Below are 72089 nucleotides of genomic sequence, written 5' to 3' on the forward strand. Positions count from 1 at the left end.
ACTGTGTTGTAACATTCATAAGTTGGTATTGTTAACACCCAGGTTGTTCCCTTTGACTCCCAAGGGAATACGGCCGGGGTAACCACTAACCAGTCTTTGGATTACAGCTTCTAGCCAAACTATAATCAGAGAGGGCTCTCTCTTTAAGGTTTGTCTCTGTTTTGTGAGGATTTTATGCTAGTTATGAGTTCAGGGTTTGGTTTATGTTTTGGTTGAGGGATATCTTTCTGTACCTAAGGTGGAAATCTTCAGATAGTTCTAATCCATTGGGCTATGGAGTCTGTGGCTACAGGTTGTTTGAAATATTGAGTTGAGTTGCTGAAATTACAGGGCCTTTTAAATACTTCATGAAACAAAATTTAAAGTGTGATTATGAGCTGTGATCAACCAGTGAAAAGCAATTAAGAATTCTCCACTAAGCTGGGGTGTAAGAATGAGATATATTGCACAGGAGCATACTTGAATTCCTGAAACAACAATCACTGTGAAAGATATAGTTTGGAGGTGCAGCATTTAAGAATTACACCTTATGACTATAACTGAAGAAAAACATTTGTAATAGCATAGATTGAGTTCAGGGTAATCTGTGATTAAATCCTAGAGCTATTCTTTTTCCTTGCCATTAACTGTGAAACACTGAACATGAATGAGCTATGAGAAGATGACAAAAACACATAACGAAGAGTTTAAGGAGACTATTGAGTCATGAAATACGCAGGAATCCTGTAACATTCAGCTAAACACCACAATGCATCAAATAACGCAGAGCTTTGGAAATTCCATCAACTTTGTATTAATTCTCTGAAAGTTTACAGCATAAGAAATCTGGAAAAGAAATCAACAACAACCCCCTGCAAACTTATGCGAGGGGGAATATATACAAGCGGTCATACAAAATATCTGAGGCGTTGAGTCATCTGAGAAATAAATACATTCACCAACTTGTACAGAAAGCAGATAAGAAGTTATTACAGCTTTGAATACAAAATAATTGCTCTTTAATGCTGTCAGAAAACTTTTTGACCTTTGGAGGCCATTGAGACGGCTGAACGCTCTGTTATAAATGATGAATGACGTGTCTTTGTAGCTCTGTCATCCTGTAGCTTTTCGGCCCTGTCACCTGTGACTGTCACTACTGCTTTGGTGGCCGAATAGTTTTGCTGAGTTGGCTCAGCCCATTCTTCTCCATGCATGCTGATTTTATCAAAATTTTCTTGTGCATGATAACTTGTATTTTTTGATGAAAAACGTAGTGAATGGCTTCTTGTCTATAATATCATCTGTATCGCCTTAGTCCACCATTCCTGTGTGGGCAATTGATGTCTCATAATTGCCTCTAAAGTCTCATCTGCCTCTGTGTATTTGTAGAAATTTGGAGGCACTTCAAACAAATGTTTAATTTCATTCATTATAAAGAATAAGTTCTCTACCCTGTTGTAGAGACTTTGTCCTGTTGCTGGTCCTGTTTCTTCTGAGGTACTGGGCCTTTCAGTGATCTAATTAGTAGCGAATGTATTGACCCTCTTGGCATAATGCTCATGTGAAAGTAGTCTCCCTACGCTGTTCAGTAAGCTAGGAAGACCTTTGCCCTGTAGTGCTGTGAACTTGTCCATGAATTTATTTACCTCTGTCTGCATGTCATGGCTTCTTCTTTCCAGTGTTTGTACCAGGCTTCTTAGTGTAAGGACCCTCTTTATCAGCTAGATGGTCTCAGTTCTGCTTGTGATTCCCATCGTCGCCAGCTGAGCACTTGTCCTGTTATTAAGCACATTGATCATTCTGTTGGCAACCTCAGGCATATTGCCTAGAGATGCCCTTGCTCTCTGGATTTCCCTCTGTGCTTTTCCTATGAGCTCTATTTGCTCATGAATGGTCTCAATGTATTGCCATTGATCAGTATGGATTGGCCAATGTTGGCCCATAGGACTGTCTTGAGCTCAGTTGTCACTTTTTCAAGTGTGAGCTCCTTCTCTAGCTCCTTTATCTTATCCTTAAGGGCCTTGATTTCCCTCCCTTTTTCTGCCACAGTCTGCTTGGATTTATCATATCTTTCATTGAGCTTGGCTAAACTCTCCTTGGCCTCATTTAGCTCTGCCATTTGGGCTTCTAGGGCTTGAATTTCATTCTTGAGCTTCTGCATGTCTAGGCTTGGAGCCTGCTCTGTTGTTGGTGCAGTTGCTGATGTAGATGGTGCTGTCTGTTCAGTAGGAGGAGCTGTAGTCTGAGGAGGTTCCTCCAGGTTAATTATTTCTGGAGGAGGCTGAGATGTTTGTCCTCCTTCTTTTTGTTGTAATGCTGCCTGCAGTGCAGCCTGTGCAGCCTCTGATTCTCCCAATTTTTCTTGTGTTTGGATCAGCTGTTTGTATAGGGACACCAGCATAGCTGATGCATCTTGGTCATGTCTCAGCTGGGCAACTTCTCCAGTTTGTGGGTGAATGGTTGCTGGGACTTTCACCATTTTTCTTAATGCTGCCATATCTGCATCTCTCAATTTCAACAATGCCTGCACAGCCTTGATGTCCTTGGGATCATGCCCAAGTTCTATGATAATCTCCTCCAAGGCTTTGATTCTGTTGTCCTTTGCTTGAGAGGATGCTCTCTCCAACTCAAGTTGGGCAGTTGTATTATTTAGGCTATTTTCTAGCCTGTAGTTCTCCAAGGTCTTATCTGCCAAGGAGGCATACACCATCTCACCCGTTTGCTTATGCAATTCGATTTTGTCCATTGGGTGGATGTCCTTGGCAAGGACCTCAAGGTTGGTCCTTATGTAATCTGCAGCTGACTGCGGCTGCAACACGGCTGGCATAAAGTGGCTCATGATCATCTTGCCCTCCTGGACATCAAATGCAGACATTAGTCTTTGCTGGTTAGTGGGAGCCACTTTCAACAAATGATTATATAGTTGTACTCTTATGGGCCCATTCCTCTTCTTTATGTCCATGAACTGCTGCTTGATGCCCACCTCAGCTCCTCTTTGCTGGCTTGAGGAGCTGACTTCTCCTCCCACTGTCCTCTCTTGTTCCTGCTAGAAGGAACTTGCAGATGCCTCCATACTAGGTGGGCCCATGCCCAAAGACTGCCCTATTGGCATTTCCTCCTCAGAAAGGGGATTCATTCTATGTCTTTTCTCCCCATGACTTGTTGATGTTGTGAGGGGAGTCTCTCTGTCCCTCTTTCTGCTTATGTCTTCTTTTTGTGGGGTTTGGAGGACTGAGGCCTCCACTGTCGTCTCCTGCTTAGGAGGCAGGGTGTCCTGAGCTTGTTGTCCGGTCGATTCTGGGGCCTGTGATGTATTTTCTTGCTATCCTGGTTTCTCCTTTTCTTGCTGCCCCTCTTGTTGTTGTTGTACCTGTTGCTGTTGCTGCATTTCCTGCTGCTGTACCTCTTCATGCTGCATTTCTTCATGAGGTGGCTGCTCTGGCTCCATCTCTTTCTCTTTGCCTTTGCTAGAGGTTTGATCAGTAGCTTTGGCTGTTTGCTGCTGTGCTGTGGAGGATGAGGCAGCTGCTCCCACTTGAGTGCCTGGAAGAGCAAATACCTGTGCACAAAGCTCTAAGTCAGCCATCTTTTGGATATTTTTAACTGCCCTTTGATTTAATTCTTCTTGTGTGACAACTTCCTCTAAGGTGCCTCTCCTCCACTTAATTTGATTTGCATACTTTTCTATGTGAGGCAACCTTACATGGTCATAACCAGACATCCTATATTTGACCCTTCTTAAAGTTATGAAGTGATTGGGGTCATAAGGTTTCCAAAGGAAACTGGTCTGTAGGCCAAGGGACTCTGGCATTCTGTCTGCTTCTTGCCAACCTTCCTCCCTTTTGTTGTAGATGAAGTGGCCTAATTGGTTTCTTACTTTGAGTTGTGCCTTCTTGCCTTTCCCTAAAAAATGTAGTATATCAGCATTCCCAAACTGCCTGAAATATTTAAGGGTAAATAATCTCATGGGCACATATCTGGGCAATCTGTATGGGGGCAATTCACACCCATATATTCTGATGACTGTGTGGAGTTGGTAATAGTACCAATCCCCAATGCTATATGCCTTGGACAGCTGAAGAATCCTCTGCATCTCATCAGTTAGTCTAGGAGGAGGTGAGCTCATGAGCAGAGACATGGCTGGGTGGATGAAAAGGTCTATAAACTCACAATAAGTATATGGAGAACAAGATCTGCAGTGGAAGGCAGAGGACCAATAAACCACTGACCTTGGATTTCCTTGTGCATCCACTCTCTTCATAGCAAAGTGGAACTTCTCATGTTGATAATACAAAATCAAGTGGTAGATGTAAGAGGTGTATCTGAACACCCTTTCTCTTGCCAAGTTCATTAATTGCTCATGTATTTTGTCAGATATGTAGGTGGCATAATCATAGCAGATTGGAGACTTGCCAAGGGAAAACATGAGCATCATCACTAGCACAGTTTCATCAACAAATTTAATTGAATTGTAGCCCAGAATGGGACTGATCATGTCTACAAGGTCCCTGCCCAATTGGTTGAGGTAAACATGAGAAATGGGAGGGTACTTCACAGTATCAGAGTTAATGTACAATTGATTTAGTTTGGTGACCTGGGCCTCTGTCAATTTAGCTCCTTGCTTTATCAGATCAGCCAGTGATAAACGGACTAATTTCTTCTCAGTTTTGAAGTGCAGCATCTCTCTGATGGCTTCAGGGGTGACATAGAAAACCACTGAGCCTGAAGGGTCAATCACAGCCCTCTGAGTGGCGTCGTAGGATTCAGCACATAGGTGGATTAGGTCAGGAAACTGGTTGACCTGAGGGAGCTTGAAGAGAGGGAGGAAAGAATCCCAAATGCCCAATACATCTGTTCCAGCCTCATGTTTAATCTTCAACTCATTCAGCAAGTGAATGTGGTACTTGCTGTGCATTAGCATTTCTTCTGATATCTGATAATCCAGGTCTGCTAATGGCTGCCATTCCAATTCCCTCTGAGGGGAATTTAGTGGAGCAATATTCAAGGCTACAGGAGCTATTGGTGCATCCATGGTTACTTTAGGATTGTGTTGGTATGTAAACTGGTGTTAATGAACAGAGCAATACCAAAAGGGGTATTTTTGCAATAGAGAGGTGAATTGCAAGAAACAGAGGGTAAAATGTTAATGGCAACAATTGAAATACTGCACAGGAACTGATAGGGCTAATGCTTGGCCCTTACAACTCTTTTTTCACAGTAAATTAGTGTAGCTCGGGTTCCCCGTTCACGATTGCGTGAACAACATGCAGGTTTTGTGAAAACTCAGGTAAACAAGGCTTAGCAGTTGAATTTCGACCTTACAGTTGTAAATGGAGACTAGGTAGAGAGGATTTGCCGGTAAATTATGTGTTTTTTCAGTGTTTTAAGTTATCCTTGGAGAATTATGGACAAACTTAGGCGCAGGGAGGATAATTCGGATAAATACCTGGTACACTGCGGCAATGGTGGCAAATGCAGGTGGGTTTGGTGCGCCAACGGTCTCCAGGTCGAATTCAGCAGGTTGGTGAGAGCTTGGACGTAAAATGCATGCAGAAGAAACAACAATCGTTTTTGCAAAAAGTGCAAAAAACACGGTTTTTTGGCCAAAATATGGATTTTTGGAAACATGTGGCGGCTTAAGAGTGGTCCACGGGGATGATGAGGTGGTGGACAGGTGGAGCAAATGGCGAACAGGGGCGCTGACGCGGCAATGACGTAGCAGTGACGCTGGCCTGGCGGGTTAACGGAAACCGGAAGCGGTAAGCGGTTTGATATCGCACCGCCCTCTATACGGAAGCTGAATTGTCAGAGGGGGCTCCGATACGATGTGGGGGTGATGCGTGGCAGAGGCCTGACGTCACCCTCTGACAAATATCGGAAGCTAACCTACAGACGTCGGGGCCGCTCCGATATTCATGTGGGCCGTCCGATGAAAAAGGCTAGATCTGACGGTTGATGAATCGTTAATGTGTCAGGTCAATATGGAAGGGGGCGGGAATAAAATAATATTTTCTTTGGTAAGTGCGCCTGGCGGGGACTTAGGATTTCCGCAAATTCATATGGTTTTCAATGTATTTTTCATAAAAATGCGCATACCGCCCGAACTTTGGGTAAAATGAAAAAGTGGGTTTTTTCATATGTTTTTTCAAATGAAGCGGGTTAGGGGTGCAAATGGGGGTTTTTCACAAGGTTCTTTTACAAATGAAAGGTTTCATGGTTTAGAAAACTTTTGAAGGGGAAAGAGGGGTAAGGCTTTGGGTTCTTAAACTGACCAGATGCCAATTTAATCCCTGATAGTGAACATATGGCTATAATGCCAAGGGGAAGGGATATTTATAGAATGCTTGGGGTTTATACACCATAGTGTTTATAATAATAGGGAAAGGGTAATATAGGGGATTTATATAATAAGAAGTTAGGGGTTAATATGAATGGAAGAAGTGAATGAGGGATGAAATCACTAAGTTTATATGAGAACAACTTAGCTTAGGGAGTAGATCAAAATGAAAAGAATTTTTAGACAAGAAATGTGGCTTTCAAAGGAATAAGAACCAACATAAAACCTTAAATTCTTTCATAAAACCTTAAATTCTTTGATGAACACAACTGATGAAGGGATGTTAGTAATAAATGTGAAAAAGGGGGGAAAAGGAAGTTAGTCATGCTCCTTTGCTTTGCTGTGTATTAGACCAGCGGGATTCATTTGAAAGAAATGCAATTTCTGCAACCCCATTTGCCTACCCATCTATTTGCCTAGCATTTTTTGTTTCTTCTTGGAGGGTGCACTTAGACTTGCAGACCCTTATTTGCCTTTTCTTTTCTCTTGGCTTTTTCTTTTGATTTTCTATCTAGAACTACCCTTATTGCTTCCAAGGTCCCAGATTAAGCAGTTGGGAACCTTACTTCTCTACCTAAGCTACTGGTCTGCCAAGATTAAACAGTTTGGACAGACTTCTTTCTCTATTCTACAACAAAAAAAAAAAATGAAACATGGCATGATCCAGATTAGGCTGTTGGACCACCCATCAAAACTTAATCAACATGAAGCTATATACACACATTGTCTCCTTTTGGAAATATGGGATCTTTGTATCACCAAAGAAGAGCATATTTGGAACTTTCTTTGCCAATCATGAAATATGAAACCTATTGGTATAGGTAGCTAACAGGTATTACGGTATTCATCAATGGTTTACACTCAATCATGATTGTTGTTCAACTGGTGTTGTTGTTCCATTACAAATTACAATTGTTATTCTTTATAACTGAGATTGATACTTGTTGTATCGAAGTCAGATTACTGTTTCTTTTAATATTAAGCTTGAAGTGTGTGTTATTTATCTTGGTTCATTTTACATTTATATTTGACTATAGTTGCTATTCTATATTTCATTTCTAATTAGTTGTCTTCTATTTTTGTTTGCTGTCCAATTTATCTTTAGAATAAAGATTGTTATCTGATTCTTGTAGGATAAAATTGCTGCATTTATTTCCGTAGACTAAGGTTTTGCTGTTCAATCTTGTTTATAACACTAGTTGTTGTTCCATTTCCTGTTATTTGTGTTATCATTGCTTTGATGTGCAGAATGATCTGAGACTATAGTGAGCATTGACACTTGCTGTCTAGCTCCCAGATTGATGATCTTTTCCTTGATTATCTTTAATTACATCCGTTTACAGAGGGATGAGTTACTGTTACTATACCCTTGACTGAAAAATTGCTATAGTTTTCCGAGTGCATGATTTGAATCTTAAGGTTCTTTTCTGTAAGTAGATCTTATTTCAAGCATCCGTTTACTCTTGTATTTAGAGCACTATACTACCAACATTACTCTGATAAATGACTACCTCAAACTGAGTACACTCTTTGAGATAACAAATCGTTCCTGGATTGATAAGTTAATGTAGGGTAAATAGAGGTGAAAAATACCTTTTTTATTGCTCGACACAATGCACTGGATACAACAGAGGCAAGAGTTCGCTTCATTAAGATGTCACAATGGGGTGCATGCACACCATCATAAATGACCAAGCTTGGCATCATCTCACCACCTTCACCATCACAAGCATGTCAAAGAGTTGCTCTCATCACAATGGACTGATTGTCAGTGGTGTCTTGCATGGCTTGCTCAAACCATTTTGTCTCACATGAGTACATGTGCATTGTAGTGTTAAGTAATGTCAAGAGTAAGTCAAGTGTCAATAGTTGGATGTAACAGCCATAGAGTAGGTGAAGAGTCATGAGGGTAGTTGAATTGCCAGAAAGGGGAATGTCAAGGGTCACCCCACCCTTTGTTATAGATAGTCCCTCATAACTCATTGTAAGGGCTTTTGGTCTGCCAAGCTTTTGATAAGGCTATCTTGAAGAAAGATTGGATAGTATTGTAATGCACCTTGGCTTCTCCACTACACAGAGCTAGTACATCTCTTTGGAGGAGTAGGCGGATGTGGCTATAATGCTTCATTGTTGGGGCTATCAGGTTTACATGGATGTATTGTATGATTGGGACTTACACTTCTTTATATAATAAAAGCCAACACATTTTCATGCATATGTTATTATTGTAGTTGGACTGCTCTGGTTACTTAGCAATATATGTTGTTTAACTTACGTATTTGTGTATGAACTGCTTCATATGAAATTATATCGATATTGTTGCAGATGTGTTATTGGTTTAACTATCACTTTGGATTGTCGAATGATCTACTTTCCAGCTTGTGATGTATCTTTGCTTGTGTGCTCCCTTCTTAGCTGAGTATTGCTACAAGTTGTTAAGGGGTGCACTCATCTCACCCCCTATGTGTTAGAACCTCTCATTCACCTTCCTCGAATCACTGTAGCGGTCACACCATTGCTACTGATAGAGTTATGTTACTAGCCTCTGTGCGACATCGCGGTCAAGGAATTACCTTATGACCCACTGTTGGGACTCCTACACCAAATAGTATGAGGTCTAATTGAGAATTCTTATTGGGAGATCCCCTTAACATGTTGGCAAGTCCAGCACCGTCAACAGAAACAAACTTCATTGGCGATGTGGAAAACACTGACATAGTTTTTTGAGAGAAATAGTGACCACAGGAAGCTGGCACTCAAGGAAAAGCTTCAAAGTATTACAATGTAAAAGAATGAAAAAATTATGCAGTACTAGAGAAGGTCTACAGAATGTCATGATGAACTTTGTGGGGTCAATGTTACTCTCCTTGAAGAATATTTCGTAGTTGTAGCCCTCTTAGGCCTTTCCAAGAGTTCGCATAGTTATCAATATTCAATAAATGGTAGAGAGAAACTACCAAGTTGGGAGTGGTTATCGTCTGATGTAGTGCACAAAGAATTAACGTGGAGAAACAGAGATGGGACCTCATCCAAAGAAGAGGAAGAGGACTTTGCATTAGTCAACAAGGGAAATAAGGCCAAAGGGAAGAAGTCCCAAGGTGAGGCTCATTGCATCCAAGAGGGAAGTAGAAAGACTTGTCCAAAATCAAGTGCTTTCACTATCATGAAAGGCACTATGGCATGAAATTTCCACAAAAAAATGCAAGCAAGAAGGAGCCTGCAGTAGCAACAATAGGTGAAGCTTTGGCTCCATAGTTCGAGCTTGACTTCACTGTGATCGCATGATCTAGATCTCTTCAGCTACAGGAATTAACCAAGATATTTTACTTATGTGATGTTAGCATAATTACATGTGAAGGAGTATAAAACAACCACATATGTGAGCTTTAAAGAAGATGAAACATAATGATGAACATCAATGCAAAGGACACACAAACATTGATAATGGAGTTCATCTGGTGTGGGTTATGTCTCTAGGCTTGGTAGCAAGAGTGGGGAGGTCACTTCATTAAATGTTGCAAGATTATGATGAGTACATGATACAGTATTTGTCATTAAGAGGATAAATTCCCTCAACCATAGTGGCATGTCTCTCCACGAGATGTTTTCTTATAAGAACTCTCAATCAAATGGGCCCTCCTTCAGTGTGACAAGCTAATAAATTATCACATGATGTGGCATACAAGCATCCTTTCAACATAATAATAACAAGGATCTAAACAACACAATCATCATCTTAACAAATGAAAAGAAATAACATGGAATCACTTGTTGGGCATGGAATCCCCCCACAACATGTTTTGGGGCTCAAAGCCCAATTTTGGTCAAATAATGTTGTAAGACTCCACGAATTGCAAGTGCAGAGCGCGAAATGTATGTTGAGTCATAGGGTTGTCCGCCCTAAGCTTTGTAATGTAATGTCGCCTACCCATGTTCTGCGGACCATGGGATTGAATAAATAGAGTGAGGCTCTGAGTTGTAAAGATAAGGAGAGATAGAAGAAAACAAATGGATTCCAGAAGATAGCGAGCATAGAGTAAAGGTCTAAGTGTCTTGGGTCGTAGTAGTAGGAAGAGGCTCTGCAGCTGAGTGCGCAGAGGCCTAGTAGAGTCCGCAGCTCAGTGCGCGTACCCCTGTAGTTGAGTGCATAGGGGGGAGTCGAGTCTGTAACCCAGGAAGAAGAATAATAAAGAGAATTTTGATTCCAAATATTGTGTATATGTTATTATGCTATTTCTTGTTTAAGTATATTGTTTTCTTTATCACGCGCACTTATGTGAATAATGAACATTGTTAAATATAACTAGACACATACTGATAAGCTAAGTGATATACAATTATTGGGTTAATATTAAGGAACTGGGTAATAACGCAGATCATGCCTCGAGTAGGGCTGCGCGAAGGCAGCATCACAGGCTGCGAGGTACTGATATATGTGCGTACCGACATGCACGCAAGGTAAATATGCGAACCACTGAAATTCATCAGACATCTCTAGGGTGTGGAAACCTGGTTCTAGCACCCTCCCGTACTACTTTGGGTGAGACCTCAGTCTGCGCTTCGCGGATTGTTGCCAAAAGGGCCAGTAGTACTGAGATTTGTTTGGCTAAATCACCTCTGAACCTGGGTCAAGCCCATATAAGCCAACATCACTGCATCATATACCTCCACTTTTGGGGATGGCCCGGAAATTCATAGCTCCACTAATGAAATAGGATGCATCATTGAATTTGTGGCACGAAATCGTGTCAAACAACTATAAACTTGGCCCCTTTCTGACACCGCCAAAATTTGGACCCTCAGGAATCTCAAGGATTCCCCTAAAGATTCCTTCTAGGAAATGGACAAAAAATCTGCTGCTCAGATGAAAATTTTTAGTACACCACTTCGGTCACTGCAAAATTCTATGAAAAATGACTATAAAGTCAACATCATTCTACCTCTATAAAAAATCAGCCTCCAAGGGAATCTTTTAGATTCCTTATGGTTCTGCAAAGATTCCTTGTTGGTCTCTCCCTAAATTTCTACTGGTCAGATGGGGAAACAGACCACACAAGCACATTCCCTATGAAATTAAGGTTCTTTTGAGCATAAAGTTGGCATATTTCGATCACTCTGAAAAATTGCCCTCCAGGGAATCTTTTAGATTCCTCACTACATCAGATAATATTCTTGCAAAGATTCCTTGAGAATTTGTCTTGAAAAATGTTCCATCAAAGTTCCCTCTCAGCTACTAGTTCTACTAAGCCTCCACCTCCTCTCCCTCAAGCGAATGAATTAACATGGTTTATATATGGTTTAATGGGCAGATTAACCAATGAGGTCGTTGGGCAAGTTGGTAAGCTGCCTAGTTTGTACGGACCTGTTGTGGCCACCAACAACCCCCCTCTTTCTTTAGTATTAGCAATAACACTAGGTAAGTGGGGACCCTTAGTAAAAGATTCAAAAAAATCAATTAAGGCTCATGTATTTTACTCCTTAAAGAAACATTGCATCGCGCAAAGGAGGATAGGACATATCCTTATGAGTAAAAATGATAAACTGCGAGATTGCGACGCAAACTTCATCACATCGCATGCATTAAGAAACACTCACGTTGGAAAACCTTAAAAATCGTCGATATGCGATATGCGATATCGCATATCGCAAAATTGCAGGAAAGACACATAACAATTATAACGATATTGCATTCCATGATACTGCGATACTGTGATCCACGATCTTGCAATATCGCGATCAACCAACCTTGCGATAACACAGCATGATGAAATTGTAGTAATGTGATACTGCGATATGAATCGCAGAAACATCCCATCGCAAATTTCCTTGGCTCAATATTCAAGAAATTTTTTTCCTTAAACCAAGAACTGGATACGTGCTTTAATGATAATTAATGAATTATACGGCAGTTGTTAATGCAAGACGGTTTTGTGTTTTTCAAAGAGCCAGGTTACATTAGGTGGCAGGTATTTCTACATCCGTAGAGTTTAAAGCTTTACTGTCGATTTTTATTGTCATTACTCTTTCCTCACTTGTGAACTGCAGGAATGAAAAATAGAAGTTACACGAAGCAATGTGCAGGAAGCAGTGAAGAAAAAGGGTAGCGCTCCAATGTTCGAAGATAGAGAAAAGACGCCCGCATGCAACAGAGCCGCAGATTCACAGAACGCTGCTGAGCTATCTATTACAGATCTTTCATTTACATACATGGTTGAATGAGTATTGAATGATGCTAATATCAACAGGTGGTTTAACGCTCAAGGCCAGGAGCTCACGAAAGCAGTACTTTTACAAATTTTGAAGCTTATACCCAGTGAAGAAAAGGGCGCTAAAGGTGAAAAAACGCATCAGAGAAGCCCGGATCAAGGAACGGAGGTAGCTCGCTGAGAAAATTGTGCGAAAAGGAAAGCCTCTAATTGCTCAGTCACTTGTAAGCCCGAAAAATGTAAGAAAGCAATGGTAAAAAGCAAACTGGAAACAGAAAGCTAGAGAAAAAGGCATACGAAATTCAAGGGTTAACCAAGTTGAACTTGGACTATTACTGGGCATACACATTCCAAATAGCCAGAGGATGACTCTCGAGTATATCATCCATGTGACTGAAAAGATGGTGCCAGCCCTTACCATTTCTGTTTGCTTAGCTCAACCAAAAGCGGAAGATAGTCAGCCGACTCTACCCAGGCAAATACTGAATGCTTGCAACATTAAGGAGCAAATGCAGAAATAGTTAGATATTAGATTTAACTTTTAGAAATAGTTTTGCTTAGAAAAAGGGCGGTCATTTAAACTGTATCCTGAATCTGTGTAATTAAGTTATTTATTTAGTAGTATATAAACCCTTCTCATGCATTTAGATAAGGGTCCAGAAATTTATCAAAAACTTGTCTTCAGAACATGCACTTTTGCACCCTCAGAGGAGGTTTTGGTAAATGAATGGATCAATATTTGTTGATGTTTGCATTTGATATTTGCTATTGATGTTGCACTTCTGTACTCTTAGTGGATGTTAGAACAAGGAGAGATAAATCATTGTCGCTTGAAGCTTATGAGTAGGACTAGTCATAAATGGTACTTTTATCTCTTGACCATCTCTGCTTATATGTTAAAGTGATATCTAGTTTTTAGTTGTTTATGTATTATTGCATGAATGCTTGAGTTATCATTTGGCACTTTTGTACGGTGATAGCCATTTATTTATGCTTAATGTATGAATAGCTCATTATGCGATATGTTTTCCACAACTGTTTCGTATAACTTTTTATGCGAAGTAGTTCATCTTGATTGATTTTCCTTTCTTATAATCACTGAATGATCTTTATTACCAGTTGTTATTTGAAATCTCTTTAGATCGCATAATAGAAGTATTACATCCCGGGTTATTATAGACTTAGATGTTACTGTTTATTAGATTGCAATAGCATAGAATTAGATTAAAGTTTGAATTAGAATATCTTAGATAGGAACTGTTAGATCAACAACATCGAATTCTAGACACACACACTCATAGATTGGGAAATTGGTCCCATTATCCCCAGTTAGACCTGCTATACCAAACGGATAAGGAGCTGCCAACCAAGGTTCGGACCGGGCGGGTATCCCCCTTGTTGTCGACCTGATTTTCGGGGCTTCAACATATTTGGCGCTAGAAGGAGGGCCTGAGCTATGAATGGCAAGTAAATCCAAATCCGAATACCATTCTAAGAGTAAATCACCCTCATCATCTCCCCTGACTTCTCCATTACACTTAAATCCAGAATCAGAAGTCGCTCGAGTATCAACCATTGCTACAAACCCCGATATTTCATACCAATCTACCATTGAACTTCCTGAAGTCGAATCTCTGATTCACAAACTTCAGTGATTTTCCATTTCTCCTCAAAGGTCTGATAAATCTCAAGGCAGCGTGACTTCGTAGTATAACCCTGCTCATCCCCTGACCAGGCTAAAGAGTGAAAAGTTTGGCGTTCAGCCAACCAAATTACCTCTTCCCACCAGGAAAAGAGCGAGGAAATCACCTAAAGAGTCCGACAGCGAGACTCTTTCGTCAACATCATCCATCTCAAATTCTTCACCGCAAAGTCAACCATCCACTCCACCACTCTAGATCATCATCCATCTGTCCACTGGAACCCCCCACAACCCCTCTTCAATCATCTACAATCGTAGTATCCTCATCCTCCCAGCTACAGGGATCATCTTCTGCAATTTCCTCTGTTAGCAGTTCAACAATGGCCCAATCTCCATTGAATAACCCTGGGGCAGTCTTAATGCCTGCACCCTTGAGTCAAATACCAGCGCATCTTGAGAAATGGCTGCCTAAATTTAATCCTGAGGCAGGCATGCTAGCAGAAGAGCACATAAACAACTTCATGCTTTCCATTAATCTCAATGGGGTTAGTAATGAAGATGCTGTTGTTCGGCTTTTTCCTTATACTCTGTAAGGAACAACTGGGTCATGGTATTTTTCATTACCCTCCGAATCCATTACAAGTTGGGACATCTCTCAGGAGCAATTCTTGACCAAGTTTGGTGATGACAGGTCTACAACAATGTTAAACAATGACCTATCCAACCTTAGAGCTGAAACCGGAGAGCCTATCAAGGATTTCAATTTACGTTTCAACAAAATCTTCAACAAAATTCCTACTGCTTCCCAGCCCAGCGAAGAAGTATGATGTGAATGGTATATCACCGCTCTACCATCGAACATAGCAATCTTCGTGGATAGGGCCAATAAAACAACCTTAGCCGATAACATGAAAGAAGCAATAGCAGTAGAGAAACGAATAATAGCCCTGGAAAAGAAATCCGCAATAGAGGAACGTAAATCCAAAAAAGTCACCTTCAAGGAAGACTCCAAGAAGAAACAAGCAAAAGATCCATTTGATTTGGAAGGATTGCAGAAAGTTCTAAAGACCATGTCCAATGAAATGGTCAACATAAAAAATCAAGTAGTAGAAACTTCTTCAAAAAAGCCCTACAAAGCTTTTAAAAGAGGTCCTTCAACGGATTCAAAGCCACCCAATGCCATTTAAAATGCTGAATCTGAGGAAGAGGAAGAGGAAATTGCCACTGAAGGGCAGACTGATGACGAAGAAGTTGTGGAATTACAAGGAATGTGGGATTTCATCCTCCCACAAGAAGAAGATCAAGAAGTATTCCCAGTTAGCACATGAAGCAAAAATCAGCTTGATCCTCCCCAGACTACCCCTAAGCCAAGAAGCACAAGCTCTGCAATAAAGGATAAAGTCACAACAAAGAAAACGACATCTAAAGCGACTCAAACTAGCCCAGTCCAAACAGATGAAACAACTCCATCTAAAACACTGATAGTTTCAGATGAAATGGAGCACAATATTATAGAAGACATGAAGAAGACTAGGGCTAACATCACCCTTTACGAACTGAGCAAGTTAAAGCATCAACAGAAGATAATGATGAAAGAATTACATGCCGTGCCAGTTGCACCTTTGCCTGCCGCTATACTTTCTCAAGCTTCCCATAACATGGGAAGGCCTCCAACTAACGCGATCAATAAGATTGATCCAAATGACATCGCTCTAATTGGAGGAAGATAAATATCTCACACTCCCCCGTTTCTCCTTATGAAATCTTCAATAGAAATGTGCACAATCGTTTGGTAGATTCTGGTGTGTCATCGAATATTTTATCCAAATCCATATGTGGCAAGTTAAATGTTCAATGGCAGAAATCTGTTGTGCGCATAGTTTAGCTAGATCAATCTCAAGTCAAAGTGATTGGAGAACTAAATCAAGTAACCATAAGGTTGTCATCCAGCCCAAAGGTATGTCAAGTTATTGACATTCTAGTTGCTGATATCTCAGAATTCTATGGCTTAATTCTTAGCAGGGATTGGTCAGAAAAACTTCATGGATACTTCGCAACCGACTGGTCACACATGTAGCTGCCCTACAATGGTAAACTGAATCAAATAAAAGTTGAACGAGAGTTACATCAGAAGTACATAGTAACGGAGATAGAGGGGGAGAATGAACCAGTAGCGTATAACAACAACATTATTGGCAATTACTCGGTAGATTCTTTCCTCGACAATTTCAATGCTCACGCGTCACCCTATTTAGAACACTCTATTCTGTCCCAAGTCGAAAATTTTTCTCGAACTGATAGTTCGAAATGTATCAATTTTTTAGATAAACCTGTAGATAAATCTTTGTTTTGGAAATTATTTTTTGATGGTTTTAGATCTAACGAAGGAGCGGGAGCAGGATGCGTTCTGATTAGTTCAGAAGGAGATAAAATCATGCTCACATACAGACTCAAATTCGATTTCCCCAACAATACAACAAAATATGAGGCTTTGGTTCAAGGCCTATACAAAGCAATCGAGTTAAACGTCAAGTACCTTCAAGTTTTCGGAGACTCTAAGATTGTTGTTAAACAGGTACGTAACACTATACATTTCTTATCAGGTCATTTAAAACATTATCAATCCTTAGTTCAAGATCTGACTGAGCATTTCATAGTGTTTAATATTTCTTCAATCCTCAGACTCCAAAACGCAAGTGCAGACCTTTTGGCTAACATAGCTTCTAAGCTTATTCCTTCCCAAGATTTTAGTCCAGATAGATTCTCAATAGAATTAATCTATAGACCATCCATTCCTGATAACATAAAAAATTGGAGAGTATTCAATGATGATCCTGATATTGTAAATTTCCTCACATCTGAAGGAACCTACTCCAATCAAATAATTGACGAAGACCAGCACGATCGACAATTGCAACAAGTTAGCACTAACAATGCTATACCTAAGTCGGTGGTCAAGTTAGAAGACTTGTACGATTTGAAAACTCGGTTTAAGAGGTCTACCAATTCAAAACTCCAAAGTTCAACCTTGAACTATGAATTAGTAAACCTAGGGACCGATGCTAAACCATAAGACATTAATCTAGGCCTCAGCCTAGCCCTTGAAGAGAAACTAGCGTATATTCGTCTTTTGAGACAATATAAAAATGTTTTTTCCTGGAATTATGATGAGCTCAAAACATACGACACTTCCATCATCCAACATACTATTCCCATGATTGATAATGAAAAACCTGTCCAACAAAAGTTGAGAAAGATCCACCCCAATTTTGAAAATCAGATAAAAACTGAGCTCAATAAGTTATTGAAAGCCAGAATAATCTTTCCCATCAGACATTCCAAATGGGTCTCTAATATGGTACCTATTAGAAAGAAAAATGGAGATATTAGGATTTGCATTGACTTTCGAAACCTTAACAAAGCCTGTCAAAAAGATAATTTTCCTCTACCACCTATGGAACAGATACTGCACGCAGTGGCGGGCTCAGAATTAATGTCTTTCTTGGATAGATTTTCAGGATACAATCAAGTGTTGGTACATCCTAATGATCAATTGAAAACCAAATTCAGAACTAAATGGGGCACATACGCATATCGAAAGATGCCATTTGGTTTGATTAATGCTGGTGCCACATTTCAGAGAGCCATGGACATCGCATTCAAAGGTTTAGTCAATAAATCTGTAGTAATTTATTTGGATGATTTAACAGTGTATTCGAAGAAATGAAGCGACCATCTCAAAGACTTGAAACAAATCTTTCAACGGTGTTTAAGGTATGGAATTTCACTTAACCCAAAGAAATCTTTTTTCACACTAAGTAAAGGGAAACTTCTAGGATTCATAGTGTCAAAATCCGGTATTCACATCGATTCCGACAGAATCAAAGAAATTTCTGAAATATCCCTACCTCACAACAAAAAAGCCATACAATATTTCCTTGGTCAGATCAACTTTGTAAAGAGATTCGTCCCAGATTTTTCACGAATCGTATCTCCTTTGCAAATCATGATTAAAAAGAACTCAAATTTTAAATGGGGCCAAGACGAACATGAAGCATTCAACATAATGAAGCAAGCTATTATTAATGCTCCATCTTTAGCAACTCCGAATTTTTTAGAGCCTTTTATTTTATACACATTTGCCTCAAATAAGTCATATGATGCGATATTAACTCAAGCAAATCAAGAAAAATCGGAAGCCCCAATTGCGTTCTTTAGTTTAAATTTACAGGGTGCTAAATTAAATTATTCAGACATGGAGAAACAAGCTTATGCTATTTTCAAAGCGGTCAAATACTTCAGACCTTTCTTACTCAAAACCCATACTAAGATTATAGTACTGTTTCCAGCGGTAAGGAACCCTCTAGTACATAAAGATGTGGGTGAAAAAAGGGCCAATTGGGTTACTGCCTTACAGGAATATGACATTGGGATCAAACCAGCAAACATTGTAAGAGGTCAAGGTTTCTGCAAAATGCTGGCTGGAGCATCGAAAATTTCTGAAAATTCATCTAAAGAGGTACAAATGTGTGAGGTAAGCCTAAACAATGTAGAGTCATTATACGTTGATATAATTTATTATCTTAAGAATGGGTATGCTCCTTCACACCTCGATCATACTAAGAAAAGATCTCTGAGGTTGAAAGCCAAACAATATCAGCTCATAAATGATATTATTTTTAGAAAAAATTATGATTCTGTTCTTATTAGGTGTCTTGAGAAAGCTGAAGCTGAAAAAGTTTTGCAGGAACTCCATGATGGGCTGGCAGGAGGACACTGTGCTGGAGATGCTACTACACATAAAATCTTGCACACAGGATATTACTGGCCCACGCTGTTTAAAGACTCGCACAGTTACGTGAGGAGATGTCAAGTCTGTCAAACTACTGCTGGAAGACAAAAGAAGCCATCCTTGCCACTACAGCCGGTAAACATTGAGCAACCTTTCAGTCAGTGGGGCTTGAACATAATAGGTGAGATCGTTCCTCACTCTTCTAAGCAACATAGATACATCCTCACAACAATAGATTATTTTACTAAGTGGGTAGAAGCCGTTCCACTCAAGACGGCTAATTCTAAAAATACCATTGAGTTCATAGATCAATTTATAATCACCAGGTTTGCATTGCCATCCACTTTAATGTTTGATAATGCATCATACTTTTCTGGAAATGCAATGACTGAATTCACACTTAAAAGAGGATTCAAACTTAAATATTCGGCCAATTACTACCCACAAGGCAATGGGCTAGCTGAGTCAACAAATAAAAATCTAATCAGGATTATTAAAAGAACAGTTGACCAAAATGATAAAAATTGGCACAAGGCTTTGGTATATGCTTTATGGGTAGACCGAATAACGCAAAAAGCTTTTATCAACGCTTCTCCCTTTAACTTAGTTTATGGGAAAGAAGTGGTTCTTCCCACGCACTTAGCAGTTCCCTCTTTGTCTTTAGTTCAATACATTGATGAAGTACCCACTTCCTCCTTACAGCTGAGACAAATGGAAATAATTAAATTAGAAGAACAACGAGAACAGTCTAGGAAAACACATGCTCATCATCAAGCACTAGTAAAATCCTCTTTTGATTCAAACATAATGACCAGAAAAGATTTTCAGATGGGAGATTTAGTTTTAAAGTGGGACAAAGCTCATGAAGAAAAGGGAAAACATACAAAATTTCAAAGAATGTGGCTTGGTCCTTTTCAAATTGTAGAAGTCATAGGTCCATCAATGTTTGTGTTACAGGATTTAGCAGGTAAGAGGGATCCTTTGCCTGTTAATGGACAAGTTCTCAAGAAATATTTTCCATAGAAGATTATTCTTCTATTTTTTGTAGAATAGTTATTTTTTTTTCTCATAATAAAACCAGTTGTGAGTAGTTACATTAGGCATTTACGAAAAAGATACCAATTCTATTTCAGATTTTGAACTTTTCGCTTGTATAAATAGAAAATCTTTTGGAAAACTGATCTTTATTATTGATAGATACAGTTCAAGACTCTAGTCTAGATATGATACTAGTTTCAACTTTAAAAAGTTTGATGAAAACAACCTTTATTGAAGAAATTGTTTTATCTCATTCCAATGAAAGGTATCAATAACAAAATAAAGATTCTCTGTAGAACAGCTGTTTCCAAAAACTCTATTATTGTCGTCCAGAGCTATCTTAAGGAAACAATGACTTCCTCCCTGCTAATGAAATCACAACTTTCAAAGGAACAACCCAAGGATACACTTTATCTTGAAGAATAAGAGGTCTCATCACGAGCCGGCTTATCATAATCACAGATATTATAACTCGCTGATTTTGCCAAATACTGTACACCACAACAGGGAAATGACTCAAAGTTGTTGCAATCAAAAGACAAGGGGTCTCATCACGAGCCAGCTTATTCAGGAAAGATATAAATCAAGTGAATGACTGTGTCATAATTTGGCTACCAAACCAAGACATTGTTGGCATTATGATTCAAGTGTTGTCCTTGATGGCAACTCACTCAGAGGCTGGTACAGGTGCTCAGAGGTTGGTACAGGTGATGGCAACTTAATCAGAAGACAGATCTTAATACAGCATGCCAAGGAAGTTCATATACGCAGGTTCGTTAAGCCCAAGTCGCGTGTACACGCTAGTTGGCTTCATCAAAAGCGCGTGTATGTGGAAAAGTACCTTTGGTCCATGGCAGTTAGTCCTTGGAAGTTGTGCCTATGGTTTCGGACCATTATATCTCGACGGGCGTGTCGATTCCTAGTTTTGAAGTTGATGGTATTGTGTTACTATGGTTTTGGCTCTTGGTATTGAGCAAGGCCTAAGGCTATATAAGGAGAAGAAGATCATTAGGCAAGGACATCTTTTTCGACAAGGCTTGAATATCTAAGAGAGAAAGAGATCTGATATGCAGGGTCTGGGTTGCTTGATATGAGCTAAGGAGAAATCACATCGGATGATGGAAGACTAGATCTAAGGATAAATCGGGATCTAATGGTTTGAAATGCACTATTATGATATGGTTGATTATGCATATTTCTAGATCTGCATACTGTCGCAATATTATGTTCTGGGTCTAACTGATGTCTGGTACAGCTGCAAGTTGAAAGAATCTATTTTTAGATCTGTACGCAGGTTGGTTTAGGTAAAAGCGCGTGTATACGCGGGTTTCGCTCATTGAAGTAGCGTATATCTCTTAAAGCTTGATTTTTGGGTTTGCAGTTGGATCTGACTGTTATTGCAGAGTTCTGTAGACTGCTCTGTGTTCTGGTATCTGGTGATTGACAGGGTTCAGTGGTGCAGTGATTCAAAGTTTGATAATACTAGTATTGGTTGTTTTATGCTTCAATGATCTGTTGTGAAAGTTGAATGAATTGGGGTCTACAGATTGTAATGTTGTGCTTCAGGAATATCCAGTCTGAAAATGTATGAAAGGTGGTATCTGAAGGAAAGAAGATTGTAGGTCAGCACCTACGTACTAGTATCTTGACTAGTACAAGAGCAAAAGGGGGTTGGAGCTCCCTTCCAAGGAAGTTTGGAGAACGAGAGAAGGTTGTAGCCTTCTGCAGGTTGTAGCCTGCGTACTGGTATAAGGCTGCACCAGTACAAAAGATTGTAAACTGAAGTTTCTTATTAAAGAAAGATAGAGACAACTTGCAGCAGGTGGTTTTCACCCACATTGGGTTTCCACCTTATATCTTGGTGTTCATGTGTGTGGCTTTTGATCTGTTCTGTTATACTGCACCTGTTTACTGTTAATGTGGTGAATAATGTCCTGATGAACTTAACTGAAGAATAAGCTAACTAAATTATGAGTTTTCTGCTTATACGCTGTTTTATTTAGTCACAGTAGCGTGTACACGCTGATTCACTTAACTGAAGTAGCGTATATGTTTCTGAGCATTGAAAAAGTTTGATTGATCTGATAATACTGATTCACCCCCCCCTCTCAGTATTATTTCCAACAATTGGTATCAGAGCAGGTCCTTCAGAGAAGCTTGATCGCTTGAAGGAAGATCATTCATCATGAGCAACTACGAGAAAGAAGCATCAATCAGGCCACCGATTTTTGATGGGACAAATTTCAATTATTGGAAGGTAAGAGTTACTGCATATCTTCAATCTCTTGGTACAGAAGTTTGGAACATTGTAGAAACAGGCTATGCTTTTCCTTCAGCTACTCCTACAGATCCAGCTGAGAAAAAGCAGTATGAAACAAATGCAAAAGCAGTCAGTACTCTATTAGGAAGTATATCCCAAACAGAATTCATGAAGGTCATGCACTTCAAATCAGCAAAAGAGATATGGGACAAAATGATCACTAGCTATGAAGGAGATGAACAGGTAAAGCAAGCTAAACTTCAAACTCTCAGGATTCAATATGAGACTCTCAAGATGTATAATGATGAAAGTGTGGCTAATTATTTTCTTCGGGTAGATGAGATTGTTAATTGTATGAAAAATTTGGGTGAAGAAATAAAAGAGACTATAATAGTTCAAAAGATTCTAAGATCATTATCCCCCAAGTTTGAATCTAAAGTATCTGCAATAGAAGAAAAAGAAAATCTTCGTGTTCTCACTATGTCTCAGCTACATGGAATTCTAACTGCTTATGAAATGAGAAAGGGAGGTCCATCAGACAGAAGGGAAGCTGCTTTTAAGGCATTAGGAAAAGAAGATTACTATGAAGCAAGCCATGTTCCAGAAGAAGAGGAAGAAGAATCAAATTTTGTCAGAAATCTTCAAAGGGGTTCTGGAAGGTTCAGAGGTAAGCTACCTTTCAAATGCTTTGCTTGTGGAAGAGTAGGTCATTATGCTGCAAAATGTCCTTATAAGGATAAAGGAAAAGAACCTGCTAGATGGAACAAGAAACAAAGTGCAAATAAGAAAAGTTACTACACCCATGAAGATAGTGATGGCTTATCAAACAGTGATGAAGATGAACAAGGTAATAAATATAAACTGTTAATGGCATTTGAAGATGATGATTATGAGGATGCTGTAGATGTGGATAATCTCTATAATGAAATTACTAGACTCAAGAGATGCATAGAAGAAAAGAATGTGATCATTGATACTTTGCAATTTCAAATTGATGAAAAGGAAAAACATCTTGAAAAACTAGAAGGTGAAATTGTTGGTCTCAGAAAAGAAATTGAGAAAACAAAAGCTATTAATCTTAAGTTTGTCAAAGGATCTGAAACTTTGGATGAGATTATCAATGTGCAGCGGTCTCCTCTAAACAAGACAGGTTTGGGTTATAATGGAGAAACTTCTCAAGCATCCACCTCAAAAAGTTATCTTGATGCAGCAAGAAGAAATGAGCAGAAGAACAATTAAGATAATCAGGTAAAGCAGGGACGAATTACAAACAGAAACTATCAGGGACAATCCTTCTTAAGGGTGAACAAAAGCTACAACCAACCACAGGTAAAATCTTCTCAGTTTGGCTCAAGAATAGATGAAAATAGAAATTACAATCAGTTGGCTGGTAGATTCAATAACCGCAGAAGCTTCTTCAATGGACAATGCTTTTCTTGCCATAACTTTGGTCACAAAGCAGCTCAATGTGTTGCATATAAAACAATCATGACTAGGGAAGCTCAAAAGCAAAGAAGTATGACAGGGATTACAAAAAGGACCTATAACAACTTTTCAGTTCTTGAAAATGAAGTTGAATGTTCTATTTGCAATAATTTTGGTCATAAAGACTCTGAATGCAGGAGCAGGTTTCAGGAGAAAAAGGAACCAGCCACGAGCACCAAAACATGGAGAATAAAGGAACCTCAAACAGAAAGATGTGGGATAGCATTTTATGCAGAAGGACAGGAAAATCTATGGTACATTGACAGTGGATGTTCGAAACATATGACAGGTGATAAAGAAAAACTTGAATCTTATTCTACTTTAGAAAAGGGAAAGAAAGTTTCTTTTGGAAATGATACTCCTGCAACTATAAAAGGAAAAGGTATTGCTCCTTTGAAAGAAAAGGTCAAGGCTGGAAATGTTTTATATGTTGATGGATTGAAGCATAATCTACTAAGTGTCAGCCAGATGTGTGATCAAAAAACCGAGGTTATTTTTAGATCGAATGGATGTCTTGTTCGTGATCTTGATACAGGTAAAACAGTTCTCAAAGGCAAAAGAACTCCAAATAATCTGTACATATTTGAAGAAGGACAACAACAATGCTATCTTAGCAAGGATGAAGAGCACTGGTTATGGCATCGAAGGTTGGGACATCTAAGCTTCTCACAAATAAGGAAAGCATGCAAATATCAGGCAGTTCGCGATCTTCCAGATATCAAAATTCCAGACAACACCATATGCAAATCTTGTCAGTTTGGAAAGCAAACCAGAACTAACTTTCCAGAGAAGGAAGGATCAGCTAGCTTGCCTCTTGAGCTAGTCCATACAGATGTATGTGGTCCATTTAGGAAAAGGACACCTCGAGGAGAAGAATATCTGATATTATTCATTGATGATTTCTCAAGGTTTGTTTGGTTAGGGCTTATGAAGCACAAAGATGAAGCATTCGAAAAATTCAAATCCTTCAAAGCATTGGTTGAAAATGAATCAGGACACAAAATTAAGTGCCTCAGATCTGACAGAGGTGGGGAGTTCACCTCAAATGAATTCTTCGATTTCTGTGACGAACATGGGATAAGAAGAGAATTCTCTACAGCTAGAACTCCTCAGCAAAATGGGGTTGTGGAAAGAATGAACAGAACTATCCAACAAATGGCTCGTGCTATGCTCGATGAATCAGGAACTCCTGCAACCTTCTGGGGTGAAGCTGCACATGCTGCTGTTATTATTCTTAACAAAACAAATGTCCGAGTAAACAGCACTCAAACACCTCATGAGCTTTGGAGTGGTAAAACTCCTTCCGTGAAGCACTTCAAAATCTTTGGGAGCAAATGTTATATTAAGAATACTGATGAGCAACTTGGCAAACTTGAACCAAGAGCAGATGAGGGCATTCTTCTTGGTTATTCTCCACATAGCAAAGCATACAAGTGCTACAATAAAAGACTTGGCAGAATTGTTGACAGTATTGATATAGTGGTTGATGAGAAGGGATATATTCCTAGGCAAGTTCATCATGAAGACATTGAAGAAGATGAAGGTTACTCTCAAAGGCGAAATGATGAAGAAGAAGAACCTCAAGAAGAAGAAGAATCTCAAGAAGAACCAGAGGAGCAGACAAGAATAGAAGAGAAGACTCCATCCAGATATGTTCAAAAGAATCATCCAGAAACTCAGATTATGGGGCAGAAAGAAGCAGGAGTACAAACAAGAAGGACACTTGCAGAAGCTTCAAGCTACTTGGCATTACTCTCCTCCACTGAACCACAAAATGTGAAAGAGGCATGCAAAGATGAATGTTGGGTCAAAGCAATGGATGAAGAACTTGAGCAAATCGAAAAGAACAACACTTGGGAATTAGTTCCTAGACCAAAAGATAAGAATGTAATAGGAACAAAATGGGTCTTCAAGAATAAATTAAACGAAAATGGAGAAGTAATTAGAAACAAGGCCAGACTTGTTTGTAAAGGGTATGCACAGCAAGAAGGAATAGATTTTGAAGAGACCTTTGCTCCTGTGGCAAGACTTGAGGCCATCCGAATGTTCCTTGCTCTCTCAAGCTTTCAAAACTTCAAGGTATTTCAAATGGACGTGAAATCAGCCTTCCTGAATGGAGACTTAGAAGAAGAAGTATATATTGAGCAGCCAGATGGCTTCATTCTTGGGAATGATCCAAACCTTGTATGCAGATTGAAAAAGGCTCTCTATGGACTCAAACAAGCTCCAAGGGCTTGGTACTATCGGTTGGACAAATATCTTCACCAACAAGGCTTTTCAAAAGGATCAGCAGATAGCAATCTCTATATAAAAGTTGAAAATAACAAATTGCTAATTCTTGTTGTTTATGTAGATGATATTATTTTTGGCAGCAATGAAGAGACTATGAGTCAAAACTTTGCCTTGGTTATGCAGAAAGAATTCGAAATGTCACTTCTTGGAGAATTGACATATTTTCTTGGATTGCAAATCCAACAAAATGAAGGAGGTATCTTCTTGTCTCAAACCAAATACCTCAAGCAGATCTTGAAGAAGTATGGCATGGAAGAGTCAAAGCCAGTATGTACACCCATGGTTACAGGATGCAGCCTCAGTGCTAATGATGAATCAGCAGCAGTTCACCAACCCACTTATAGATCCATGATTGGGAGTTTGCTTTATTTGACAGGTACTCGACTAGATATTACACATGCAGTAGGAATGGTTGGAAGATTTCAAGCCAACCCAAAGGAAACTCATCTTCAGGCAGTCAAAAGAATCTTCAAATATCTTCAAGGGACCCAAAACTATGGCTTATGGTATCCTAGAAATACAGATCTCACTCTTCATGCTTACACCGATGCAGATTGGGCTGGAAGTGTGGATGATAGGAAAAGCACAAGTGGTGGTGCTTTCTTCATGGGTTCCAGATTAGTATCTTGGTTCAGCAAGAAACAGAGTTCGATTGCCTTATCTACAGCTGAAGCAGAATATGTGGCTGCGGCATCTTGTTGCACACAACTTCTTTGGATGATGCAGACCTTGCAGGACTTTCAAATCACTTGCACTCCACCAGTTTCTATCTTATGTGATAATACTAGTGCAATCAGCATTTCAAAGAATCCAGTCATGCACTCCAAGACCAAGCACATACCAATCAAGTACCATTTTCTCCGGGAACAAGTGCTTGAGCAGAAGGTCAAGTTGGAGTATGTTCCTTCTAAGGAACAAGTTGCTGATATTCTCACAAAACCACTGCCCAGGGAAACTTTTGAATATCTCAGACAAAAGCTGGGAGTAGTTGATGCTTCATCCTGCTGTTGAAGCTTGTCTGTTCTACAAAAAAGTTGGTATACGCAAGTTACGAAAGGTATATACGCGTATACACGCGGATTTATGGTGGGAAAGTCGCGTGTATGGTGTACGCTTGTTGCAGAGATTATATCCGCGTCCATACGCTGTTTCATGCAGGAGAAATCGCGTATATGAAGTTCTGAACAGCAAGGGCAAACTCTGGAGTTCTGAACAGCAATGGGTATGTCAGAATTCTTCAGGCACGGTTTCAGGGGGTGCAGCAGGCACAGGTTCAGGGGGAGCAGCTTAACAGTCTCATAAAGCATTGTTGGCATTCAGATGTTTTGGTTGTTGATTTCAAGAAAAAGGAGCTCAGAAAGAAATCCTGGTTGCTGATCTAAAAAGATGTTTATAATATGCTGCTGATGATTTTCATAAGTCTTGGTCTAGATCTGTTGTCTCTATGTCATGTATCTCTTGTGATATCTCTTTTATGGTGTCAAGGTCATGTAACGGCCTATGTTGGTTTCCCCACTATGCCTGGGATGAATGCTGTAATATAATTGGTTATTTCTGATATGTCCCCTCTTGGTAGGGAGTATGGATGTAAGTTTTGAGTCTTTTGGTGATAGGAAGGTCCCTTATGGTGTATAAGTCTTGGTTCTTGTTGAAGAACATCTTTTGCAAATCTGGCCTACTGTCAGGGGGAGCATGAGTCAGCACAGCCAAGCAGAGGTATCAGCATGTCCTCAGGGGGAGCACAACCCTTTGCCCTTGATGTCAAAGGGGGAGAGTGACTTGGTGAGGTGGTTGCCATCAAGTCCAAAGGGGGAGATTGTTGGCATTATGATTCAAGTGTTGTCCTTGATGGCAACTCACTCAGAGGCTGGTACAGGTGCTCAGAGGTTGGTACAGGTGATGGCAACTTAATCAGAAGACAGATCTTAATACAGCATGCCAAGGAAGTTCATATACGCAGGTTCGTTAAGCCCAAGTCGCGTGTACACGCTAGTTGGCTTCATCAAAAGCGCGTGTATGTGGAAAAGTACCTTTGGTCCATGGCGGTTAGTCCTTGGAAGTTGTGCCTATGGTTTCGGACCATTATATCTCGACGGGCGTGTCGATTCCTAGTTTTGAAGTTGATGGTATTGTGTTACTATGGTTTTGGCTCTTGGTATTGAGCAAGGCCTAAGGCTATATAAGGAGAAGAAGATCATTAGGCAAGGACATCTTTTTCGACAAGGCTTGAATATCTAAGAGAGAAAGAGATCTGATATGCAGGGTCTGGGTTGCTTGATATGAGCTAAGGAGAAATCACATCGGATGATGGAAGACTAGATCTAAGGATAAATTGAGATCTAATGGTTTGAAATGCACTATTATGATATGGTTGATTATGCATATTTCTAGATCTGCATACTGTCGCAATATTATGTTCTGGGTCTAACTGATGTCTGGTACAGCTGCAAGTTGAAAGAATCTATTTTTAGATCTGTACGCAGGTTGGCTTAGGTAAAAGCGCGTGTATACGCGGGTTTCGCTCATTGAAGTAGCGTATATCTCTTAAAGCTTGATTTTTGGGTTTGCAGTTGGATCTGACTGTTATTGCAGAGTTCTGTAGACTGCTCTGTGTTCTGGTATCTGGTGATTGACAGGGTTCAGTGGTGCAGTGATTCAAAGTTTGATAATACTAGTATTGGTTGTTTTATGCTTCAATGATCTGTTGTGAAAGTTGAATGAATTGGGGTCTACAGATTGTAATGTTGTGCTTCAGGAATATCCAGTCTGAAAATGTATGAAAGGTGGTATCTGAAGGAAAGAAGATTGTAGGTCAGCACCTACGTACTAGTATCTTGACTAGTACAAGAGCAAAAGGGGGTTGGAGCTCCCTTCCAAGGAAGTTTGGAGAACGAGAGAAGGTTGTAGCCTTCTGCAGGTTGTAGCCTGCGTACTGGTATAAGGCTGCACCAGTACAAAAGATTGTAAACTGAAGTTTCTTATTAAAGAAAGATAGAGACAACTTGCAGCAGGTGGTTTTCACCCACATTGGGTTTCCACCTTATATCTTGGTGTTCATGTGTGTGGCTTTTGATCTGTTCTGTTATACTGCACCTGTTTACTGTTAATGTGGTGAATAATGTCCTGATGAACTTAACTGAAGAATAAGCTAACTAAATTATGAGTTTTCTGCTTATACGCTGTTTTATTTAGTCACAGTAGCGTGTACACGCTGATTCACTTAACTGAAGTAGCGTATATGTTTCTGAGCATTGAAAAAGTTTGATTGATCTGATAATACTGATTCACCCCCCCCTCTCAGTATTATTTCCAACAGACATTGTTCTTCAAGAAAAAAAATAAAACTAAAGCAATAAGTGTGGATATGGATTTTCTTTGAAAGTTGTAGGCTGCCTTAAGTAGGATACAGGATCATTACTGGGTAACAGGTAACCCTATCGAGGCTATAAATGCCTGCTGGCAGCAGAGGCTCTACTTACGACAAATGAGCATATTTAAAACTGGTTTACAGAGGAGACTTTGTTTTATCTTTACAAGACCAAGTAATGACTGATGTAAATACAAGGACTAGCCTGAGGAAGCAAATAATCAAAGTAGAAAATGGTTGAAACAAAATATCATTGAAAGTTTAGAGCATAATGTACTTTATCTTTCCATAATAAAGTTTAATTTTCTGAAAAATTTTCTGTTTTGGATGTTTAGAAAATTCAATAGAAAAGCAGAGATAACTGGTTCTTACAAGTGAATCGCCAATTGTTGTGGCCACCAACAACCCCCCTCTTTCTTTAGTATTAGCAATAACACTAGGTAAGTGGGGACCCTTAGTAAAAAATTCAAAAAAATCAATTAAGGCTCATGTATTTTACTCCTTAAAGAAACATCGCATCGCGCAAAGGAGGATAGGACATTTCCTTATGAGTAAAAATGATAAACTGCGAGATTGTGACGTGAACTCATCGCATCACATGCATTAAGAAACGCTCACGTTGGAAAACCTTAAAAATCGCCGATATGCAATATCGCATATCGCATATCGCAAAATTGCAGGAAAGACACATAATGATTATAATGATATTGCATTCCGCGATACTGCGATCTGCGATCTTCCAATATCGCGATCAACCAACCTTGCGATAACACAGCATGATGAAATTGCGGTAATGTGATACTACGATAATGTGATGCTGCGATACGAATTGCAGAAACATCCCATCGCAAATTTCCTTGGCTCAATATTCAAGAAATTTTTTTCCATAAACCAAGAACTAGATACGCGCTTTAATGATAATTAATGAATCATACGCCAGTTGTTAATGAAAAACGGTTTTGTGTTTTTCAAAGAGCCAGGTTACGTCAGGTGGTAGGTTTTTGTACATCTGTAGAGTTTAAAGATTTCCGGTCGATTTTTATTGTCATTACTCTTTCCTCACTTGTGAATTGCAGGAACGAAAAACAGCAGTTACACGAAGCAATGTGCAGGAAGCGGTGAAGAAAAAGGGTAGCACTCCAATGTTTGAAGACAGAGAAAAGATGCCCGCATGCAACAAAACCGTATATTCATAGAATGCTATTGAGCTATCTATTACAGATCTTTCATTTACAGCCATGGTTGAATGAGTATTGAATGATGCTAATATCAACAGGTGGTTTAACGCTCAAGGCCAGGAGCTCACGAACGCTGTATTTTTACAAATTTTGAAGCTTATACCTAGTGAAGAAAAAGGCGCTAAAGGTGAAAAAACGCATCAGAGAAGCCTGGATCAAGGAACGGAGGCAGTTCGCTGAGAAAATTGTGCGAAAAGGAAAGCCTCTAACTACTCAGTCACTTGTAAGCCCGAAAAATGTAAGAAAGCAATGGTAAAAAGCAAACTGGAAACATAAAGCTAGAGAAAAAGGCATAAACAATTCAAGGGTTAACCAAGTTGAACTTGGACTATTACTGGGCATACGCAGTAATTCCACATAGCCAGAGGATGACTCTCGAGTATATCATCCATGTGACTGAAAAGATGGTGCCAGCTCTTACAATTTTTGTTTGCCTAGCTCAACGAAAAGCGGAAGACAGTCAGCCGACTCTACCCAGGCAAATACTGAATGCTTGCAACATTAAGGAGCAAATGCAGAAATAGTTAGATATTAGATTTAATTTTTAGAAATAGTTTTTCTTAGAAAAAGGGCGGTCATTTAAACTGTATCCTGAATCTGTGTAATTAAGCTATTTTGTTAGTAGTATTTAAACCCTTCTCATGCATTTAGAGAAGGGTCCAGAAATTTATCAAAAACTTGTCCTCAGAACATGCACTTTTGCACCCTCAGAGGAGGTTTTGGTAAATGAATGGATCAAGATTTGTTGATGTTTGCATTTGATATCTACTACTGATCTTGCACTTCTGTACTCTTAGTGGATGTTAGAGCAAGGAGAGATAAATCATTTTCACTTGAAGCTTATGAGTAGGACTAGTCATAAATGGTACTTTTATCTCTTGACCATCTCTGCTTATATGTTAAAGCGATATATAGTTTTTAGTTGTTTATGTATTATTGCATGAATGCTTGAGTTATCATTTGGCACTTTTGTACGGTGATAGCTATTTATTTATGCTTAATGTATGAATAGCTCATTATGCGATATGTTTTTCACAACTGTTTCGTATAACTTTTTATGCGAAGTAGTTCATCTTGATTGATTTTCCTTTCTTATAATCGCTGAATGATCTTTATTACCAGTTGTTATTTGAAATCTCTTTAGATCGCATAATAGAAGAATTACATCCCGGGTTAGTATAGAATTAGATGTTACTGTTTATTAGATTGCAATAGCATAGAATTAGATTAAGGTTTGAATTATAATATCTTAGATAGGAACTGTTAGATCAGCAACATCGAATTCTACACACACACACTCATAGATTGGGAAACTGGTCCCATTATCCGAGTCGGACCCACTATACCAAACGGATAAGGAGCTGCCAACGAAGGTCCGGACCGGGCAGGTATCCCCCTTATTGTCGACCTGATTTTTGGGGCTTCAATAGGACCCTACTTGGGTTCAAACCCCCATGGTGATATTTTAATGTGGCGTGTTTTTATTTAAATGTGGCAGAGTAGTTCCATAGCCGTTTGTGGTTAGCGTATTATGGTATGGGCGCAGTTGGTGTGATAGTTGACACTAACTGTTACATGGTGTGTTTTGTTGTTTGATTGGCAGATTGTTTGTGTGATGGGTTTGGCGGAAGTGGTTTAACTTCAAGTGGGGCTGGCCGTGGGTGGGCTAGTCAGCAGGCTTGGCGGTTTTAAATCCCGCTAGCCTCGTCATATTACATATACATTTTTATGTTGTTGGGTGACGAGTCTGCCAATGGTGGCCCACCCCAACTATAATAGTTGCAATATATTTAATATATGTGGTATGGCAGTTGGGGCCCAGTTGGCCGAGTTTGACTACCTGCCATTCCATCCATACAATTTTTTATATATATAATAACACATTGGTTGAATTTTTTTCAGCAAACTTTTAAGGACACCTGCAAAATTAACGTGGCGGCAAACTTTCCCATTCTGATAGCTGAATTCCGTGCACTGGTACTTTTCCAATTTTCTTCCTCATTAGTGATTTCCACTTGGCCTTGTTTGACCAAAGCTTTGACATCAAATATCTTGAGCATACGATCTCGTATTTGAGTGTGGTTCACATCGTTGGAATCAGGACGACGAGCACTACGATCTAGTCCTAGTTTCACATTGATCCAATTACTTTTGTTTTTAATCTATTTTTGGATCTTTAGCATGTCTGGAGCCACTTGGATCATTCCTCCCCATTGATAAGCTTTTTGTCCTCCAAAAGCGTGAACATAATCTTGAACTACTTTGTTACATTTTCTACATGACAAGTGTCCTGACAGACCACACTTCCTTCTCCTTCACCCTTGTTCTTCAGAGACATAAGTGATGATCCAATACCTGCATCCTATACAAACTTGTAAAACAATCTTTGCAAACTACATGCTCAATTACATGACCAATCATGACCTAATCATCCCCATACTTTCTAAGAGTTTATAACACACACTATTTGGTCAAGTTTACATCATAATAGAGATCGATACCCTAGCTATCAATAATAGGCCAAAACATCATTGTTGCTCTAATAAGCGATCAAAAACACATCATAACTTTTAAAATTATGTTGTAACACATGATTGACAAAATGTATCCATGAAAAGCTACCATATCTAGTAAAACCATCTCTTACTCAAGAACGTGGACCACTAGGAATGTGGCGGATTCGGTTGTTGAACAACTTTTGCAATTGGTTCCTGCACAGGTGATTTTTCCTTGAGACGTTTCTCTAGAGGGAGCCTCCAACATGTGTCCCTATGATTTCCACCTCTATTGCAATGATTTCAAAAAGTATTTTTCCTCCAAACCTACTTAACTTTCTTCCTTCTTTGATGTGGAGAAGGCCTTTCATGCCGCATCCTCTTTCTTGCTTCCATTCCCTTCCAGCACTTGACAACCACATGGTTATGAAAACCACAAAAACCACATGGATTTTTATGCCATGATTTATGCTCATCATTTATAATATGCTTTTGATCAAAATTAACTTTAGAATACTATGACTGTTTACACCTTTTTTGGTTGTCTCTGTTGCAATCCTGGCGATGAGAGATTGCCTTGGGTCTTCCTCTACAATGTGCACTGCCATGGGAGGATAACATAATGTGAAAATGAAACTGAAGAACGATCAACATTGTTTACCTTAGCTGTCGATTTTGAAGTAGGTGATGTTGGATTCACTACGTCTTCGTTGCGCTTCAATTTTCCCAAGGTATCTTCCGTGGCTTATAATTGAAGCTACACTCTCTGTTTTTCTTCTTTATATTCTCATAGAATTCTCCTCAATTCATCATTCTCTACTTGAAGGCTCTGATAGATATCCTCATTCGAATGATGAGAAGATGATGAAGAATAAGGGTATTCACTCGAGGTGGTATATGGAGCATTTTCCTCTTCTGTTTCTTTCTCCCATTCCTCTCTTTCCATCTTCTCCTCATAATCTCCATATATTATGTCTACCATGCATGCCATCCTGAGGAGGTCCTCGTAGAGATCTCTTTTGTTCTCCATTTCCCTTCTTGTTTCACATTCAATCATTCACACTCGCAATTCAGATTAGCAAGAAGACTTCTCTAATACCAAACATGATCCAGATCTCTTCAGCTATCAGAATTAACCAAGATCTTTTACTTCTGTGATTTTAGTAGAATTTCATGGGAAAGGGTATAAAAAAACGACATGTGCATGCTTTAGAGAAGATGAAACATGATGACGACCATTAATTAAAAGGACAAACACACATTGATAATGGAGTTCACCTAGTGTGGGTTATGTCTCCAGGCCCGGTGTCAAGAGTGGGGAGGTTGCTTTAGCTAGGCCTCTACCTCCTTTGCCCTGGGAGAATGAATTAACTTGGTTTATATATGGTTTAATGGGCAGATTAACTAATGAGGTCGTTGGGCATGTTGGTAAGTAGAGAAAATTTTAAGAACCACCCTAAATTTATATGTATAATAAATAAGCGAATCCCCATGATACATAGGAAAAATGGGAGGAAATTTTATCAATAATATAATATGTATATATAATTTTTTTGGCAAATCTCTCACCAGATTATATTATCTTTTAAAGTCATGGTGAATATTTCACTGAGTTATAAAATCTTGTAAGATCTTGGCAAATCTTTCACTAAATAATAAAACATTGTGAGGTCTTGGCAAATGTTTTGTTAAAGTATGAAACCATATATGATAATAGGAAAACATATTCATTAAACTATAATATACTAACATACATGTTTGGAAAAAGAAACATAATTTTCTCTTCCTACAAACAATGTTGCAAGTTTCAGTGGCTGTGTTTGTCAAGGTTCTTACTATACACTCTTTCATATCCTTCTATTAATTTTGATAATATTCCACAATAAAGTTCTTGTAGGTGTTGATCTTGACCACCGGTTATGTCAAGGTAGGAGAGATTAATCTTTTCTCTACCACCTTTGTCAATCTATGAGAGATTAATGTTTGTAAAATTTTTGTTTTGCTTTTATCCCAACTTTTGTTTCCTTGAGTGTTTCCATCACTACCTTGTTGATTCCATATCAAACCAATTTCTCAAATGACATCCTAACTGTGAAAAAGGAATTTCTTGCTTCTACAAATTTGCAGCATCATTGTAAGGAGAAGTTGTTATATTTGCAGGGGAAAATTATAAACACTTTCATTTGCTCTCCAAGTAGTTTTTAAGCCATCGACCTTCAGGTAGTTCATGATTCCATATGATATTAGTTGCAGCAACTCAATTGACAAATGAATATTCTAAACACATCCAAGTTAAAATATGATCAACTATGATCTATGCTTTCTTCACTTGGTCTTCAAATGGCAAGATTATCAAGGATGTCACATAGGCTATCTACACATGTAGCAATTTCAACCAAAAACAAATACATAAATAAATAAGTCATAGCGTGAATTGTGAACAACATGCACACCTGGGAAGTTGCAGGGTTGTGCCAGTATGAACGCCAAAGTATTTCCCATTGTCAATCTTGTTGTGATACAAAAAGGTTTATATGATGGGCACGACCTCAAAGTTTCAAACCTCCTCATTTTCTACTTTTCTGTTGCCAGGGAACCCCTAAAACTAGTTGTTAAGTTTTTGGCATCAAATTTGAAGCTGGGTTCAAATTATATTGACCCAACAAGAGCATCCCTACTGCTCTGCTGCCCATTATGACTTGCAATGAATATGTTTGCACCTAAAACAAGAGCTATCCTCTGTGCCTAGTTGAAAATGTGAAAAATAATCAAATATTGGGAGACATGTGAATTTAGAACTTGATGTATTGTGGATAATTCTATGGTAGAGGTAGACATGAAAGACACCAAAAGCAGCACCAGTTCAAATTTTCCTCCTGCACATTGCTGACTTGGGTTCTAATTGCAGATAATATATAGAACAAGAATATCACACATGCAGGAGAAACTCACTTGGGTTCGAATCATAGATAATATATAAAACAAGAATATCACACATATTCGCAGATAATATATATAACAAGAATATCACCTTGGCAAGCACCAACAAAGAAAGGCCATGGATAAGTTCTATCAACCTCCAAATTGCAACCCACCTTGTAACTTTAACCTTTGGAATCATTTTTATGACTTCATATAGGTGTTTTATTTGATTATGTACCTGAAAAGGAGGGATATCCTTGTCTACAAAATTTTTATTCCTTCTTTCTTATCTAATGACTCTAGAGGCAATCAGGGGCAATGATCTATGTTATTTGAGTGCTCTATCATCAAACAGTCCAACAAGGGAGCCTCCTTTCAACTACCCTATCCTCAAATAAGGGGAGAATAACACCCCATACCTCTTTAGAAAAAATAAAAATGAACACCAACACATGTTCTATTGTTTCCCCTTCACATTTGCATAGAGTACAAATTCTAGGACCCTACCTTGCTCTATTTTGTAGAACCTCTCATGTCAAAACACTATTTGTTAGGGCCAACCACATAAAAATCATGGATTTCATCGAAGATTTAACTTTCCAAATCTTCCCCACCACCAAGCTACTACTACTACATCATCAAAGATAGCCTTGTACCACAACCTTCCTTTCCAATTTCTGTGCCTCATGTAGATTCAGCCGAGTATCCTGTAGGACTGTTTTTTCTTCCCGTAGATTTTGTTCTGTATCCTATAGGATTGCCTTTCCCTTAGACGAAGTTGATCTAATAGTAGGCATCCTCACATAGGTGATAAGGGACTTAGGTGAAGGAATTTTCTATTTTTGTTTAGGGTAGTCTTCAATCAAAATAGGAATTTTCGTTGATGCTTGAGGTTTCCCCTATCTCATTCTTGTGCTTTTTCTTGTCCTGAAATATAATGGGGTCTCCCTCTGCCTTTTTCCTTTCTTCTTGATTGGGGTGCTAAGAGCAGTGAGGGTAGTTGTTGTCTCTCTCTCAGTGGCTTCCAGAGACACCCTAGGTGACTCCTCCTTTTTTAATATCCCCTCTTTTCCATTTCCTACTTCCTCTATGTCCTTCCTGTCTTCTCCTTCTTATAGATCTTCATCATCTCTATCAGTTTCTTCCTTAACATCCTCCTTTGTTTCTTCATAATTCTCCTTCTCTTCTCCCTCTTCTTCTTCATATTCATCAAGTTCCTCTGTGTCATCTCCTTCTTCATCCATCTCATCCTCATCTCCTTCTGTATCTTCCTCTTCCTTCTTTACTTCCTCTTCACTGCTAGTAGGACTAACATCAAAGTGAGAGCTTTGATGTCATCCTCTGCTGGTATGGATCTGAAAATTGATCATGTTATAGGAGTTCATAGGTTCTAGAGGGAATCTTCTATAAGGATCCTAATTAACCCATGGTGAGCTAACTATTTGGAATTTCCCTCCTTCACTTTGATGCTTGAGTCTATGAGTGATTGAAGCAGGAAGTATGATATGTTGAGACTTTGGTGAGGGGTTGTTTCTGCTCCAAAGCTCAATTCTTCAATGATCCTAAAATGATAGACATAGACCAAACTATACCTACCCTCACATGAAATGTATTTGATCAGTTGGTAGCTTCCCTCATTCCATGGATATGGTAGACTTTCGCTCCTTGCTCCATTTTTGTCCTCAGTGGGTGGCAACCTGGCTATCTCCTTTGTCTTCTTTCCTCCATGGAATTCCTAAGGGAAGTGTGGTGACTTTGCTGATGAGCTCTTGGGTAAGATATATAGAGAGGCCCCTTATTATAACAATGGCATGGATTCTAGTGACTGGAGTGAGGGAGAGAGAAAATTCTTGAGCCACCTCATCATCATACCCTTTGAATTTTTTGAAGAAACCCCATCCAATTATGACTTGTGAAGATTTCAAGCACTTGGGGGTGTTTTTGGATTCTCACAATGTTGGTGGGATCCCTCCTATTAAACCCTCTTGTGATCGTGTTAGTGAAGCTTTATGATATGAGAGGGTTGAAACAATTTTCAAATGCAACACCAAAACAGAAATGACTGTGTTTGTAATTCCCTTACACAGTTGCTAAATTCACTCAAACTTAGGGGATTTCTGGTTCAAAGACTTGTAAAGAGGGATTTAATTACAGAGCCTACCTATTTAGATTGTTTGCAGTGGCCAACTCCTGTGATATCCCTTCTAAAATCTTATCTGCCAATCCTCTAGATAGTCTCTGTGTATTAAGTAGGAATTCCTGTGCATGATCTTGTAGGAATTCCTGTGCAATCCTGTAGGAATTCATTTGTAGTAAAAAGATGGATTTTTGCTTCCAGTGGGTTTCCTGGGTATGAGAGCGACCTGAGTGAGTGATTTTCAAGGAAGTGAAATGCATGAATGCATGGGAACGATGCTTTATTTCCTCTTATGGTGATTCGGGGTGAGGTGGTGTGATGGTAGCAAAGCTATGTTTCCATTTTTGGACCAGCAGTCCCCACTACTACCTCATCATTCCCCACTCCTCGTAATCAGCTCCCACCTTATGGATCCGTAGTTTTAACCACTTTTGTCCTACTCCTTCTCTATCTTTGAGTTAATTGCAACCACGTGTGAGAGGACATCTGGTTGTGTATGTGTTAACTGAATGAAGGTGGCCAAGTTAACTGGCCACCTTTTCAATTATAAACCAACTATCTCGTAACTCTTACATTTTTTTGACTACATGATGCATATGAGAGAGTGAGTGGGATACTTACCTGTGGTTCCAATGCTATGCTGCAGTTGTCGAAGTCTAGAGGTATTTGCTACATGCTATTCTTCTTCCTCCTCTTGCTGTCTGCTAATGGCTTCTTTGTTTGTGAAGGTACCTGTGGTTGAAGATATGATGTTGTTGCTTTGGAGCTCCTGGATCATCATGCTAAAGTCTTGTTGCTAGTATGATTGGTATTCTATGGGATAGGCTACTATAGGATTTCCTACAGGATGTCCTGTAGCTGATTCACCCTCATAATTCTTTAATCATTCTTCTCGATGGGGTTGTGAGGATGGTGACATGGATGGAAAGAAGGAATGTGAGTTTAGAGAGCAAGGAAATATTCAGGTGCTGCTCTTTATTCCTCTCTGTTTCCCTTTTTCTGAAGACTGAAAAAATACTCTTCAAAATGATTTTCTTGCTTTTTAATGGTGAGTGCAGGGATGATGATGGTGGACAAGGTGTGGTGGTTGATGATGAAGAGGGTGAATTTTAGTGGCCTAGCAAGTCACTCATTTTCCTTAGGACTACTTCCTGTAGGATTTCTGGGTCATTGTAATTCTTACAGGATCATCCTGTAAGTTTTTAGGGGATCCTGTAGGAATACAGGGGATCCTGTAGAAAACACAGTCCTTTTATAAACTGAAGCAATGGAGTAAAAAAACCAACAAAAATGATGGAGGAATACACGGTAATGAGTGGAAAAATATATATGTGAGTGACAGGGGTCTCTTTGTGATCTTCCTTTGCTCCTTGACCATCCTTCTTGCTGGCCCTCAAATGGAAATTTCATGATTTATATATATATATATATATATATATATATATATATATATATATATATATATATTTGAAAAACAACTAGGCTGCCTTTGAGAGGTTTTCACCAAGGGATCTTTCTTATTCTCTTTTTTTTTTATTTTCTTTTTTTGTTTTTTTTGCCACTACTGAGCTACCTCCAAATGTTTTCAACCCAATGATGGAAATCAAGCGCCTCATGGAGGTTTTCACCTAAGTCCTTATTCTTTTTTCTTTCTTCAAAGTGATTTGATGAGGGAGGAGTTGGAACTTACTCCACTATCATCATTGTTTTATTGATGTCATCAATGAACTCTTGTTTTGATAAAGGTCTCTTGTAAATTTTCAATCGGTGTCCATTAGCAAGCAAAGGAATGGCTTCTTCATCTATGGTTTTGATTTGCATTGAACCATTATCATGGCATATTTCCACAACATAAGGTCCTATCGATCTTGTTTAACTTGCCCTTGAAGTCTTTATACCTAGAATCATATATCAACACCCAATCGCCTTCCTAAAATTTGTTCTCCTTGATATTTTTATCATGCCATATCTTCTTATGAAGTTGAACTACCTTTGTATGTAGGAGGGCCTGCATTCTAAATTCGTCCAAACCATTCAACTAGAACAATCTCTCTTTTTGTGCATTTATGAGATCTAGATCTAGTTGGGCCGCCATCCTTAATGTGTTATACTCAAATTCAATGGACAACAAGGCCTTTTTCCCATCGACCAACTCATAGGGTGTGAATCTAGTGGTGGTATTCCATGTGGTATTATAGGCCTCAACTAGTCTTTTTTCCCAATTCTTCCTGCTTATACTTACCACTTTGGTCAAGATTCCCTCCAGTGCTCTGTTGGTCACCTCCACTTTCCCATTAGCTTGTGGATGATAGGGAGTGGAGGTTCTATGCTTGATCTTGTGATGGCTCAACAAATCTTCAATCATGTTGGAGGTAAGTTGGTTGCCTTGGTCTATGACTAGCCCTCTAAGGTACCCAAATTTGTAGAATACATTCTCCCTTAGGAACTCAACCACCTTCTCTTTTGTTTTTGCCTTAATTGCCTTGGTTTCAGCCCACTTAGTCAAATAATCAGTGCACACAATAATGTACTATTTTTGCTTTGAAGGAGGGTCAATAGGGCCAATGAATTCCATGCCTCACTTGTCAAATGGCTCAAAGGTCACTTGAGGCTGCAGAGGCATTTCATCTCTTGGAGTAGGCCTTCCCATCCTTTGGCACTGATCACATTGACTAGTGTATTTTTTCACATCTTGATGAAGAGAAGGCCAATAATAGCCTCCTTGTAACACTTTTAATGTTGTCCTCTTTGCTGCAAAGTGACCTCCAAAAGGCCCATCACGACAGGTCAGAAGGATGTCAAAGACTTCCTCCTCCCTAACACGCCTTCTCAAGATTTGATCTAGGCCAAGTTTGAAGAGATTGCCCCCAATCCAAGTGAAGGGGGCACTTTTCCTCACTATCTTTCTCTTTTCTTTGGAGGACAAGTATGGTGGGAACTGTGCTGATACCAAATAGTTTGCTATATCAGCAAACCATGGAGAGAGAACTAAAATAGCAACTAAGTTCTCGTCTGGTAACTGGTCATCCACCATTCCTTCTTTACATGTAGGGAAATTTACTCTAGACAAAAAGTCTGCAACAAAATTTTCCTTATCAGGCTTTTCAACAATGGTTAGATCAAACTGTTGTAATAAAAGTAACCATATTATAATTTGAGCATTCACATCTAGTTTTTTCATTAAATATTTCATTACAGCATGGTCACTGTGCACAAATGTTTGATAGCTTGTAATATAATCCCTAAATTTGTTTAATGAATGCACAACAACCAGGAGTTCCTTTTCGGTCACTGTATAATTTAGTTCAACCTTTGATAAATTTTTACTGATAAAATAGATAGCATAAGGCATTTTTTCATCTATCTGACCTAGGGCTTGTCCTATGGCTTTGTGTGAGGCATCAGCATGAATATGAAAGGGGAGGGCCCAATTTGGGCCTCGGAGAATCGGTGTGGTGGTTAACTTATCCTTTAGGATGTCTAAGGCCTATTGACAGCTTTTTGGCCATATAAAATCAGGGTCTTTGGCCAACAAACCAAATAAAGGAGAGGCCAACTTGCTGAAGTCCTTTATGAACCTTTAGTAGTATCTAGCTAACCCTAGGAAGCTTCTAACTCTTTGATTTTGAGGAGCTGGGACCCTTTGGATGATAGCTATTTTGTTTGGGTCCACCTCCAATCCTTCCCGAGATATTGAATGACCTAGCATAGTCCCTGCAGTAATGAAGAATTCATATTTTTCAAGACTGAGAGATAGGTTCATCTCGATGCATTTGTGCAACATTTTTCCTAGGTTAGACAGAAATTTTTGAAAATCACAGCCATAAGGTGTAAAATCATCCATATAAATCTCCACCACATCATGGACTAATTTGGCGAAAATACTCAAGACTTCTCTGTGGAAAGTGGCAGGAGCATTGCATAGACCAAAAGCAAGGAACCTATAGGAAAAAGTACCCCATGGACAAGTGAATGTGGTTTTATCCTGGTCTTCTGTGCAGATTTTGAATTGGTTGTACCCACTGAATCCATCTAGGAAAGAAAAAAATATTTTTTCCTCCCAGGCCATCTAGCACTTGGTTAATGAAGGGTAGAGGAAAATGATCCTTCTTTGTGACTTCGTTCAACTCCTTATAATCAACACAAATTATTCCTTTACCATTTTTCTTGGGAACAAACACCAAAGGAGAGACCCACTCAATGTTGGAGATATGGTAAATGAATCCTGCATCTAGCAGTTTTTGTAGTTCTTCTTTGACTATATCTTTAAGAGTTGGATTCATCCTCGTTTGTGGTTGTCAGACTGGCTTACAACCTTCTTTGATGTATATGTGGTGAGTACACACTGAGGGGTGTACTCCCTTCATTTCTTTGTAACTCCAAGTGAAGGCTTCTATATTTTCCTTTAACATGTTGCATAACTTTTCTTCTTGGAGAGTAGAAAGAGATGGACTCATTTTCAAGGCCCTTGTTGGGCCAAATTCTATGGTTTTGACATGGAGTGGGTTGGAATCAGCCAAGCATAAATCAATTGGATGTTTGTTATGGGTTTCCTTTACTGCTTCTTCTAAGAGTAATGAACTGGGAGTTGGACTTTGGAGTAGATGTTCAATGAAGTCATCCTCATCCTGTTGTACTCCTCCCTTGGTTGCTTCTAAAGTATAAATTTGGGCAGAATAAACTTCATCTTCTTCCTACTCCTCCAACCATAAAGGTAAGTCATGCTCTAGAGAAGGTTGAGCAAGAGGGTATAGGACTAACTTCTTGGACATATGCCCATTCTTTATGGACATATTCGCAGCTTTGCAGCTAATGTAAGCATCGGCAGTGGCCAACCATGCCCTCCCAAGGATGAGGGGGTAACCAGTAAGCTTAGCCTTAGGCTGGAGAACTAAGAAATCTACAGGGTACTCCCAAGAGTCAATGGAGACCATCACATCCTCCACAATTCCCTGAAGGGTTACTGTGGAATGGTCTACAAGTTGTAGAACTGTTGTGGTCTTCCTCAATGAACCTTGGAAGTTGAGCTTAAGCATGGTGTCCTTGATCATCACATTAATGGTAGCCCCAAGATCGATCAGAGTGCATGGGACAATGGTGTCATTGATGTACACATCTATTATAGGGCTTATAGGGTCCAAATATTTTGGACAAATTACTTGCCCCAACATTAAGTCGGATAGTTTCCCTATGACATTAATGGTAGGGGCATCCCTTTTTCGCCTCCCTGGATGCTTGAAGCACTTCTCCTTAATCAAATTATTGTAAATAGGGACATCTTTTATTTCTTGGAGAAGTGGGATTTTTACACATAGATTTTTCAATTCTCCCAGAAGTTTAGTCTCTTCTAGGGTAGGTTGGAGTGGTTGGGCTAATCTCTTAGGAAAGGGTAGATTTAATTTAAGATTGCTTTACTCTTTCTTCCTCAACCTCCCTAGGTGGAGGTGGAGGTTGGTTATCCAGGAAAACCCTCCCAAATCTCAGGTTAATCTCCTGGATTTCCATAGCATAAGCTAGGTATGATGTCTCTCCACTGTATACTTGTTGATCCTGCCTGTTTTTCAGGTTCGGATTTGGCTAGGTAGGCATCTTAGGTTGCTTGGGTGGAGTAGAATGTAGGAGCTGTGGTTTGGCAGGTGGTGGAGGCAATAGACCTGGAGCATTATTGTATTGGGGCCTCCACCCCTGGTGTCACACAGAATGAGTCGATCTTGCGGATAAGATTGACCTCCCTAGTATCTAACGATATCTAGTGACAAGCAAGCCAATCAAAAACTATCTTTCTCTAAATATGTGATTTATAAACAAAGGCAATCAAGTGTTTTAGGCCTACCTTGGGTCCAATGCAAATTTGTGGAAGCCTCACTCCTTTGATCCAAGGTAGGCCTAAAACACTTGATTGCCTTTGTTTATAAATCACATATTTAGAGAAAGATAGTTTTTGATTGGCTTGCTTGTCACTAGATATCGTTAGATACTAGGGAGGTCAATCTTGTCTGCAATATCGACTCATTCTGTGTGACAAAATGGAGACTCCGCCGGGGACAAGAACCAAATGAGCTCCCTTGTAGTGAATCTGCAAACACAAAAAAGAAAACAAATTAAATAGCACCTGAAAAGCCAATATCATAAAGAATACTTATCATGATGATCAAGGAATTCACGAAACAAATGGCATAAGACAATTTGTTGAGAAAAATGAATCTGATTGTATTAATTCAAATCAAAGAAGAACTTTACAACGTGTGCCTTGATGCTGTATAAGCTCCTCCCAGGGTCCAACAAGAAGTCTCCTCTACTTTGACAAGTTTCACTCTCTTCCCAATGAAGCCAAAAGGTATGTGATCTCTCCTCTCAAGCTTAACTAGGAAGTCTCAATTCCACCAGCATTTACCCTAAAAAATGTTCAGCTTCTAACCTCTCTAGAAACCAGACCAATGCCTTAATTTATAGTGCAATGGAGGGAAGTTACTAGGTCCACCTTCAAAGGGATAAAGCCCTCCTTCAAAGGGATAAGCTCCTCTCATCAAGGGATTAGCGCCTTCAGTTTTGGGATGCATGAACCACCTAGGAGTGGACCATCCACATCAAGATTCCTTCTAGAATCATCTAGAATTAACCCAAAGTGAGTTTTTAAGAATAAACTTGCGCCTTTTTGACTTTCACAGGGGTCTGCACCCACTCCTTTAGAGACAGAGTGGGCAGGTCCGCAGGTAACATGAACAGGGGGTGCGGGACCGCAAGCAACAATGAGAGAAAGTGCGGAACCAGAGATTTATTGATTTTTAAAGTCTTTCTCTCATTTTCAAAGCTTGACATGAAGAGCTGAGGTTTGAGACTTGCTAAGGAGGATAGTATGAATGATGATAGACCCATATTGACTGCAAATAGTCATGGTGACAATATTTTGTGTAAGAGATTTCCCCCTAAAGTGCGAAGTCTGTAGTAGATGAGGATTTCATTTATTATCTAAGAAAGGTGAAGTACTTTATGATTTCGAGGATCATCTTGTGGAGAGCCCGGTTGGAACCTATAAAAACATTCAATGCAAAACATATATATGATATCATGTCATCGCTGAGGTAGGCATTCCCATACTCAGATCAAAACTGACTAGAAAACTAACTACTGCACTGATATAGGAATGATCTTGTAATACATCACAAATATAGACACATGTAGACACAGTATGGATGCAACCATCTATTTATGAATAGTCCACTGTATAATGAATAGAAAATTTCTCGCAGTCTGGATGGTGGAAACTAGATCCAGGGTCTTGATTTCTACTTCCCGAAATAGTACGATTCTATCCATGTGAACGGATGTGTCGAAGTTGAACATGGTAGAAACCACTTGATTACCAGTCAATGATGTAAACTATTAACAGGTGTGAGAGAAACCACCAGTAATGTCAATGGCTCTCAAAGTACTCAGTACAATCCATGAGATGTGAATAGATGTGTTGATGTCGAACATGTCACAAAATCCTTTGATTAAAGGTCAATGATGCAACCTATTGTCGAAGGCGAGAAACCTGCCATTGAGGCATGCAGATCCCAAGGTATTGACAATTTCTAGATCATCTTTCTAGACAATGAGCTGAAGTTGATAGAAAGCGATCTGTCGTAGGCAAGCCCACAACACGAAATCATAGATCAAGTTTGAAGAAATTTAGTTGCAAGGACTGACTCAAGGATGGTCAAGATGGATGACAGATATTTTGCAGATGAATGGTTTATTTGCACTGACCTCTTGAACACGTAACGACACAGCAGATGGTTTGGTGGAAATTGACCCAAAGTTAATACCCAGAAACCGGTTGAAGACTTTCAATATGGTTTGATCAACTGTTAGGCAAAGGATCTCCCAACCCAGGTGAATAAAAAGTGTCGTGTTCAAGAGTGGTTACAAAGTATGACAAACAGGCTCATCTTTCTCTCTTTTCCCCCACCATTTCTAGCAAGTACCTCTTTATTTTTAACAAGCTTGAGGAGGATAACATTTGCTTGATTATAAGCTCATCCTTTGGATGAGTCCAACTTAGTTTCAATTCGAACCCTAAGAAGGAGTGGTCTGTTACTGTTTTTAATAGAACAGGTCCTTTACTGTTAAATTTTAACGAGTCTAGTATAGGATAAACTCGGCGTTTTTCAATTTTAGAGAGTCTAAAAAAACTTAAGAAGACTCCATGGTTGTCCTTTTTCATAAATTTGTGTCTCCCAAGCCCGAAAAAGTATAAAATAATACTTGAGAGAACCGCTTGATCATTACGACCAAGGAGTACTTTTCATAGTTAGTGCCTCTGATCTGAAAAAGTTAAAAAGCAATCAATGACATGTCATTTTATAACCAATATCGAATTTGAAATGACAAAAATCCGGCAATCTTTTCATGTTTTTACGGTCAGAAAAGGGCTGTAAGTGGACTGTCTTTTTAGTTCCATTTTAACGAGTTTAAAAAGAAAAGCTCGACGATCTTTTCATGTTTTAGGAGTCAGAAAATAGCTTAAAGGTGACTCTAAGGTTTCACTTTTTTGTAAGTTTTAACGAGTTTGAAAAAATGATAAAAATGTACTTATGGTTTTCAATTTTTCATAAGTTTTAATGAGTTCGAAAAAATGATAAAAATGTACTCATATGGCCGTCTTTCAATTTAATTTACGAGCAGGAAAAGACGGAAATAACTCAACATTTTCATTTGTTTTATGAGAATGAAAGATAGCAAAATAATCTTGGGATTTTCATGAGTTTAACGAGTCTTGAAAATAACTGAAATTGAATCGAGATAGGTTTCATTTTTACAAAAGCTTGAAACAGAGAAAAACTATGCTTCAAAGTAGTTTCATTTTTACACAAGCTTGAAACAGAGAGAAAACTGTGCTTTATGCCCCCTAAGCATAACTGCTAGAGCGCATGCCCCCCAGCTTCATTTCATTCAACTAAGTACATTAATTAATAGCTTGATGGAATGAAGGTTCAGTTATGAGATCATTTGAAAGACTCGACGTAAAACTGTAAGAAAATTATTCAAAAAACTGAAATAACTAACCTAAATATACAACTTAACATTTATGAGATCTAGTCAAACTCTCGACTCAATTAGAAGAGGATTTGTTTCATTTTTTAACGAGCTTGACACAGGAAAAGAACTATGCTTGGATCTAGTTTCATGTCTACGCAAGCTTGAAACAAAAAACTATGCTTGTTATAAGTTCGCATGACCCCAGCATAATGACGCAAATCAAAGTAAATGCCCCCCAAGCTTCATTGCATTCAACCAGGTGGATGAAATGAAGGTTTACTTTCGAAATCTTGGAAAGAATCGTGGGAGTTGTTTCATTTTTTAGTGAGGTTGACACAGGAAAAGAACTATCCTCAAAACGCTTGTTTCATTTTTTAAACGAGCTTGACACAAGATAAGGAATTATGCTCATAACTACTCTCTACAATCTACCTAACAAGGAACTATACTCTAAAAACCTTGATTCATTTTTTAACGAGCTTGACACAAGACAAGGATCTATGCTCTAAAAACCTTGATTCATTTTTTAACGAGCTTGACACAAGACAAGAAACTATGCTCTAAAATCCTTGATTCATTTTTTAACGAGCTTGACACAAGTCAAGGAACTATGCTCATGACTACTCTCTACAATCTACCTATATAACCTATGACTCCCTGTTTCATTTCTTAACGAGCTTGACACAAGACAAGGAACTATGCTCATGACTCCTTGTTTCATTTTTTAACGAAGTTGACTCAGTAACAGGAACTATCCTCTGACTCACCGATTCATTTTTTAACAAGGTTGACACAGGAAAAGAACTGTCCTCATACCTGATTCATTTTTTAATGAGGTTGACACAGGAAAAGAACTGTCCTCATACTCACTAATTCACTTTTTAACGAGGTCGACACAGTAAAAGGAACTTTCCTTGAGATAGCCTGTTTCATTTTTAACGAGGTTGATACAGGAAAAAACTATCCTCGCACTCACTGATCATGGCTTCCACCTGGAAGAAAGACATGTCAATGGACACACCTTGATCATGGCTTCCAAGAGGTCTTCATCAGAAGGAAGAATAGTTCTCTGGAAGGAACACATGTCAAGGGACTCAAAAGGGATAAGAACATCATGTTCATGTAATCCCATAGAGTTTTCCATGTAAATTACTGAATCTAAATCAAAGGAAGATGAGAAAATACTGAGAGGCTCACTTACATCGGTAACTGAAAACATGGGACGAGTTGCAACATAATTAACCCATGGTGGGATAGATACCACTTTAGAATCAGGAACATTTAGGGGTGTCATATTATTGGTAGTTGAAACAAGACTAGGGAAAGAAAGCTGCTCTACAGTCACAATATTTCCATTGTGAGGGAAAGACATCATGCAAAAGAGTGTCGATACGACAACTTTCATTGCATAAACATAGTCTCGTCCAAGGAGTAAATTGAAATCCAAAGGACCTCGAACTACCATAAGATCAATATAGACAGTTTTACCTTCCAAGGTAATAGAAAACTTAGGAAGGATCCCTAAAGTTTCACTAATGGTTCTGTTAAAAGCTTTCAGATTCTGTGTAATAGGTGCAAGTTGAGGGGAACCCAAAGCTTTCCAAGTAGTTGAGGATAAAATACTAACAGAAGCACCTTCATCTACCTATGTGTGGTGTATGTCCCTACCATCAGCCTTGACAATGATTTGGAAAGGGATGGAGGAAGGAAGAAGAGGTTCTGTCAGTCTATTCCAATCAAAGGAAAAGACCTCAGTACTTGGAGGGGGTTCTGTAGAAACAGGTGAAATGCCCCCCGACGTAGAAGAATTTGATGTAACAAGAAGAACCTGAGCAGTATGAAGTTCACTCTCTAAAGGGAGAGTGGGATCGACCGAATGTGAAATTGAATCGACCACTTGATCAACTAATGGACCATCAACCTCAGTGATATGAGTTTTACTCTCCAATGGAAGAGTGGGATCGACTATACTTGAAATTAGATCAATCACTCCGTCAGTTGACGGTAGGTTGGGAGAAAGTTTACGGTAACCAGTTGGAAATTCTTGCTGTGGAAAAGTAAGGTTTTCCAACAATTTTGAGGCTTCATCCATGTGAGGGAAAATGTGAGTTTTATGACTCCCTTTGCATAACTTACAAGGAAACCTAACTTTACCCTTTTTCCCAGGAACCTGACTATCACTAGTTGATGGATGAACGGAAAGTTGATGAGATTTTTCTAACCATACTTCCAAGACCTTTGGAATACCAGGACAATTGATAAGGAAGTGGTTACCCTTACAAAGCCTGCAAGGGTATTTGGGTTTACGATGCATGTTGGAGGTTTGCTCAACACAACTAACACTTACAACGATGGTTGGTTGGTTGACTTCTTTCTTATCTTGCTTCTTCTTCTTCTTCTTCTTCTTCCCTTTCTTCTTCTTCTTAGCTACCTGGTTACTAGCATCAAGGCTTTTACCAAGTGAAGAGGAAAAAATGGAGGAAGAAAAATTAGGTGAAGAAGGTAAAGGGTCAACAGAAGGTTGGTGATGTTGAGAGGGTGAACTCTGTTGAGGTGAAGCATTCGGTTGAGCTGGAACAATTGGAGTATTTGGGGCCAACGAAGTTGAAAATAACCATATCGGTAAACCTATTGTAAATCTAGGTAATGACAAAGTAGCATATAAGGAGGACCAACATTTCCAAAGAAAGGAAAAGTACTAGGATTCTCGTTAAGAGGGGTTCCTTGGTCGGTAAATTTCGGAACAGTTGCCATTATATTTAACTTCAGTGAATTTTATTAACAATTTAAAACTAAAATTAACAATTCACAATTCACACCTAACAATTAAAATTCACAATTCACACCTATGGTCTCTAAAAGTAAAAACAAACAAATTAACACGCGCTATCAAATCTAGGAGTCAAACCACACACAAACAATAGCTTTCCATACCAAAAATACTAGTTGGTAATGAAATCCAACGTCGCAGAATTCAATACAGAAATGGCGGTTGGAACAGTTACCTCGACAACCTGCTTAATGAATAGACTAGCACAAGTTTCTCCACTAAACCATCTCGAGTGAAGAGAACCCCCCAGAAAATCCAAGTGAGTCTAGTCGACGTCTGCTCGAGGTACAGTGGGATCTTCCCTCCATCGTCACTTTAGGAAAGAATCCTATAGATTATGGTCACTAAGGTTACCAACGGAAACAAATATACCTAGGGGAATAGTCTACGGTCTGATACGCACGCAAGGGCAGAGTAACAAGCTCAATCCCCTTGAAGGCTCCTTGACATAATCCAAGGTTTGCCAACAAGTGACCCCAGGCTCCTCGACAATGGTCAACCTGAGGTTTACCGTTTTTAATACGTGAATATATTCTATCATTCCCAATGAGGAAAGATTGATTCCCACACCGGTTCAAATATGATCTCGTGCTTCTCCTTTAAGAGGAGCTTTCCTAGAGCATAGATGTAACAATTGGAATTTATCTCCTACCGCAAGATACAGCTACTTGTTTGTTTTAATGTCTTGGAGAGTTAACTAAAACCTACTCCAAGACACTAGCCTAAGCTAGATTGGTGGAAAGAGCCCTAAAAATGTAAAAATTACTAGATGAATTTTAATTAAGCGCTGTGTTATTTAGGCTGTTATTACTCAAAGGGGTAAATGGATACGAAACCAATGGTGTTATGACCCAACCCAAAACTGAATGCAATCTAATATGATAATGTAATCTTTTCAATTTGATGAATCCTAACTAAAGTAAGGAGAGAGTTTCCATTCACTTCCAACAATGCAAAAATTGATAACTAAGAGAAAATATAACAATTTCTCTAATGCATTAATTTCATCAAGAAAAACTAATGCAAATCAATTACAAAATGGTTTTTATTTTTATTTTTGTGTGTTTAAAACAAGAATAAAAATATGTAAATTCAAATCAAAGAAAGCTGATCTAAATCTACAATTAATTTTTCAGAATGTAAACTATGCAATTGTAATCTATGCACAATTCACTTGAAAAGTATGCAAATGTAATCTATGCACATTTTTCATTCATATTCTGAAGATGAGAATTCTAATTACGCACATGTGATCTATGCAAGAGAATTCTCAAACACAAGATGATTGTAATGTAATCTAAGAACCAATCAAGTGCAAGTCAAGAAAATTGGGTGAGAGTTCCAAAGATCAAAAAATAAAAACACTCAAAGGCGATTAACACTCATACACAATTTAGCCCCCTTGGGCGAATGAGGGGGAAATTTTTTTTGCAAAAACAAAAGCAAAAGGATGAAAAATTGTGAAAAGGCTGAGACAAACCTCCAAGTAATGACCAAAGGAAATCAAATTAAGAATTTCTCAAAAAAGAGACTCAAAACAACCAATTGATAAAAGCTTAAAACAGGAATGCCAATGGAATTAACCTAACAAAAGTTCCTGACAAGTCACGTGCAGATCTGGGCAGAGGCTAAAGACACATAAACAAATCCTAAGCTGACTGAAAGAGAAAACCTTAAGTTTTTCAAAATTTTGACAAGGTCCGTAGGCCCGCAGTTCACACAAGTGCGGTACCGCTCTGTGTGTAAAGAAAAAGTGCGGATAGGTCCGCACTGTGTTACAAGAAGAGGGTGCGGTCCTCTCCCAAAAGCATGAAAAACAAAAATTAATTCAAGATTTAATAAACCTACCCAATCCCACACACATCAAGCCAAAAACAGAAACAAAGATACAGTTTCTCAAGTCAAAGTAAAAGCAAAGGAAAAATAAAAAATTCAAGTCCCCAGTGGAGTCGCCATTTTGTCACACGGAATGAGTCGATCTTGCAGACAAGATTGACCTCCCTAGTATCTAACGATATCTAGTGACAAGCAAGCCAATCAAAAACTATCTTTCTCTAAATATGTGATTTATAAACAAAGGCAATCAAGTGTTTTAGACCTACCTTGGGTCCAATGCAAGTTTGTGGAAGCCTCACTCCTTTGATCCAAATGAGCTCCCTTGTAGCAAATCTGCAAACACAAACAAGAAAAAAAATTAAATAGCACCTGAAAAGCCAATATCATAAAGCATACTTATAATGATGATCAAGGAATTCACGAAACAAATGGCATAAGACAATTTGTTGATAAAAATGAATTTGATTGTATTAATTCAAATAAAAGAAGAACTTTACAACCTGTGCCTTGATGTTGTACAAGCTCCTCCCATGGTCCAACAAGAATTCTCCTCTACTTTTACAAGTTTCACTCTCTTCCGAATGAAGCCAAAAGGTATGCGATCTCTCCTCTCAAGCTTAACTAGGAAGTCTCAATTCCACCAGCATTTACTCTAAAAAATGTTCAGCTTCTAACCTCTCTAGCAACCAGCCCAATGCCTTAATTTATAGTGCAATGGAGGGAAGTTACTAGGTCCACCTTCAAAGGGATAAAGCCCTCCTTCAAAGGGATAAGCTCCTCTCATCAAGGGATTAGCTCCTTCAGTTTTGGGATGCATGAACCACCTAGGAGTGGACCATCCACATCAAGATTCCTTCTAGAATCATCTAGAATTAACCCAAAGTGAGTTTTAAGAATAAACTTGCGCCTTTTTTACTTTCACAGCGGTCCGCACCCACTCCTTTAGAGACAGAGCGGGCAGGTCCGCAGGCAACATGAACATGGGGTGCGGGACCACAGGCAACAGTGAGAGAAAGTGCGGAACCAGAGCTTTGTTGATTTTTAAGGTCTTTCTCTCATTTTCAAAGCTTGACATGAAGAGTTGAGGTTTGAGACTTGCTAAGGAGGATAGTATGAATGATGATAGACCCATACTGACTACAAATAGTCATGGTGACAATATTTTGTGTAACACCTAGAGTGGTGCATTCCACTGAGGTTCTGGTGGAGCATAAGGTTGAAATGACTGGCTGGCTAGCTAGGAGTGATACTGAGATGCAAAGGACCAAGGAGGGGGTGTAGAAGAGGAAGGATGAGAAGGGTTCCCAAAAATGGTATAGTTGTGGTTTGTTTTGGGTTGTAATATGCATGGGATGCCCCTTGCATGACCTGCTGGTATGGTATAGGCCCATGAGGTCTCCTTTGGTTAATGTAGCAAATTTTCTCAGTGACCCCTTCAGCTCCTTGATATATAACTTTGGGTTCAGGAAAACAAGGGCACTTGTCTGTGGAGTGGTTTTCTTTATAGACCGATAAAATTTCAATAGAGTTTAATGGAAATTCATTCCTAGGATGCCTCCTGGTGCATATAGGACAAAAAATGGCCAAGGCTCTCTCTTCTTCCTCTTGCTTCCTCTTAATGTGCATGGTGTCCATTTGCAAGGAAAGGGTTTGCAACATCTCACTTTTAAATCTTCCAACATGTTTCCAATTTCACCCTTGATGGATGAGTTGGAAGATGATGTATTGACCATAGGTTGACTACCCCTACCCTTTTTCCTAGTTTCCCTAGAATGGTTTCTAAAGACAATCTTGATATCCTCATAGGATAATTAGTAGATATCTCCTCCTACTAACAAATGTAAGGTATCTAGAAGATCTTCTCTTACTCCCCTAAGCAAGACCAAATTTAGTGACTCAGGGTCAAGTGTACACCTGATCCTTTTGTAACTAAGTTGGAATATTTCTTCGTAATCCTCAAGGGATTCATCATTGCCTATGGTCATCCTGAAAATTTCTTCTTTAGTATCATTTAACTGACAATAGTCTCGATATTTGTTGTTAAAGTCCTACTGCATCTAAGCCCAAGTTGTGATGCTGTCTCTAGGTAAGCCCATGAGCCAGCACAATTCTGCATTCTTGATGATAGAAGGAAATAGTTTTAACTTTTTCTCATCATATTTATAGTGATAGGTTCGACATATAACAACAAACTAAAATAGGAAAGTGCTGGTGTCCTCTGTGGTCAGGCCATGGAAATGAGGTAGGGAAGAGGGGCTTATATTTTTCATATTATTGTCCCCATTGGTTTCTGTGATGGGGAAGGCACCCTCAACTCTCTCTCTATTCCCTCTATTATTTCTGTGTTCAGCCATTGGTTCAGTAGGAATGGGTTCTTCTTCTTCTATTACCATATAGGTTCTTCAAATATGTCAGGCTTCTCACCTAAGGGTTCCTCTAGTTCACAACCACCGAATAAGAGGGAAGGTTGGCTATTGGATGCAGTGGGGGTATTTGGAAAAAATTTCCCTAAGTTGTCCCTATTCCTACAAGGCATGAAAGGAATTATTTTTGGTTTGGTTTTGTATTTTTTTTACCTTGGAAAGTACTTGCAGAATTGAAATTGCTGATTGAATGAAAATTACTGATAGAATGAAAAGGATACTTACTAAATTGAAATCTTTCTTGAAAAATGGAAAGGAAAGAAGACAATGCAAAATGAAAGAAAGGAAACAAGTAGATTACTTTTGCAGAAATAAACTAATGGCAAAATATTGAAGACAAGAAATAGAATAAAAGAAAGCAGTGATCACATTCTACCTAGACACCTCCCCAGAAACGACACCAAAAAGTGATGAGAACTAGTATTGCAGCAAGCATGCTGCAACTCCTGGGCTACCAACTTTACTTATCAACCCAGGGTTCGTACAAACTTGGAGGTGACAGTGTTGTATGCACAAGTAAAAGTGATGGTCCTATCGGTTGTAGTTGTTTAGCTAGTGAGAGACCACTAGGGTTCCAAGCCAGACTTCTATGGAGTCATAAGAAGCTTGATTCTTTGATGGAAGAAAGGTAAATCTACTTCTAAGAGAGTTACTCTACTGCAATAATGGAGAAGGTCGACATGTAATGCTAAATCACACCATTCCCTATTTAACCATTTAAGAAGCTATGCTAGGTAGAAATGCTAAATCAACATGAAACAAATGCTACTATCTAAGTTGTAGAAGTAAGAAGCATCTAACAACACTAATATGCAAGTGAAGAGACTAAACTAAATATGTTTTTGCTTTTAAGGTCTTTTTATGAAAAATCAAGTATGCAAACTAATTGTTCCTCTGGATGTGGCAGTTGAATTAAGGATGTTTGAGGATGGTTAGAAGGGTTATGAAATGCTTAGATGGTGTGGAGGACCCCTGGGAGGCTTTTGGTGACTTCCTAGAGGTTTTCCATCAATTCAGCCTCAAAATAGGCTGTTTTAGGAAAGGCTACAGGATGTACTAGAAACCTACAGGATGATCTTGTGGGAATTATAGGAAACCTATAGGATACAATAGAGAGCTAAATGTGAGGTTTTGGAGTTGATGGGAGGCTTAGGAAAGGTGTGTGATGGGTGGAATGGAGTTGGAGAAGGTCTAGGATCACTCAGGAGTCAATATCCAAGATAATAGATGGCTAGATTTGCTTAATGTGTTTGGGAGAATTTCTATGAAAAATGATGGAAAACTAGTGAAGGTGATGGTGAAAACAAGGGATGGCTAAGGTGGATGAAGTGGAAGGTGGCTGCTAGCTATGAAGTCTTAGTCTCCACCTGAAGCACCTTCTCTACATAAAACATGTGTGTCTTCCCAAAAAGCTATGCAACAAGATAGATTTTCTTAATCTAGAAAAGTAGAATTAATGAATCAACTGCCTATACTATTGTTATATCTCCAAATATCACCCTTGGTATTTTTGATGCTTGGTTTATGGCCTAGGGCAAACCCTCCTACCAGACTTGGTCCAAATATTTTAAAAACAGTGTTTTACTCCCTATACACTACTTTACCTTGTGATAAAAGCATGTACACGCAGGTTAGTCAATATCCAACCCACACATGTGTTAAAACACTTAAAAAAATTAACTTTCCTTAACTATTGGCGGAGTTCATGGGTTTTACCCGTGGATTACCTCCTAGTGCCCATGGCCCAACTGTTTCCCAACTAAAAAACTTATTGGGAGAAGTATAAATAAGACTTCTATGGGAAGGCCTTAAGGAGGAGAAGAGATAGAATTAATATACTGAGATTATCCCTTGACTAAGTCTGAAGTATCCCTGTGCTTCAAGCACTTCCCCAAGTTTAGGAAACCCTTGTTTCCTTGAGTGTTGATATTCTCCCACTTGCTTGAGATATCATGGTATTGTTTATGGAAGGAGGTTGTTGAAGACTGGGACTGGACAGATTTGGAGGATAGTTCCGCTTGGAGCTGGAAGAAGAAGACTCAGGTGAATTCTCTTCGTGTTGGTTATAGCTTTCTACAATAAAAAGAAACATTGTCTTGTTCCCGAGATTAACTTTTTTTATGATTCTGATACTCTTGCAATTCTTGTGTGAATGTCATTTTGATGTATAACTAATCATCTTACTTATATGATATAAAGTTGATTTCATTAAAATGCTTTATCTATATGTTGCTATGTATGTTTGGATTGGTTGATTTGCATATTGAATATCATCAGGAGTTGCAGAGGGTCTGAACCCTATTGGAACTACCCAAACAAAGGACATCTGGGTATGATCACTATCACATAGTTTGTTTATATAAGCATGTTTCTTGAGTTGTGTGAGTTTTTCTTACTGTAGTTTGCTCTTGCTCTATTGGGGTTTCAACCCAAAGCCCTAGCGTACTTATTCCCATAACAGAATTGGCGACTCCACTAGGGATAACAATCTTGTTATTCCTAGTTTGGGTTGTTTAGTGTCAATCAGGGCTTAGTTCTTGGTTTTCTTGTTGTGACTGTATTGTTTGGTCTAGTAGAATCTTAGACCTTAAGTTTGATATTTTTGATCTGGCTTCATTTTTTATTTTTCTTGCAAAGCTTTGTATACACACTTTTGTCTATTTACAGTAGCGTACACACACTTGTTTATGTGAAGTGAACCCACGTATACACAAGTTTCCTTTGTCAGAAGTGCATGTACACGCCTCTGTTCTTGAACATAGTCGCGTATACCATTTTTGCATGTTTTTTTCAAATCTTTCTTCCTAGAAAGATTTGTTTCTTGGTCTGTTTGGTTTCTGAGTGGTCAGTTTTTGTCTTTAGAATTTAATTATTCAGTGAGCTTACTATTTTGAATTCTCTTCTGCTTTGAAAAGTTTTTGGCCTAGGTTTGCTTTTGAGTGAGTTTTATGATTTGTGTTTGGACACACAAGACTTCTTATAGAGGTTCTTGATCGTTCTAGTCCTCTAGAACAACAGATTGTTTTCAATCTTTGTGTCAAGCTTGATTATTGGTCTACTTGCTTTGCATTCCATCGTTTCGTGGCCTTACACCTTTTCTTGCTTTTTGAGAGTGTTTCTTTCCTGAGTTTTTGGTTAGTTTCTCAAAGCTCTTTTGCTACTTTTGGATCGTTTAGTGCAAGTTGAAGCCCTTTTTGTTCAAGTTTTCATTCGTGTTGAATTGATAGCTTACAAAGTTTCCTTGTGCTTTGCTTTCAGTATTTGAGTCTTTTGTGGCATTTTGAGTGCTTTTGAAAAGTTGTTTTCATTGCTTCTTGAAAAAGAAAAGTTCTTAAAAAACATTGTTTTTTCTTTCTGTTTCCGAGTTTGATTTTGCTTCCCTTTTCATTTTTTGAAAGTGAATTGTGATCTTTTGCAATCTATCCTTCTTGTTTGGAGAGAATATTCTGCATTCAAAATTTATATTATCTTCAATACTTATGTTGTCTTGTTAATGGTTCTAAACAATTGCTTTCGTTTTTAAGAGTGATTTAGGATCTTGCATCCTCATTACACCTTGCATTAGGATAGTTTGCATTGTTAAAGTATTAGTAGTCTTTTTAGTTGTTGTGTGTGTGAAGTGTGTTGCAAGCAAAGAAAAGAAAAGAAAACGTTTTTTGCTTATAAAATTTTCATAGAACCCACATAGAGATCTCTTTCAATCGAAGGAAAAATGATTGCATTCATGTAGTTACTTTTTCATTGATTTTGGTCGAGTCATACACACATCATTGGTTTCACTCCCATCTATACCCTTGACTTAAAAGAACAACCTTTAAAATCAAGTGCTAATTAAAATAAACTAGAAATTTTTTGTATTGTCATCATAATACACCAACAAGTTTAGGTTTATTAGGGTCTTGGATTAGGCGAGAGGAGAGTTAACTCTCCAAGTCTGCTCTTAATTCTAAAACATAGAAGTTTGATTAAAGAGCAAAATCCAATAGCGTTAGGGAGACTGGGAAAGCTCCATGAGTGGGAGTAAAGCACGAGGGTTAGTGAAGATAAGGACGAGAGATACCCCCTCTCTTACTTGTCGGATCCCACCTCACGACTGCTTCGCCAAGTTTCTGATATGAGTCGGTGTCCATAGTTTCTTATCCTAGGGATCCACACAGGTGGCTATGGAGGGGAATCTCGTGGCACCTGAGGTTGACGTTGCATCATAGTCAGCAGTACTTCTGGAGGGCAACCTTGTGAAGCTTGGGGGCTTGCAGTAGTAAAGGTTGTTGTTTGGAGGTCAGTGTAACGACCTCTGATACCTTCGTTGGTAGTCCTGGGCCGTCATTATCCAAGACTATCTTTGGAAGGTCCCTTATTTCAATTTATTGTATTTTGGTGTTTGGTCCACATCACCCAGAGCGGAAATACTTGGAAGTTGCTTGATTGGTTGTATCTTTAGGGACTTTATAGTAGAGTGCTCTTTGCTCCTTGTATATAGTTGGCTTTAGGAATTTTTGTCTGGTCACTTTTGGACTTTAGATTCTGAGTGAATGACCTACCACTCTGCCGATCTTGAAAGGCTTTTGATCTTTCTTTCGAAAGTTGTGGAGTTGCCTCCTCAAGGGAAAAGGTTTTGGTTGTGCATATATCTCCCTTGAAAAGTCATTTGTACATTCCTGTGAGGGAAGGATCTACCAATAAGTCAAAATGGCCAATATTCCCATGGAAACCAACCAAGGTACCCTCCCAAAAGGGGATCCTTGTGCTTTTCCTTTCTTTGGAAACGTTGGTACTTCCTTGATGACCACTTTGAATATTCCTAGATTGAATGTTGGACTACCAGTGTCGCTGTGGTCCACTCCGAATATTCCAGATGTTCTTGAAGCTTCTCAGATGAATGCTTTATTTCAGGGGCATCACATGGGTGTTAACTGATCATCTTCTTTCAAAGAGAAATCTAGGATTCCTCTTTCTCCTCCTTCTTGTAATAAGAAATCTAAAAAGTGGAGAAAGAGGAAGATGAAGAAGAAGAATAATTCTATCAATTCATCATCAACCTCTACAAGTCATGTTGAAGATCAGCCTTCAGCTACTGCAAGTCATGCTAGGGGCACAAGTCTAGTCACTGCAAGTCATACTAGCTATTCACCATCAACCTCTGCAAGTCATGTTGAAGATCAGCCTTCAACCGTTGCAAGTCATGCTGGGGGCATAAGTCTAGTCACTGCAAGTCATACTAGCAAAGATTCACTGACCTCTGCAAGTCATGTTCAGGACTCTCCGCAAACCACTGCTAGCCATGTTAGAGAAATGGATGTTGATAAGAAACCTAGACGTAGAAGTTTTAGACCTAAGTTCCCTTTTAATATATGCAAGGGAGACCATCTTCCTCATTTGTGCCCTGGTATTCTAGAGGCACAAAGGATATGTTACGAATCTAAAAGTTCTTCTACTCCTGGATCTGGTATTGTTTCTCATTAGTCCCATCAACCATTGGTTGATAATGTGGTAGAGCCAGTGCAATCTCTGGCAAATTAAACTCCACTTTTTGGGGGTGAAGTGCCTAACAAAAGACTCTGTTTTATTTCTAGTACAAAGTATTTTGGTATATGGGGCAGTCTGGTTTCTTCGAATGTTCCCCCTCCAAGTTCTAGGAGTGTCTCCTTTGATTGGGATAGTCTTGTCAAACCCCGTCTTCCTTCTGCTGCACCTTTCCAAATAAAGGTCAGAGTTAATTCCACAAACATCTATCGATGTATGGTGGATGAAGGATCCTCTGCAAGTATTATATCCTCTTTGACTTGGAAATATTTGGGTTCCCCAAAGTTGTTGACAACTCAGAGTCAGTTATTAGCCTATGATAGAAGACCTAGTGAATATATGGGTGTTCTTCCTCAGTTGCCTATTAATTTAGGTGGGAAGACTATCTTAATTCATATGATGGTGGTTGATAGCCCTTTAGATTTTAATATGCTACTTGGGCATGATTATGTCATCGCTCTGAATCCCATGGTGTCATCACTCTTTGGAGTGATATTTTTTCCTCATAAAGGGAATATTGTCACTATTGATCAACTTGCATCTGATAATCACCACCCTAATTCGAATTTATTGTAGAATACCCTTTGGTTTGTTCCAAGTGTTCAAGTAGACTCTACCTTGACATGGGTGAATTATGTGGCATTGAATCCTCAATGTTCAATCACTTCTGAGAAGGATCCTTTGACATATTATTCTCCTTCTTGGGACTTGGTCCCGATGGTTGACCGAGAGATTCTTCCTATAGGGACATGGGGCCCCTTAGTTCCCTCTTTTAATCCTTGTAGTTCTCATGATTTCTCAGAACTTGATTTTCCTTCACAGGAGAAACTCTTTGAAGCCATGAGTTTTGACTACCAAAGGAGTCCTTGGCCTGAGCCCTGCAAGGGGTTTGTCTAGAAGAACTATTATGTGTAAGCTGCAATATTTCATGGTTCCCTGTACCATATTGTATATATAAGGTACACCTTTTCAAGTTTTGTATTCTATAACACAAGATTTTATCTGAAGTTTATATGTTGGTGTATTGACTTCTTGTCTAGTGTTCCTATTGATATCTACAGACTCTCCTTTGGAAATTTTTGTGGTTGATCCATCATGGCAGGTATCATTCATTCACTCGCATATAGGTTAGGGAAAACCATTTTTTCCATTGCATCTTGCATACTAGCCTTTGTTTAGCGATACATTAGCCATAAGGTTGACCCCATCATGTCTTGGTTAGCAAACCATGTTCACTCGCCAATTTTTTAAATCATGATGTGATGGTAGAGCCATCCTTTACATGGACGTCGTAGTTAGAACCTCACTAATATTGGTTGCCCATGCTGTTATATTGAGTGGGCTTGGGAGTCCTCTTTAGTCCCACCATGACTTGTGCGTTGAAGACACATTCTCCTTACGTCTAAGCTTATTTCTGGCCGTATACCCTAAAGGCTCCTTTGTTTTCAAGTGTACTGCTGCATTACATTTTGACTATTTTCACCTTTTGGCCTTGAGTCGGCTTCACTTGGACTCGTGTTTAAGCCACTTATTTTACCATGTCTTCTACAAGATCAACCATGCAATCACTCAGCTTCTGCAACTTGACACACCCTTTGACCCGTGGAAGGAACATCCCTTTGAGTGTCCTTGACCAGTTTCGCCTCCGTGCATTGAGCATAGGATTGTTCCCATCCCAGGAACTAGATCATCTGTTTCTCTAACACTCATTCTTTCCATTGTATTATAGCATTCTTTTATTCTTTTTCCAGCTTAAAGAAAAAGACAAAAAAATTATATATTCCAAAAAGAGCGGGAACGAGACAACATTTCCATATATTGTTGGCAGCTAAAGTTAGTCATGTCACCCTTGAACAAAGCACTCAAAATAAAGTCTCTCCTTCATTTTCGGAGGGATTTAGTTTAACTTAGGTACGCCTTAACCTTGTTATTGAGTCAGTTCTCCTCCGATTGGTTACCTCTTCCAATCAGATAGAGAGTTCGTTCGTGCCTCCTGCATGGCGAACTTATACAGAGTTATCATATGCTGCCATATAGTCATCATTGAGTGGTTCTTTTGTTCAAGGGAAGTAAGCCTGAGTCAGCCTCTCTGTGGTGTCTCGTAACTTATTTTTCAGTCGGCCATCCTTTGTTTTCAATGTCTTATTTGTCATTACATTAGTTATATTGGTCCTTTTCTCATGCCGGTTTGAGAAGGTCTCCATTGACTTCTTGCTGGCAGGTCTTGTCCTTATCGACGATGACATATTGCTCTGAGGGCAAGCCTAGAGCCACACCGTGGCCCTATTTTCATTATTGATAGGTCAGCTTATGCTCAGTGTTGATCAATATCATGGGTCTTTGACTGAGTGGTTTCCCTTGTGTTCGACATTAGCTTTCATTATCACACATTGGGATTCGTGTCGTGCCTTGGTCTCCATTTGACCCTATTGGTGGATTCCTCGCCTCTATGTCAGCTTTCATTATTGGTTGGTTCAGAGGGTTTCTATCGTGCGCTAGCTACATCTTGTGTATGCCGAAAATGTGCTTCAGTCAGGTTACTACATATTTTTTGTCTGATTCCTTCCACATTATTGGCCTACGGGTTACACTTGCACTAGATTGATGAAGGATGCCTTAATTCCTTCCTTCTAGCAAATCCTTTCTTATTGACTACGACTCATTTCTCTGGGGCAAAGATATAGAGTCCATTTGGTAGTACCTTGGGGTTTTCAGTCATCTGTGGCAGATCCTTCACTATCAACTGTGGGAAACCATCATTGTCCCCTGATTGATAGATTCTTCTAGGTGTTCGACCTCAGCTCATTCATTCGCACTTGTTAGATTGTACTGGGTACCTTGACTCTCATTATCATTATGGGTGAGTAGTCTCACGTTTTTTAATGGTATACATCAACGAATGGTAATCAAATGATTTCTCACATGGTCGAATTTAGATCATTTATTCCCATCGTGTAGAAATGTACCACGGTGGTTGGCGAAGACCTCAGGTTGCGTCAACATTCTTTGGTTCACTTGTCAGTTGCTCCTGTTGCTGCTAGTTGACACCATCCACATTATATGTTGTAGTACTTCACATCAACATCTTATATGCTGGCATCTGAGTTTCGATGTAGTATCATCTTATTCCATCATGTTCATTTGGTACTGTTGGGATCAGTTTTTGACATTAGTGATCAGCTTCATCTTTCAGCTTCATTGATCATCTTCTTATATGTGATTTTCAGACATGTACTTGTTCACGATCAGATGATCCATTATGTACTTTCATTCTTTTATACTTGTATACATAGTGGATCTGCTTCTACTTGATATGCAGACTTGCTTTACTTTATCTGAGCATGGGTATGCCCGCCTCAGACAACTGCTTCTTTTTTATCTCTTTTTGATGCCTTGGCAGGCTGAAATTTGGTGAAGTCCTTCTTAGTTTCGACAGGTTTCCTTTCCATAGACTTAATACATTTCGGCCATCATGTACCCCTTCTGACCTCATATATTAGGGGGCATCTGTTATAGCTCCAAATATCACCCTTCGTATTTGTGATGCTTGGTTTATGGCCTAGGGCAACCCCTCCTTCTAGACTTGGTCCAAATATTTTAAAAACAGTGTTTTACTCCCTGTACGCTACTTTGCCTTGTGATAAAAGGTTGTACACACGGGTTAGTCAATATCCAACCCACGTATATGTGTTAAACACTTAAAAAAAATTAAATTTCCTTAACTAGGGCTAGATTTCATGGGTTTTACCTGTTGATTACCTCCTATTGTCCGTGGCCCAACTGTTTCCCAACTAAAAACCTAATTGGGAGAAGTATAAATAAGACGTCTATGGGAAGGCCTTAAGGAGGAGAAGAAATAGAATTACTATACTGAGATTATCCCCTGACTGAGTCTGAAGTATCCCTATGCTTCAAGCACTTCTCCAAGTTTAGGAAACCCTTGTTTCCTTGAGTGTTGATATTCTCCCACTTGCTTGAGATATCATGGTATTGGTTATGGAACGAGGTTGTTGAAGACTGGGACTGGACAGATCTGGAGGATGGTTTCGTTTGGAGATTTGGGTTGAAACCCCAACAGATCAAGAGAAAACTACATTAAGAAACACTCACACAACTTAGGAAACATGCTTATATAAACAAACTATGCGATAGCGATCATACTCAAGATGTCCTTCATTTGGTTAGTTCCAACAGGGTTTAGACCCTCTGCAACGCCTGATGATCTTCGAATATGCAAATCAACGAATCCAAACATACATAATAGCATATACATAAAGCATTTTAATGAGATCAACTTTATATCATATAAGTAAGATGATTAGTTATACATCAAAATTATATTCATACATGAATTACAACAGTATCAGATGCATAAACAAAGTTAATCTCATGAATAAGACATGTTTCTTTTTATTGTAGAAAGCTATAACCAACACAAAGAGAATTCACCCGAGTCTTCTTCTTCCGGCTCCAAGCATAAGTATGTTGGAAATAATACTGAGAGGGGGGGGGGGTGAACCAGTATTATCAGATCAATAAAACTTTTCAAATTTCATGCTCAGAAATATATACGCTGCTTCAGTTAAGTGAACCAGCGTGTACATGCTACTGTGTCTAAAGCAACTAGCGTATATCCAGAAATCTTATGATTCAGTTAGCTTATCTTCAGTAAATGCATCAGAATATTATTAGCCACATTGACAGTAAACAGGTGCAGTGTAACAAAACAGATCATCACATAAAAGCCACACACATGAACACCATGATATAAGGTGGAAACCCAATGTGGGTGAAAACCACCTGCTGCAAGTCGTCTCTTTCTTTATTTAATAAGAAACTTCAGTTTACAATCTTTTGTACTGGTGCAGCCTTATACCAGTACGCAGGCTACAACCTACAGAGGGCTACAACCCTCTCTCATTTTCCAACTACTTTTGGAAGGGAGATACAACCCCCTCAGCTCTTGTACTAGTCGATCCATTTACTAGTATGTAGGTGCTGACCCTACAGAAGGCTACAACCTTCTTTCCTATAGGGACCATGCTTCATCAATTTTCAGACTAGATCCATGAGTATAAAACAAACACTGTTGCAATACAATCATCAACTTATACTTGCATCATAATTCTCTAGATCACCCAATACTGAATCACTGAAACCCTGTCATCAAGAACACATAACACAAACCAGAGCCCAGAACTCTACAACAACCACCAGAATCAACAGCAGCCTGAAATATCAAATCTTATTATGCATACGCTACTTCGATATACCAAAACCACGTGTATACGCACTTTCTCCAAAGGCAACCCACGTGTAGATCTAGAAATAATTACTTATACCTTCGCTATCAGATCCGACCCTTGCCAAGCATCCCAAACATATAACCAGCAACACCAGATCTTCTCACTTCATCAGACATACATTGCTTACACCCTTTTTCCTAATGATCTTCTCCTTATATAGCCTTAGGCACTTCACAATACCACGGACCAAAACCATAGTAACACAATACCATCAACTTCAAAACTAGGGATCGACATGCCCGTCGAGACACCATGGTCCAAAACCATAGGCACAACTTCCAAGGACTAACTGCCACGAACCAAAGGTACTTTTCACATGTACGCGCTTTTACTGAAGCCAACCTACGTGTACACGCTGGTTTTCCTTAATGAACCTGCGTATATCTCTTTCTTGTCCTGCTGTACTGAGATCTGTCCTCTGATCAAGTTGCCATCACTTGTACCTGTCTCTGAGTGAGTTGCCATCAAGGACAACACTTGTATCATAATGCCAACAAAGTATCCTCCAGATCTATCCAGTCCCCATCTTCAACAACCTCCTTCCATAACCAATACCATGATATCTCAAGCAAGTGGGAGAATATCAACACTTAAGGAAACAAGGGTTTCATGAACTTGGGGAAGTGCTCGAATCACATGGATACTTTAGACTCAGTCAAGGGATAATCTCAGTATAATAATTCTTTCTCTTCTCCTCCTTAAGGCCTTCCCATAGAATTCTTATTTATACTTCTCCCAATTAGTTTTTTAGTTGGGAAATAGTTGGGAAATAGTTTGGCCATGGGCACTAGGAGGTAATCAACAGGTAAAACCCGTGAACTCTGCCCATAGTTAAGGAAATTTATTATTTTAAAGTGTTTTAACACATATACGTGGGTTGGATATTGACTAACCTGCGTGTACACGCTTTTATCGTAGGGAAAATTAGTGTATGGGGAGTAAAATACCATTTTTAAAATATTTGGACCAAGTCTGGAAGGAGGGGTTGCCGTAGGCCATAAACCAAACATCACAAATACCATGGGTGATATTTGGAGCTATAAAAACTATGCATGAAGAAAGTTCCTAAAAGGAATGAAAGCATGAGTGAAATATATTGCAGAAATGGAGATTAAAAAGATGACAATGAAATCTACCTTGCAAAACTAACGAAATACTAAATTAAAGACAACAAACTCCAAAGCTTGTAAAAGAACTAGAAATCTGTGTTTTTGGGGCTTCTTAAGGGTCCCTTCCTCAAGTCATGTTCCCAGAGGGAGGAAATGAGGTTGAGACACCTACTAACAACCTTGTGGTCATGTTGTGGAGGTAAATCATCTCTGCGGACAGAGACGATCCCTACTAGCCCAGACCGGGTCTAGCAACAATCAAACAATGCTGTCACGCAAGTTCCTAATTGCAAATAAAAAGTGGATGGTGAGAACCTACTTGGATTCCAACGCTAATGTTCGTAGAAGAGATGTCGCTCTCGTTCCTTTGCCTCGGCCGGTCATGATCCCCACGATCTCCATGATTGGACACCTGCACATGCAAAGAACAACACGAATACAAGCATAAAATCTAATAGATGCAATTATATATAAGTCAGAAAAGATATAACTCAACATCAATCATAGAACAATGAGAGTGGAACCATAATGATAGTCATCTATTATTGATAAATAACAAAGAAGAATACAACCATAGTTCTGACGTCAAATCCTCCTTTGGCTGGGTAGTCAGCTACACAAGTGTTGCAAAGCTTGTTGGGATAGGGAACAAGCCTCTCTCTCTTTGGGTGGCAAGAATCTCCTCACTTAGATTTGGCCTTATGGGTGCAAAGAAGGCTCTTGCAGCTCCAAACTCTTGAACTCCTGGAATTCTCTATCACTATGCTTGAACTGGAACTAGCTTGCTCAAGGCATAGAGACAAGCTTTTATAGATAGAGAGGAAAGAGATAGGATTAACCACATTATTCACGGGATTGGCTTTATCACTTGGAAACTTCCATGAAAGGTGGCAAACCACTTCCCTTCTATGGAGATTCGAAGCCAAACCATCCTAGCTCAACATAGATTTAGTTGGTGAATGGCTTAAGGAGAACCTTCGAAAGCTTGTTTGTTGAAAACTTTACTCAATTCGGTTGGCGCGAGTGCGACTCTGAGACAGAGCGCCAATGGCGCGCCCTCTTTAGAGAATTTCCCTCATTGGCGCGGGCAGTGAACCGTGGACCTGCGCTAATGCAAAAAGAGTTGTTTTCATGGTTATTCTACAGGAGATGTCTTCAGGGCATATGAAGCTCATACTTAGAGGAATGTGATGCAAGTGGTTTCAGGTCATGTCACTTCTCACAGGTCCTGGAATGAGTCCTCCAGTGTGCGGGTGAGGGGTAACAGGGACGGTGACAAATTACTGTGTAACATATGCCCCCTAAAGCATGAGGCCCGAGAGAGAGAGGGGTGAAATGATTTACAAGAACATGCGTAACTGAAAACACGGCCGCCGGAGAACCTGCGTAAAGAAGTACAACTAATATCTCAAGTACATCATATATGTGGTATGGGCATAGCCATCCATAACAGAGTATATAATAATTTAGATCCAAGGTATGGGCACAGCCATCCAGAGAGGATCGATAAATAGACTTAGGCATGGTCGCAGCCATCCAGTGAATGAGTCATGTAATGATCATAATAATCCACAAATCACAGCCTGGATTCCAACAAACAAGATCCAGGGTCTTGCGCTCCATCTCGACCCGAACGGAGTACAAGTTCAGGCATGCGAATACATGAGTTGAAGTCGAACATGCATGAACATTGTTTGATTACCAATCAATGATGAAAACTGTTAACAGACACGAGAGGTACCACCAATAATGACAATCGCCCTCAAGGTACTATAGGTACAATCTACAGTGTGCGAATAAGTGAGCTGACGTCGAACACCCGCAGAATCATTCGATCAGAGGCCAATGGTGAAAACCTCTCGTCGAACACGAAGAACCTACCATTGAGGCATGCAGGCTCCAAGGCATCAGAAGGGAGTCTCTAGATCAGCTTCCTGGATAATGAGCTCAAGTCGACAGGAAGTGACCTTGATCAAAGGTGGGCCATAGTGTTTCCCACATCAGTGACATGAGAGCTAGGAATAATGTTGTGGTGAATCAAAATTATGTGAGGTATCAGAGGGAGGTTGTAATTCTGTAGAGGTCAACTTCTCTTGAACATATCGGTGGCACGACAGTGGACTTGGCAGTATTTGACATCAAATGAGCAGAGGTCATGGTGACAAGGCAATGAGCAGATGAGAGGTTAAATAGGATAACCCAAACCCATGGAGGCTAGTGTAAAAACAAGATGAGATGTCCCCACCCAGACACGAATGCAGACAGGTGCCATGTTCAAGAGCGACATACTGCCGACACAATAATAATTATGGGTCCACTTTCTCCACCATTTCTGGCGAGTACCCCAGTTATTTTTAACAAGCTTGACGGGGATAGCATATGCTTGTCAGAATCCGATGTCATTAAGTTTTAACGAGTCTGACAAAGGAAGAACTCGGTGTCTTTTCATGTTTAAAGAGTTTGAAAAGACAGCAGAAAAGAAAACTCCAAGGGGGTCCTTTTTCGTAAAGTTGTGTCTCCCGAGCCCGAAAAAGTATAAAATAATGCTCGAAAGAACCGCCCGACCACTACGATCGAGGAGTACTTTTCATATATAGTGACATCGGCCTGAAAAATTAAAAAAGCGATCAACATCACGTCGTTTCGTAACCATTAACGAACCTGAAACGACAAGTGTCCAACGATCTTTTCGTTTTTACACAGTCGGAAAAGGGTTTAAAGACAACCGCCTCTTATTTACGTTTAACGAGTCAAGAGGGATAACTCGACGATCTTTTCATGTTTAGTGAGTCAGAAAAGAGCTGAAAGATGACTCCACAATGACTTTTTCGTGTGTTTACCGAGTCCGAAAAAGTATAAAATACAACTCGTTTCACCATCGAAGTTGCGTAAAAGACCTGTTGCTGCACAAGAAGCAAGTGTAAAATCCATTTTCGACCAAAAATATATTAAAATATTCAAAAAACAACTTTTTAAACCTAAATACAAGTCAAAAGTTTATAAATATGGTGAAAATGTAAAAAATAGAATTACTTTTACTTTTTACCTCTTGCATAGTAGCAGTGGTCCATTTGAGGAGCAAACTTCGGACAGTGATTAGAGCCAATCTGTGCAACCATTTGAGATTTTGCCAGTTCCAGGTAAGAGGCGCTTCCTTTAACTTCATTTTCATACCCTTTTTATGGATTTTGTTCCCTGATTGAGCCTCTGCAAGGAGGATTTTAAAATTTAGGGCCACGCCCCATTGGCGTGGGTATCCGGCATGGATCCGCGCCAATGGGGTGATTTACCCAAAGGTACCGCGCCATTGGCGCGACTGTTTTAGAAACAGTCGCGCCAACCGCGCGACCTAATTTTTACCTTGAATTTTCTCATTATTTTTGAAATTCGTCCGGTTTGTAAGCTTACCAGTGTTCTAATAATGATTTATTCGTCCTTGTGGGTGCAGGAAACAAGAAAAAATGGTGGTGGAATGGAAAGAACGGGAGCATGATGCCGTGGACGCCTTGGCCATCGAGGATGAGGGATGTATGAATGCTTTGAGAGACTGTGGTCTCAAGAATTTCTTCCTCACATCTCATCTGCGAGCTTAGCCCAAGTTATTACAGTTCATAGTGGATGCTTGGGATGTTGATGACCAAGTATTTCACTTACGGGACCAAACCTTAGAGCTGGACGTATCTGATGTGTACTGCATTACTAGGCTATCATGGAGAGGGGCGAGCCCTATTTTGACCGGAAGTAGACCTTCTGGAGAGAAGATAGGTGAAGTAAAGGCTCCATTGTGTCCAGAGGCACAATTTGGGAGAAACAGTGCCAAGGTGGATATCGCCACCATCTAGGACTTGGTTCTTAAGGTGATACTGTTCACCATCACACGTGCAGCTGGGGTGCAGGCGCCCCGTGAGGCGAGTAAAAATCATCTGTTACTGGCTACATAATGCCTCAGCCCCACCATCTTTGACTGGGCTATAGTGGTGACTACCAACATCAGAAGGCAGCTTACAAAGTGTAAGCGCGGAGAAGTGAAACTGTTCGGGTATGGCTCGATTGTGGTGTAGTTCTTCCTGGAACGATTACTCCTCTTTCAGATTCAGGGAGCTGTAGTGGCTGATCCATTGCCACGAGAGCCTAGGATGGCTCGCTGGGCAGCATTGATGCCCAGAGGAGGAGGGGGCCAGCAGATGTCTTGGCGGCCCGAATTCTTCATATGGCTCCACCGTCAGTTGATCGTGGTAGAGGATTGGCCATACGCGGGGACCAATTTCATGGGGGATCCAGACCTCCCACTGCCAGAGGAAGAGGAATGGGATGAGGAGTTAGGTATGATCTCTTCATTTTTTTTGATGTTTTATGTATTTTCATTTTTTATGTTTGTTAACACATGCATGTTCTGATGACAGTCATATGTATATGCAGATGTAGGCCCAGAACGACCAGCCGGCTTGTCTCCTATAGCGCGGAGGGGCCAACCCGCAGCTGACCCTCAGGCAAGGGGTGCTGTGGGGGAAGAGTTGGTGCAAAATCTCGAGGGACTTGCCCGAGGGATTCCGCGTTACGCTAGATTGGCGGATGTGCCTTTTGCATACCAGAGGCACAGAGTGGGGGTGCCGACTCGCATCCATCATCTGTTGAGACGCTTGGTGCGCGCGGTGACATGCTATCATGAGCACCACCGCGACTAGACTTCTAGGCTTTTTTCATGCATATTTTTTGAGGGACATGTCATCCCAAGATGTATCAGGATGAACATGTATTATTTTTTGGACTATGTAATGCACGCGGTGCAAAACTTTGCGACACACACACACACACACACACACACACACAGATATATATATATATATATATATATATATATATATATATACATATGCCTATGGTTTATTATTGTGCTTTTATATGCTTGCTTGTATAATGTTTTGATTATAAATTACGCAAATGTCTATTTAATACATGATTAGCCAATGCATCAGATAATGTGTTTAATCGTCGTGGAATATGCTGATATGTGATGAAGTCAAAATTCCTTTCTAACAATTTAACACGTAAGTACAACCTTAAAATGTGACGGTCTCTGACGGAATATCACCCATTGAGCTGATGGACGACAAGTTGAGAGTCTAGGTTAACAAGCAATGTACGAATACTGTGATTAATCGCCTCGGTTAATAATTCAATAACAACGCTATATTCAGCAGCATTGTTTGTAGTACAACCTAAACACACACCTTGAAGATCTATCAACTCATCGTGAGGATCGTAGATCACCCACGCCGCAGAGGAAAAATTGCGAGTGTTGCGGCAGGCCCCATTAGCGAAACCAACATAAGGTGCACCCAACATCTACACAAGGAGAAAAAACACAATAAGAGGCAATCATGCCTTCACACCAAACTGAAAACATGAAAACACACACACACACATGTCACACGTATGTCTAAATCGAAGTGCATGAATCATGCATAGTACTTTTTCAAGTATAGCCCATTGTGGGGCTTATCAAGAGGATTACCAATCCTCGAAAGTGTTTCCAGAATTCTCCTCACTTAGATTTGGACTTATGGGTGCAAAGAAGGCTCTTGCAGCTCCAAACTCTTGAACTCCAAGAATTCTCTATCACTATGCTAGAACTGGAACTAGCTTGCTCAAGGCATAGAGACAAGCTTTTATAGATAGAGAGGAAAGCGATAGGATCAACCACATTATTCATGGGATTGGCTTTATCACTTGGAAACTTCCATGAAAGGTGGCAAACCACTTCCCTTCTATGGAGATTCGAAGCCAAACCATCCTAGCTCAACATAGATTTAGTTGGTGAATGGGTTAAGGAGAACCTTCGGAAGCT

Source organism: Pinus tabuliformis, chromosome 1_1 (genome assembly GCF_031772625.1).
Source record: "Pinus tabuliformis cultivar Carrire ecotype Pingquan chromosome 1_1, CPIR1, whole genome shotgun sequence".
In the NCBI taxonomy this organism is placed as follows: domain Eukaryota; kingdom Viridiplantae; phylum Streptophyta; class Pinopsida; order Pinales; family Pinaceae; genus Pinus; species Pinus tabuliformis.